This window comes from Chionomys nivalis, chromosome 1 (assembly GCF_950005125.1).
Source record: "Chionomys nivalis chromosome 1, mChiNiv1.1, whole genome shotgun sequence".
Classification (NCBI taxonomy): Eukaryota; Metazoa; Chordata; class Mammalia; order Rodentia; family Cricetidae; genus Chionomys; species Chionomys nivalis.
In genome coordinates this window covers 22,408,822-22,480,910 of record NC_080086.1, presented here as the reverse complement: position 1 = coordinate 22,480,910, position 72,089 = coordinate 22,408,822, and the positions used below count along the sequence as shown (strand labels likewise).

Here is a 72,089-nt window from a genome sequence, read left to right as displayed (position 1 = left end):
AACATTGTTTATCACAGTCAGAACCTGGAAACAACCTAAATGCCCCTTGACCAAAGAATGGATAAGGAAAATGTAGTACATTTACACAATGGAGTACTACACAGCAGAAAAATAATGACATTTTGAAATTTTCAGGCAAATGGATGGAGTTAGAACACATCGTATTGAGTGAGGTAATCCAGACCCAGAAAAATTATCATATGTACTCAGTCATAAGTGGCTTTTAAACATAAAGCAAAGAAAATCAGCCTACAAATCACAATCCCAGAGAACGTAGACAACAATGAGGACCCTAAGAGAAACATACATGGATCTAATCTAAATAGGAAGTAGAAAAAACAAGATCTCCTGAGTAAATTGGGAGCATAGGGACCATGGGAGAGAGTTGAAGGGGAGTGGACAGGAAGGGAGAAGAGGAGAGAGAAAAAAGTACAGCTCAATAAAATCAATTAAAAATGAATAAATAAAGCAGAATTCCATGAGCTGAATTCTGCATTATCAACAGTTGTTTGCTCTGATAAAATAGAACTGAAAATGAATGCTCATGCACGTACTCTGCACAAAGGCTCATTGGGTGACTCAGTCTTGGTAGAAGTAAAAATCTATTGAAAACCACTGGGCACTGTGAATCAAACAGCATGTTCTGTTGCGGGAATGAAGTCAGCGCATCTCTAAGGAGCACCTTCTTTACTGAAGAGACATTTTTGATGGTCACTTTTGTGGTAATTGTGACTTTTGATGCTATAGCATGTGATTCTATTCCTGAACATGGGGTCTGCTTCACTGAGGTCTACAACGTTCTTCTCCAACTTGGATTAAAGTTATGGCTTCCAAGGAGGGGCATCTCATGAGTCCACACCATATTTTCAGTATTTCAATTGAGGTAGTTCCTCCTATTGGCTGAGTTCTGAAGGCCCCTAATGGATAGATGATCTGAAAGTGTGGCTAATACCACACTACATACACAAGCATATGCACAAACATGCAAACTAAAACCATACAACACTTTGTGGATGTAGCCTTCACAGTGCACTTCCCTTAAATATAGTACATTGACAATTGCTTTTGCTGTGCTCTGTTCTGTTTCTGAGAGAGCGAGGTGTCCATTAGTCTAGGCTGACCTCTAACTATCTGTGTGGCTGAAGAAGACCTTGAGATCCTCATTCTGCTACCTCCACATCCCGAGTGATGGGAATCTGTTGGGTGGGCCTGCAGTCAGATGCTGCAGTCTACCATAGCCTGGCAGCTTTCTCTAAACTTAAGAACATGAAGGACTCTCTCCCCTCCAGTGGGATTTCCTGCTCTCTACCTTTTGCTATCTGGAGGATGTCTCTTGGCTGGGAGGACTGTCCTTCTAAGAAAGCTGTCTCCAAACCTGGAATCCTGATTTATCTTCAGCATGACCCCTGGCACAGTTTCCTGCTAGAAGCCTTTCTCCTGATGCTCTTGAGGTGGCTGAGACTCACACTAGGAACATTGCTATAGGACCCTGCTGCCTCATACGAAGCCTTATGATAGGAGCATACTGCTTAATACAAATTAGGGTTTGTCCCCAAGCTCCCCAATCCTATACATTTCCTATACTCTGGAATGAAGCTATGCCAATTCATCAAAGTCATCACCTGGAGGTCGATCTCTATTTTACTGACAGTCATCCAAACCTTGTTCCTCACTTCTACTCCTTCCACCCTTGTGGACCAAAGAAGAGTCAGCAGAACAGGATTCTATGTGTGCACCACCCACAAGTGGTCAACACATAAAGAATAAGAGACTACGAAGTCCTCTACCCTAAATGGGACATGTATATCCCATCTCATCCCCAACCAAGGCTCAGGCATTATCACAGAAGAGGGGCAGAAGGACTGTAGAACCAGAGGTGCTGGATAACTACAAGGAAACACCGTCTTCTCGACATCACAGCACAGTTGCCCAGATGATCTTACACCATTTGTGAAGCTGCTCACAGCTGATGGCTGCTAGGACTGAGAGAGTCAGTTTTCTTCCAGGATACAGTCCCTAAGAGGTCCCCTATGCTCCAGGACACGGCCTTCACCCATACACACACTGGTAGGTTGGTTGGATTCAGTGGGAAACCAAACCCCAGCCTTAAGCTGCTTAAGTCCCTTCCACTTTTACAGGTATAAACAGGTAAAACAAAGACTTTCTTGTGCCTACCAAAAATAACTGGCTTCGACAAATCTTTCATATAGTTATCAAAATCTCCCACTTTCCCCAGACCCTTTGTACAGATTATAATGAAGCTCATTTGGTGACTCAAAGATTTTTTCTGATTAAAAAAAAATCTGTTACTTTAATAGTTTCTGACAAGCCTGCTTAAAAAGTTGTGATTCACATTCATTGCACAATATAGAAAGATTAAATTTAATGCATTGTGGTATTCTATAAGGAAGCTCAGTTACATCACAGAATCTCATACTATACCATAGCCATTTTAGACTTAATTTCTGCCTCATTGTCTGTCTCTTTTCATTCACCCCCCAAGTCATCATACCCTTCATATTTGTCTCACATCAGTCTTCCACATTCGTTCCTATTTCTTTCCCTCAGATTTTAAATCTTCTGGGAGACAGGGTGCTGATTCCACCAGTGCTCAGGACTAGGATGCTGTGTAGCTGAGTCTTTGTGTTTGTGTTCTGTAGAAGTTTGGACCAGGCAAGATGCTTCACAGAGTTTCTCTGCTAGAAGCATCCCTTCTTCAGGGTCTTGTGACTGAAGCTGGAAAGAAGGGCTGCCATGTCTCACATTAACTCACTGACTAAAAGGGAGTGCATGAGCTTCTTATCTCTAAAGCTGTGAGCATCTACTCTCTTCAGCATGGACAGACAGCTGCTCACCTTCAAAGCAACAACAAAACTGTAAGAGGAAACCATAACTCTGGAAGATATTCAAATGCCAGAAGGAGAAATAAAGCTACTGACCTGGGGGACGAGATGAAGGCAATGCACACAGAGGCCCTGGAATGGGGTCTTCTACCTTGGAGCAGACCCTTGGTGTGTCCATTGCAAATGGGAGATGTGACACTGAACTGGTGAACAGCAATAAACCCCTACTTCTGTAAGTGAAATGATCAAAGGGACATGCCTCGTGAATGCTCTAATGTGTGTGTCCACACCCACTCACACTTGCCTCTGAGGGTTTCTCCATAGTTTTGACGTAAGTGTCTGTCCTGCCCACACAGCTTACACACTATTGTCTTATAAAATTTTTCTTTTTTTTTGTTAGTATTATTATTTTTTTATTAATTAATTTATTTAATTATTAAAGATTTCTGCCTCTTCCCCACCACCACCTCCCATTCCCTCCCCCTCCCCCAATCAAGTCTTCCTTCCTCCTCAGCCCAAAGAGCAAGCAGGTTTCTCTGCCCTGTGGGAGGTCCAAGGACCACCCACCTCCATCCAGGTCTATTAAGGTGAGCATCCAAACTACCTGGGCTCCCATAAAGCCATTACGTGCAATAGGATCAAGAACCCATTGCCATTGTTCTTCAGTTCTCAGTAGTCCTCATTGTCCATTATGTTCAGCGAGACCGGTTTTGTCCCATAAAATTTTTCTTTATTCTTCTCTCATACAATAGATCCTGACTGAAGTCTTTTCTTCATCCTCTCTTCTCAGACTCTGCCTGCCTCCCCTTTCCCTGGCTTCATTTCCCTTCAGAAAAGAGCAAGTTCTTAGGGATATCAGTGAATTCAGGATAACAACAAGTATTACGAGTAGACATAAATCCCCATATCAATCCTTGATGAGGCAACCAAGCAGGAGGAAAGGAATCCCACAAGCAGGCAAAAGAGTTGGGGTATCTAGAGACCCCCAATTCCCACTGTTCAGAGCCCAACGAAAACCCTAAGCTTGTATGCACGGGGCATAGTCCAGACCCATTCAGCCTCCCTGACTGCACTTCAGTCTTGGTGAGCCTTTGTGAGTCCCGTTAGTTGATTCTGTGGGCCGTGTCTTCCTGGTCTCCTCTACCCTCTGGCTCCTACAGTCCTTGCTCCCCATTTCCTGTGGAGTTCCTGAACTCTATCTAACTTTTGACTGAAGGTCTCTGTATCTGCTGTCATCACATGCTATTGTGTTAAGAAGGTCTAGCATGTGGTCTCTTTTTCTTAAGAAAACTCAAGGGAGACGTCTTTTTCTGATTCCTATAACCATCTGTTTTGAGCTGTTATCTAAAGGGAAGCTCAGGGTGAGTGAAATGTAACATTCTTCCTCAATTCAAATTTAAGTGGCCATTTTCCACAAATTATCAGCAATTAAGATAATATACAGTATATTATACTGTGTTGTAAAAATAAATATTAACATGTGAAAGTTCATTGTTATTGTAATAGTCTGTCCTGTCCCTTTAAGGGACAGGCTCTGCCCACTCCCTTCCCTTTCCAGGAAGATCTTCCTTCTGCTTCTGGTCTGAGCCCTTCCTTTTCTGCCTCTCTCTAAGAGGCAGCTTCTGTCTCTCTCTCTCTCTTCTCCCTACTTCTCCCTTTCTCCCTCTCTGTCTCTCTGTCTGTCTGTCTGTCTGTCTGTCTCTCTCTCTCTCTCTCACACACACACACACACACACACTCTCTATCTTTCTCTGCTCTTTCCCCTCTCCCCTTTCCTTCCATAATCCACTAAATAAATATCCAACTTCACTCTTCATGGCATGCCTATCTGTCTCGGTTTCTCACCAGTCACGTGGCTTCATACCTAGGACCTAGCTGCCTTTGTGGCCTGCTGTGGTCTCGCTACCCACTGCCTGCTTCTTGCTGCCAGTCGGGGACCTGTGGCGTGGTCTCATGGCCTGCTGCCCACTGCTGTCACTTGGGGACCTGCAGCATTTTTACTTAAACCCTTAGATTGTGCCATTGGACTCAGTAGGTTCTCCCGTCCCTCTCGCAGGGTTGGGATCTGGAACCGGGTATTTTTTCCACAACAACCACGTGTTCCATCTGCCTGAGCTTGGACCTCTAGGCACGCCAGCAGCTTCAGTGGTGAGTTTCCCCCTTCTAGCCCCCAAACACATCCTTCACCACTACAGTTGAGCCCTTTGCTGCTTTCCGTAGCTAAAAACATGACCTGTCAACCCAGGGTCATTCCTCCTGTGCTAGCACTGCACACACTGTGCAGTGAATTCCACTGGGGGCCCAGGGTCCCTCAGATTTTTCTTTCTCCTTTTTTCTTTTCTGTTTTTTTCTTTTGGACCACTCATCAGTGGTCCCTGCACTGAGAAAACACTGGGAGCGTCCTCTAGCCTCTGGCTTCCGAGTCACCAGGACTGGAGCCATTCAGGCATTAACACCCCACCTGTAGATAGAGAACACTCTTCTACAAGCCTTGCAATGTTCACTTTCACACCCCACCTATAGAAGGGAGACATCCCCCTATATAAGTCTTGTGGTATCACCATTTTTGTGGGTTTTTATGTTTTCAGCTATGGTATAAACCCTCACTCTGCCAGTGTCCTGTCAGTTCCACTGACTCTACTTTTCCTCAAACTGTCCCTGGCCACTGCTACTGCTGTCAACAAATTGGTTAGATCCACGAGGCAGCTGTTTTCAATTCCAGCTTTTTGCTCCTTACCATGGCTTGTGGCATGGAGGCTCCACAACAGGACGGATCATGCCTCTAGGTCTCTCTTCCATACAACATGTGATCTCAGCCATTTTGACTGTGGTCAGGTGACCTTCCACCATCTTAACTGAGGTCAGGTGACTTCCCTGTCATCTTAACTGAGAGCCAGGTCAGATGATCAAGTTCCACCATCTCTACTGAGGTATTCCCTGCCTGGTCCCAATTTACTTATATTTTTGTCTCTAAATTCCTCTTGCTGACTCTGTTGCATGTGTGTTTTGCACAGTGGCATGCCTTTGGTAGGGCCCACCAAGAGCATTCACTCCACCCAATTTCTGATCACTGTGTGTGTGTTCATACCTGTAACTTAAATGCACCTATGTTTACTGTTAAATGTTGTAATTGTTTGTTCATTGTATCTCATTTCAGACTACAAAAACAATAAATCTCATGTTTTAAACTGGTATGTACTTTTAAGTCTCTTGCAAAAATACTTTATATTTAATTTAACCCTCCTTTACCTGCTAATTTGAGAACCAGTACAGTCAAACTTGGACCCAGCTCTCCAGGCAGATTCTATACTAGAATCATACCTAATAAACAGCTCTCAACTGTGCAGAGATCTGGGGAATATGGCATTTGAATATTTAATTATTAAAAGACTTTTAATACCAAAAAGAGACAGGTTGGCTCCTAGCAGCAGCACTCTGTTTCCTCCAAAGAAGACAGAAGGCAAATGGGCACACAACAATGTCCATCCACACTTTGTTTTAACTGCCAAGTGTTGACCACTGGGGAAAACTGCCTTTCATCTAAACTGAAGGTCTCCAGAAGTGGACAGAATCACTGGAATTGACAGCCTATCTGCTCAGGTCAAGATACGCTTGTTTTCCTATAGATTTCTTAGCTCACAGGATCTTCTGGAGACTGGCAGGCCCTGCACTAAACAGCAAAAGTCAAATATGACCTTCAGTGACCATAGAGGACCCTGAGGAGTAACTCTAGTTGCCAACCAAGTAAGTTCTCTGTCGTTTTTAATCAATAACTCAAGTAAAATTTTATCCTTCTCAAGGATTTTTGATGCAGTCTGACAGCTGAGAGGTTTTGTCAGTTTAAAAGGACAACCTCACCAAACACATTTCAGTAAAACACAAATACAAGTTATTAAAGTGTATACCTGCAAGTTATAAAGGTATGAGGACAAACACAAGTTATCAAATTTCTCTCTCATACTGCTTTCCATAGTCTTAAAAATACATACATTGTGCAAAAAACATCGGTAAGAGTAATTCTGACATAAATATGCTACTGTTTATATAATGCGTACGTCTAAAACTTACGTTTTCACAAACCCAAAGAATACTTGTGAGTTCCAGGGAGCCAAATTGAAGAATCCACCTTAAATAGGTCAGACACACCCCTCTCAATTCCATGGCCCTAATTTTTTTCCCCTAAACTTAACTTTGTCCTTTGTTCTGTCAATACCTTGAACAGGTGTAAGAGACACTAGATATTTCCACACCACAAACACTGGACAGGAGCAAAGAGACCAGTTCTGCCAGGATGTGGCCAGCACTCAGCCTTCTCAGGTCCCCCCTCAAAATGACACCCACAAATAAGCAGGAACCAGTCTTGAGATTCTGCTGTCTCAATTCCTTTAACTTGTTTTGCCTAACCTCCCATGTTTTTCTTATAAAAAAGAAATGGGAATGTAATGGAATGCTTGTCCCTTTAAGAGACAAGCCCTGCCCACTCCCTCCAACCATCTACTGCTGAGGCAGGCAGATCTTCCTTCCTGCCTGCAGCCAGAGTCTTTTCCTTTCCTCTCTCTCCCAAAGAGGTAGCTGCTGTGGCTTCCCCCCTCTCCCTGCCTCTCTCTCTGCTCTATCCCCTTCTTCCCTTCCCTTCTATAGCCCACTAAATAAATATCCTACTTCACACTGCATGGTGTGCCTATCTGTCTAGGTCTCTCACCTGCCATGTGGCTTCTTGCCTGGAGCCTGGCTGCCTTCATGGCCCACTGTGGTTTCAGGACCTGCTGGCTGCTGCCCGCCACCACTCAGGGACCTATGGCGTGGTCTCATGGCCCACTGCCCACTGCTGCCACTCGCAGACTTGTGGGATTTTTATTTAAACCATTACAGTTACAGTTGACATAAATTGAAGCTCTAGAATCCTCTGGAAGCATCCATGCTGTGAAGGACGCTATGAAACACAGAAATGAGGACAAGACTGTGGGAAACATGTATGACTGACACAACAGGAAGAGTAGTGAAGAGGGAGCCCCACACGCTTCTCAGCCCTGTCCTGAAGGTCCATGTGTATGTGACATCATTCACCAGTGGAAGGACTTTGTCTGTCAGAGCTACAGAGAGTGGAGGACACAGGTCTGTGGGATGTGCTGACTCCTCCAAGGATTTCCAGGCCTAGAGCCTTAGAGCAGGACTACACATGCCAAGTCAGACATTGTCGTAGAAAAGCAAAGATTTCCTGAAGTCACTTGCTGTGGTCGGGATGGACTGAAACAAAGCCCTCACAATTACAAGATGGCAGCAGCAGTCTGCTGACTGTGAGTTCAGGAGACAGGAGGCGCACACATTGTATGGGGCTCACACTCATTCCCCAGAAACACTGATGATTACAAAGTGAGGGGAAGCCTTGTGAGGGTCTCACAGCACACTTAGGACACCATGAATCCTCCTCAGCTGTCACTGATGACAGTCATTTCATCCAATGCCAGGCACGGGCTTCTGCCTCATGCTCCATCTTTTTTTTTTTTTTTGTAGTGTTGAGAATTGAACTTATGACCTCATGAGTTTGAGGCAAGCACTCTGTCACTGAACTATGTTCCTGGCCCTCTATGCTTTGCCTAAACCTATTATTTTAGCCATTACAGAAGGTTTTCCATCTTGAGCCATTATTTTTTACAATCAAATATCAAGAATTTGTAAAAATATTCTCAGCTGTCAGTACATAAAAATTTCAGCATATATAAGGCCCTCAGGCCTAAGTAGAGAATTCACCTGATTGCTCATGAGTGATGCTTGTCCCTGCCTATAATCCTCTTCCCTTGCCGAGACACAGGTAATTTTAGGTGGGGAATGTGTGAATAAGCATTGCTACTATTTAGGTGTTTATAACCACCTAGTAACCTGGAAATCAATATCAATGGTGGGGATGTATTAGATAATTAAGGAGAAACCTGATGGTCTTAGCAGAAGATTCAAATTATGCTTTGTGGACAGTGAGGTTTAACTAAGTTCTGAAGCTGCCTGTGTCTACCAGGAATCCCCAACGACCCTGTGAAAAACAACAGGTCTGAGGTGAGATGTTTTCTTTAGCTGTTACTGGCAAAAGTGTGAAGTGACCAGAAGTGAGAAGAGCTCCATGCATCTGTGGGCAGCATGCAGTATGTAGTTAAGTGCTATCATTTTGCCTGATGCAGTATCTGGAACATCATCAAATACCTGCATAATCTTTACACAGCAAACATCCTTATAATCATCACTGTACATGTAGAAATAAAACCTGTGGAGGCCTGAAAATGTGAGCCTGTTTCCATGTTGACCAAAGGTCAGAGAGTTGGAACTTGGCTCTAGTTCCTTCAAGGTTATTGGGTTTCTACCTCAAACAAAGGTCCCACCTAGCTGTTGGTCAGAGAGTTCTGCTCTCTCAAGTTATTGTCAACAGTGTGGCTAATATCCAGACCTTGTGCTTTATGAATAGAGAAGTAGATTGTTCCTACTTCAAACAAGAGTCTAAGGACCCAACTAAGTTCCAGTTCCCTTTATAAAGATAACTTAGGATTCCACCCAGAGAGTGGTTTGAATACAGAATATTTTGGTCTAGGGTATAAACGTGACTTGCTTTGTTCTAGTAACAGAATGCTTAACCTTGAATGTAGCTCACGACTTTCAATTGGTATGTTCATTTCCTTGTATCATGTTAATGCAGTCTTTTATCTTACTCCTACCTTTTCGGATCAGGGTTATTTTAAGTAGTCGGAAATTAAACGTGGGTGAATTTTCAGTACTCACTGAAATTCTCTTCTGATATTCTTATAAACTATCTTATATGCTTCTCCATTTTATTATTTTCATTTGCATCCAAGGCCCTCCCTACTACATCTAGGTTGAGCAAGGTTTACATCCAAAGAGAATAGGATCCCAGGAAACCGGTACATGCAGTAGAGACACATCCCAGTATCACTATCGGTGGCCCCTCAGCCTGCCCCAGCTGTCAACCCCCTTCAGAGGAGCTTGGTTGTTCCCCTGCTCATTCACTCCCAGTCCTCAATGCTTGGATTAAAGGCCTGTGCCGCCACCACCATCCAGAATAAAGACAAGTTTTTAGCTAAAAGCTGTTTTGATATTTAACTCAAGCTAATGATGGGATTTTGGACATGTAGACAATGGAACAAAAAATAATATAAATAACATTACCCTTGAATGAAGAGAGGCATGAAAACAAGAGTAATAAAGTAATAATTTTGTGGAACAAGGTGAAAATATGAAACAGAAAGTGGCCATTACGAGAGGAAAACATTCACCTCGTATCAAGGTTTATGCTGAGGTTAAACCCCACTAACCCTCTCAGGATTCAGATGGATGACTATAGCAGGCGAAACCTGACTAAGAACGTCTGAGGGTAAGCAAAATAAATTGGCTCACATAAGTGATTTTATCATGTCCCATTTATTCTTTCTATGCTCTCTTGATGTTTCCCGTTCGATGTTCCTCCTCGATGTTCCTCACTGTTCTTTTCATCCACAAGGTTTCCAGTTTATACAACCACACAGATATGATACCAAGCACGCATTTCTTAGGACTAACAGGATGAACAAAAGACTAACAAGGTAGGTGTTTTATGACATGACTGTGATGCTCCTGAAAGACCTGGATAAATCCAGAGCCCCCCCCCCCCCCGAAGGAAAAAATAGAGCCAAAAATCTAAGCAGGCAGAGGTGAATCAGAAATCTAGGATTAGCCGGTTCAGTTTCAGGAACTAGCTGAAGATAAAGTTAGATTGTAATCTTGAGTACAGTCTTGAGAAACAGGGAATTGCCCCCTTGTGATCATCACTGGTATTCTCGGAATTTTCTGTGACGTTCCCCCTACCCCTTTCAGATTACTGGGCTGTGGTTTCTTCCTTTAAAACCCCCCTCTCCCAGTTACTCGGGGTCGAACTCTTCCCCTGTGTGGGTTATGAGTCTCGGCCCCAGTGCACTGGTTCCCATCTTGTGAGTAAACCTGTGTGATTGCAGCAAGGACAGTCTCTCGTGAGTTACTGGGGGGTCGTGTTATTCCGAGACTTGAGTGAGAGTCTCCCCACACCAGGGGTCTTTCACTCCCAGGCAGATACTGGGAGGATTAGGATTGGATTTTGCCCCCCCCCCCCCCGACACACTCTGAGCTAAACATCTGGGTGCTTTATCTGCTGGCACCCAGGTGAGAAGGAATTTCTTTCTCTGGGGTTGGTTTAACGACCTAAGCTTTTTTTCCTGTATATTTTAGGGGTAAAGGTACAAACAGTTAATTTCGTAGATTAAAACCTTGTGTCTAATGAAAAGTAAAGGTAAATCCAGAATATTAATAGCTTGTTAGGGTGGAGGAAAGGTCAGTAGGTTATACTCACCGGAGCCTGCTGTTGGAGAATTCAGGGCCACTGAGACCTGTTTATGGGTGAGAGCAGACGTACAGTCTCTCTGCTCAGTGCCTCCTGCTCAGAGCTCCTTTCTTGTCAATAAGTCCTGTCAATAAGGATAATCATGAAGGTCTAGCTCTATGTAGATTTGACTGATAATAAAGGTTTGGCTGAGTAAAGTGCTTTCACGCCAGGGCCCCATGGTGTGGGAGAAGGTTTACAGTTACCAGCACATGAAAAGTCTGGTTTAAAGAATGTTTTATACGCTGCTGGCATATTTGGGGATGAATGCCATTATGGAAGGGAGTCATAGCTTCACAAGATTTCCACAGAACTGACAGTGATTATCCAAAAGACAAGTGTTCCGGAGCTTTGCAAATTGGGTTCCCCATAAGTTGTACACTTGTGGGTTTGTCTAGTGATCTGTCAGCTGTACGTTTACTGTATAATGGTTGTGATTCACAGCAAGTTCAGCTAGAAAACACAGAAGAAATGGAAAACATCGATAAAATGGCTCACCAACTTTGTTCCACATGGGCCAGCGGTGTAAAAATCTGTACACCTTGTGTAAAGACTAACTGAAAAGCCAAGGCGACAGACCATTTTCTTTTTCTTTCTTCTCTTCTAATACTTTTAATATCTAAACAGAGCATTGATAGCTTATGCAACAAGATCAACAATTAATAAATGGGACCTCATTTATTAATTGGAAACTGAAAAGTTTCTGTAATAGGACAAAACAGTAGACTCTAGCATGGGAAAAGATTTTCAACAATTTTACTTTCAATTGAAGGCTAATCAAAAATACACAAAGAACTCAAAAAACTAGATATCAACAAACCAAACACTCTAATTAAAAATGGGGTACCTGCCAGATGGTCATGGCACATGTCTTTAATCTCAGTCCTTGGGAGGCAGAGACAGGCAAATCTCTATGAGTTTGAAGTCAACCTGGTCTACAGAGCAAGTTCTGGACAGCCTCAACTACACAAACCCTGTCTTACAACCCCCGCCCCTCCAAAAAAGGTGGGTGGTACAGATCTAAACAGAGAATTCTTGTTAGAGGAATCTCAAATATTTGAGAAACATGTAAAGATATGTTCAGCATCTTTAGCAATTCCATCATATACTTGTCAGAATGGCTAAGATCAGTCACACAAATGACAGTGCATGCTGGGGAGGATGTGAAGCAAGGGGTCCACTCCTCCATTGCGGGTGGCAGTGCAAACACATGCAGTCACTATGGAAATCAATATGCTGGTTCTTCAGTAATGTGGGAGAGTCTTCTGTTTTGTGTTGATTTCATTGGTTAATAAAGAAACTTCCTTGGCCTGATAGGTCAGAACATAAGTAGGTGGAGTAAACAGAACAGAATGCTGGGAATAAGGGAAGTTAGGCAATCACTATGCCTCTCCTCTCCAGGGCAGATGTAATGGAGCCAGCTGCCAGGTCAGACATGCTGTATCTTTCTCGGTAAGACACCACCTCGTGGCGCTACACAGATTATTAGAAATGGGTTAAACAAGATATGAGAGTTAGCCAAGAAGAGGCAAGATATAATGGGCCAGACAGTGTTAAAAATATACAATTTGTGTGTTGTTATTTCGGAGCATAAGCTAGCCAGGCGGCCGGGAGCTGGGTGGCAGGAAGTGGCCCGCCACTCCTCACTACATTTCAACAAATTGGAAATTAATCTACTTCAAGACCCAGCTATACCATTCTTGTACATACTGAAAACATGTTCCATCCTACCACAAGGACACGTAAGGGCTCAACTTTGTTCATAGTAGCTTTATTTATAATAGAAATTGGAAACAACCTAGATGTCTCTCAACTGAAGAATGGATAAAGAAAATGAGGTATATTTACACAATGGAGTTACTCAGCTGTTATGAAAAAATGACATCATGAAATTTGCAGGCAAATGGATGGAACTAGAAAAAAAATGTTCTGAGTCAACCCAGACCTAGAAATACAAAAGAGTAGGTGATTGGTGCAATTCTCCTATGCCCCATTCTCCAGAGAATCTAGGAGGAAAGACCCCATACAGAGATTCCTTCCTATCAGTGAAATCAAACAGCACACATCGAGTGTTCTGGCTTGTCTAGGATGTGTCCAGAGGTGGTTCTGTCTGTTACTTGGATTGTTGATGGGAAGGAGAGCTGCTGATTTTGCTAAAGAACTTTAGTATGTAGCCCAAGAAGCCAGATACAGCCACCCACCCTTGAGAAGCCAATTTAAACAGCCAAATTAATAGTGCATGGGGGATCCGAAATGGGAGATTTCTTCAACATGGCCACAATGGAAGAGGGACAAAGGGATTAGTGACTCTGCCCCTGCATAGTTACAGTTTTGGAGCTCACAGAACATGTTCCAAAGGCAGTTCCCAGGCAGATTCTAGGGGGAGCAAGAGATGAGGAAAAGATTTGAGGAGTGCCATTAATTCAAACTGCACTGCTTGATGAAGAGTTCCCTTGGGTGGAGAGCTTTTGTAAACCTGGAAGAGATAACTTGGTTTTCTTTTTTTTCATTTATCTATCTATCTATCTATCTATCTATCTATCTATCTATCTATCTATCTATCTATCTATCATTTATATTTTTCCATTCAAAAATTTACACTTCCTCCCCTCCTCCCATTTCCCTCCCGTTCCCCCACTCACCCTTCTCCCTCCCCCTCCCTCCTTAAGAGAGGGCAGGGAATCCTGCCCTGTGGGAAGTCCAAGCCCCCTCCCCCCACATCCAGGCCTAGGAAGCTTTGCATCCAAATAGACTAGGGTCCCAAAAAGCCAGTACATGCAGTAGAAACAAGTCCCAGTGCCTTTATCAGTGGCTTCTCAGTCAGCCCCTATTTTCAACCACATTCAGAGAGTTCAGTTTGATCACATGCTCATTCAGTCTTGGTCCAGCTGGATTTGATGAGCTCCCATTAGATCAGTCGCACTGTCTCAGTGGGTGGACAAAACCTCATGGTCCAGACTTCCTTGCTCATCTTCTCCCTCCTTCTGCTCTTCAACTGGACCTTGGGGGCTCAGTCTGTTGCTCTGATGAGGGTCTCTGTCTCTATCTCCATCTGTCGCCGGATGAAGATTCTATGGTGATATTCAAGATAATCATCAGTGTGATAGTGGGGCAAGGCCAGTTCAGGCACCCTCTACTCTGCTGCCCAAGGACCTAGCTGGGGACATCCCCGTGGACACCTGGTATCCGCTCTAGAGCCAAGTCTCTTGCCAACCCTAAAATGGCTCCCTTAATGTAGATATCTTCTTCCCTGCTCCTATATCTGCCCTTCAATAGCTTGGTTTTCAAATGCTGAAGCCACAGTGCGAACTGGACATAGTGGTGCATGCCTTTAATCCCAGGACAGAAGAGGCAAATTCAGAGGCAGAGGCAGGCAGAACTCTGTTAGTTTAAGGACGTTCTGATCTACATAGCAAGATCCAGAGCAGCCAGGGCTATGTAGACAGAAACTGCCTTAAGAAAACCAAACCAAAATAAAAAACAAAGGGAGAAAATATTCTACACATCAAATGAAGAAACAGGGAAAGATGGCCCCATCAAATGAAGAAAAGGATGCTCCACAGACTAAAGTGTCACAGATGTGTGAGCCGCTTGACAAGAATTTTAAAAAATTGTACTAAACATGCTCAGTCAGCTGATAGAACCACAGAGAAAGCATTAGCGGAAGACAGAGAAAAGATGAATGAACAAAACTATCTAGCAATATAAATAGAACCAAACAGGAAGACAAAAGGCATACGATCATCTCCATGAATGTAGAAGCCACTTGGACAATATTACACACCTCTTCGCGCTGAGGTGTTTATCAAGTAGTGGGGAAGTCCATTCCTGAAGTCAGTCACAGACTGGGGAGATTGCTCTTTGGGGAGAGGCTCCTACCACCAAGCACAATGAATGGTCTGAGTCCAGTTGTCCTGGACCCATATGATGGTGAGGGATGGCTTCCACAGCTGTCCTCTGTGCTCTGACCTCCACAAACACACTAAGGCACTCATGTGTGTCATGTTTGCACACACACACACACACACAAATCAGTGTTCTTAAACATGTTTACATCTAAAAGCCATTGACTAACATCATACTCAGTGGTGTCAGACTGAAAACATTTTCTCGTCACAGGAGTATCTGCCTCTCCACTCCTGTCCATGATGACATGGGTATATACAGAAATGAACATGTGACATATTTGCTGTGTTTGTACTATGCTTTCATTTGCACCGAGGAACAGATGTGAATTGCTTCCCGTATTGGATTGTCTAGGATTTGCATAAAGAGTACAACTGTTTGGGCAGCTTAAACACTAGGAATTTATATTCTCAAAGTTCTGGAAGCCAAAATCTACAACCAGCATGCTCTCAAAGTTGACTTCATCTGAGGCTTCCTCATAACTTCAAAGTGATCTTGTTTCTCTAGGTTCCCCCTCCCTTGTATCATCTATACCCTAATCTTTTTGTCATCAGTCATAGCAGATTAGGGTATAACTTAAAAGCTTCATCTTAACTGGTGAACCAAGACCCTGTCGCCAATACCGTCCCATACTGAGGCATCAAGAATTAGAACCCCAACATACGAATGGGAGGGACACAGTTAATAACATCCAGTATATTTAAACCAGTCCAGTGGTAGCATTTATCTACAAATAACTCTTTACATTGTTAATACTCTGAAAATTATTTATTATGTTTGTATGTGGGTATACACATACTATGAAGTGCTAACTCATGAGTTTATTTCTCTCCTTCTACCTGTGGGTTTTTGTGATCAAACCCAGGTCATTAGGTACGGCTGCAAGTGGAGTCACCCTCTGAGCCAGCTCTATCTGTCAGTGATTTTGTCTATATATATGACTGCGTGTTATAGCTGAACGGATGGTTATTGATACCCACAGGACAAATAGAGATCGTGACTTCTCAATGCCCAGTGAAACCGCTGATTAGCATCAGACTTTAAGTGCAAAGTCTTCTAAACAGCAAGTACTCTTTCTGACTTGTCCTGTAATAAATGAAACCACTACACAGAAACTTTCAAAGTCATGATGAAATAGGACATTGAGTAAAAGCCTTTGATATTCAAGGTTCAGAATTTTCCACTGCAAACAAAAGCAGGCCAGTTGTCTTTGTGCACAGGAAATAACAACCACAAAGGTCTTCAAAGAAGCAGTGGTTTTTTTTTATTCATTTTACATACAAACCACAGTTGCCCCTCCCTCTTCTCCTCCTTGCACCTCCCCCCACCCCCATTTACTCCTCAGAAAGGGTAAAGCCTCCCATGTGCCTGGCATATCAAGTTGAGTCAGAATCAAGTCACCCCCCGCCCCTCGCATCAAGAGCAAGGCAGCCCCCCGCCAATAGGAAATGGGCTCCAAAAAGCCAGCTCATGCACCAGAGATAGATCCTGGTCCCACTGCTAGGGGTCCCACAAACAGATTAAGCCATACAACTGTCACCCACATACAGAAGACCTAGTTCCCATACAGACTCCACAGCTGTCAGTCCAGAGGCCATGAACTCCCACGAGCTTGGGTCAGCTGTCTCTGTGGGTTTCCCTGTCATGATCTTGATCCTCTCCCTTGCTCATATAATCCCTCCTCTCTCTTGAAAAGTTGTTTGTGGACCAATAATCCTCTCTGCCAATGCAATAATCTGAATCAGACCAAATCAAACCGAATTTTAAAAAAAGCCCAGGTTTAATGGATTCTAACGCTCCTGGGTGGCCGGGGAAGGAAGATGGGGAAACCATGTGTTTGTTCTCTGGGGGGCAGTTTAAATACCCTGTGGCAGTGGTCTTGAGCATCTCTGGGGAAGGTCCATCATTTGGCGGGCTTTCTCAGAGGTAGAGTCTGGACTGAGGCAACTCCCAAAGGAGAGGGCTTGGGATGGAACGTTCCACCTAAACATTCCAGACTTTTTTGAATATGTGGAGGCCAGGGGCTGAGATGAAGCCTTAACCCAAACATTTCAGACTCTTTGGGTATAGGGGTGCCAGGGGCTGGGGTGACACTTCCAACCAAACACCTGTCTTCGACTGGGCTCCCAGAGCTTGGCCCAGTGGTTGGCTGTGGATCATGGCCTCTGAGAAGCAGGCTTTTGTAATTCTGTCAGTAGACACATCAACCATCTGTGCCCTAACAAGCCTATTAGCTTCCGTCTGGAGTCTGTGGACATCAATATTGTTTATTTCTGTAACAGATGGCTCTATAATTCTGTTATCAAAAACAAAGATTGTAGATGGAAGATAAAATGGGGGACAGCCCTGGGAGTCACTCCTCTCCAAATTCCCCTTTTATAAACAATACGGCCCCCTTAGTAGATGGTCACTGCAGTTCAACCATTCAATCAAGAGGCACTACACAATTACTTGAGCTGCAGGCCACATCTATTTGTTGGGAGGGTTCCATGGGAAAACTGAAGTGTGGAATACACACCATGTATGACAATGTATGACGTATAAAGCTGGATCACCAGGATTAGAAAACAAGGCCTGGGGGAAGGCTGCTCACGTGATGTTGTATAGATGAATGGTTTTGTTGTTAGGAATAGAGAAAACGTCAGACATTTTACCTGAAGCATGGGAAGTCTTAAACGGATAACTAGGGCTCTTTGGTTATGGAAATACCACAAGATAAAAAAAATGATATAAACAAATGTATGCTACTTATCACTGAATATTTATGATGAATTCACAGGAACGGCAAATCTCTGAAACCTCCTATCACCCGTTACCTCTGAGAGTTACCTCTGTTTATAAAAAAAGGGCATTTCATTGGGATGTGTTTCTTCCTTGACTGCTCAGAATATTTTTGGTAAAGCTTTTTGGTATGAATGTTCAGCTTCTGTGCTGTCTGTTCTCCAGATCCCTAGTTATTTAACAATTACCTTTTTATGGCTTTAACCTGGCTGACAGGTGGCTATCTCCTATTATCACATTGTATCCCCTTTAGTTCCCGTTGTCTTCCATGTCTCTGCTAACTGCTGCCGGCTCATTTAATCCCTGTTTTTATGCTCATTCTTTTAATTTAGTCTATTGCAGAAACTCTTTTATCAAAGTCAAATTTGTCCACAACTTAACCTACTATGATCAGGTTGTTATATATTTATGATATTTATTCTGAAATGAATTCTCTGTCAGCGTTCATACTTGTTTCCCCTTGATGATTCTGGTGAGGTTTGTGGTAAAGGAATGTCAGAGCGGCGTCTACATAAAATCTCCAGCAAGTCATTCTTGTAATTACATGGTATGTATGGAAATGGCTGAGGGTTCCTTCCCTCCACCTGGGTAGGCAAGAAATACTTGCATTTCTGTTGCAGGCTGCCTTGCTTCACTGCTGTCCTCAGTTGGAGAACTGAAGCACAGCAGCTGTCTGGGAATCAGAAGCAACTGGCGCCTCAAGTGTCCGGTCTTTGTATAGTCCCCAGTGATCATGACCTCAGCCCTCCAGGGTTCAGTCCCCAGGACTCTGGACCCTTAGCACTTAGCAGAAGCCTGTGTCCCAGCTCTCAGCCCCAGATCTGAGACCCTGTCTGTGAAGACTTCTAGCTTTCTGGGACTCTTCCCGCAACAAGGACCTGCTGCTGCTCTTCACTTGTTTCTCGCAGCCTCTTGCCCTTATTCAGCCTCAGCCTCTGCCTGCTTCGTCCTCTTTCTCCTCCTCCCTTTTCCCCTCCTGCCCTGGCTGCTTGAAAACTGATCAGCTACATCTTCAGCTGTCAAACAGCAGCTGATTTGCTGAGCTCACAGCATGGCCTGCTACCCTCAGCTTCCCTGCCTCTTCCATTCTGCCTCTGCCATTCTGTGGTCTGTGCTGTCGCCTGCTCTGTGCTGTCCCTGCTGATGCTTCCATAGCGCTATCAGCTCAGCCTGAACTGCTTAGTGTAGGCAAGAAAAGGCCACTCAAAAGAGGCCTTTGGGCAGGCCTGAGAGGCAGCACAGGACTTGGTGAGGCAGAGCAACCTTGGATGGTCAGAGTACTGAGTATAAGTAATTGCTGAGCCCTCGACCTCAAACAAGACATCTATGTCAGTAAGGCATCCCTTGGCTTCCAATGCCAAGAGAATCCTCTGGAATAGGGCTGGAAGACTGACTGCAGGTGCTGAAAGGTGGGGAGGCGTGAGGAGGCACGCTGTCTTCTTAGAGTCACACTAACTTCATGACTGTGTGCTCAGTATCCCCTCCTTAAAACACCTTTTTGGCCACCCTGTCTCCTTTTTTGCTATCGTGCCCATTCAAGTTCCTCACCCATTTTTATTTGGTTATTAAATTCTTAAAAACTGTTGAATCAGTCATGAAATCTCCTTGTATATTTGGACATATAGAGGTAGGGCATGGGCCACACCAACTGTCAAAGAAAAGTCTAAGCCATTAATAGGATGCCATCCAGGTGCCCTGGTGCCCTCCATAGCAGATGGCCAAGTCCAGGCCACACCCAGTCCATTAACAGGGTCCCTAAGGGTTAAGAAGTCTACTCAGAAGAGATTCTGGTCTATCCATATTTATTGATTTATCTCTTCTTCTTCTTCTTCTTCTTCTTCTTCTTCTTCTTCTTCTTCTTCTTCTTCTTCTTCTTCTTCTTCTTCTTCTTCTTCTTCTTCTTCTTTTTCTTCCTCTCTTTCTCCCCTGTAACAAATATTCCCAGTCATATACACCCTTATAGTCAGCAATTCCCTAATCCTAGCATGTCCCAGGGCTGGAATTATTTTTGCCCCAATAAAATCAGATAAGAATTTTCACACACACACACACACACACACACACACAGAGAGAGAGAGAGAGAGAGAGAGAGAGAGAGAGAGAGAGAGCTCAAAGGTGGGAGTGGCTAGTGCACATCCGGTGAACTCCTTAATGGAGAAAGTTAGTTAAGAAAGGAATTAAATCATCAGGGAATTCTAGAGGGGAAGGTTAGTGCACTATGCTACATTTTTTAGGTGGTTAGAAAGAGCTAAAACGGTTCATTTTCAGTAAAATTATGAATAGGGCATGGACTGTTTAAATCAACACACCACTTTTCTCCCAGCATCTATAGAGAATACCAGGTAACCAGGCAATCTACGTAAACAGTCAGGGAGAAATTAATGGCTCCTGATCTGATTGGCACACTCACCAGATGCTGCAGTTTCTATGACCTAGGTAAGTCGTAGAAACAAAGAGGAGACCCAGGCCTCTAAATTATCAGTTCCAGGTATGCTGTTATCAGCTGTTCTGGTTGTGGGGTAAAATCAGAGCAGCAACTTGGGCAAGCAGTAATTCTATGTCCTTGAATATCTGTGAGTATATTAAATGGGATGCTCTTCCCTTAAGCACTGACCAAATGCCTGCTGATAAAGATAGCTGCAGGAAGGCAGATCTCTGAGTTTACCTAGGAGAGAGGAGCGACGGCCTGACAGTGGGAAACTGTTTTCACATGTAGCCCAAAGGTGTGGGAAACAGTTCTGAACTGAGGGAATTAATTCCCAAATATAAAACAGGGAAAGTCAGCTATAGCAAAAGTCTACAGCAAAAAAACAGCCACTATTCACAAAGCAATAATGCCAAAAAACCTTGCCATTTGGTTTAACCTTTACTAGGGCCCCTGGCTCTGATAAGTCGCTCATGAAAAGATGGCTGAGCAATTACTGTATAATGTTGCAGCTTGTCGCAGTCCATGGCAGACAGATGAAAATCCTGAACCTAATCCTTTTAAAGAAATGTTAAGTTGGGATGAGATGCACACTGAGCCCCTGAGTTCCTTGAAGGAGGTGTCTACAGTTGAAGGAGGGCAAGTGCTCTGGAGACAGAGGACCACTAGGGAAGAGCCCACAGTGTCCGCACACTGTTTTATTTTCATATCGGGTTCTCTTCCCACCTTGACCTTGCTTCTCCTGGAGTCCCAAATGTGGAAATCAGTGTCAAGCCTCCTAGTTGCTAGTGGCCCCAGCAGGTTCCCAAGGATTGGGTTTTGAGACCTGTCAATTATCCCTGAGTGAGGTCACCACCCTGAGTAGACTCCCCGCCTCTCCCACACTGATCTCTCGCTGTGAATGTGGAGGGTCGGCAGGGCACAGGAATAGAGAGTACAGGTGAATCCACGTGTGGGCTGGGCAACAGAGCAACCAGGCCCGGGAGCTATGGGTAGCGGTTCCCAGAGTGAACTGCAGGGAAAGCTCCGTGGAGGATTTTGGGGTTTGTGAGGATGCAGATTCCTGCAGTGAGGGCAGAAGGTTTAATTTTGGTCATGGGCATAAATACCACTAGGCTTTGCTGAAGGGATAGAGGCACAGAGGATCAGGAGTGCGAGGGCTGCCTGGGATACATATCTTTTTTCTTTCTTTTTCTTTTCAGCATGAAAACACGAATCCATGACCACACCCCACTCCAAAGCATCACTCTAACAGCCACAAAGCCCTCCTTCCACCCCAATCCCTCTGGGCACCCAGCACTCAGCTGGCTCCAGCTACTTCAGGAACACAGGCACCAGCTCCACGCCGCTGCTCACTAGCCCTTGCCCACGTGCACTCCTGACACTCACGCCTGCCCACGCCCGCACTCTGCTCTCTCTCCTGACACACTCTGTTCACTCCTATGAGCATCTTCACCTTCCCGACCCCTAGGCTTCTTTACCCTAAGCCTGTAGGTGCTAAGCAGCAAGCAGCCATCGCCTAGATCAGAAATGATGGGTGCAAAGGTTTGGGATTCATCCATTGGTTTCTGTTTTGTTTTCAAACCTCCGACTCAGGCAAACAATTTCTCTGGGAACAGCAATGTGAATATGATCAACAGAAATGTTGGTTCGCAAGGGTTTCGAAGTAATTCAGAGAAAGACTGAAAATTTGCTGTAGTCTGGAGAAATGGTTCAATCTTCAAAAGCTAGGATCACGACCCCAGTTCTCTCTCAAGCTAGTTTTACTTTTCTTAACAGGTCCCGCCTATTTCAATAGAAAGAATATTACCTGTTGAAAATAAAAAAAAAAAGACTATTTTCACTTTTAATTTATTTGAAATTCAACTTTTAAGCCTAACCTGATTCTACTTAGTTTAGAAAATTAAATTCATCCCAATTAATTAATTCCAATTAAGTTCATCTCGAAATCAAGAACTTTCCTGGGGGTGACATATTTTGAAATGTCTGGTCTGCCTCATCCTAGTTCTGGGGTACAGGCCCTTGGTGCTCTTTGCATCAGTTTTGGGTTTCAGAGCAGTGTGGGGCTACAGGAAATGTCCAGCCAAAGAGATGTATGTTTCCCACAAGCTGCTTGTTCCACATCCTTACATAGGGCCCACACCACCTGCCCCACATCCTGCATAGAATCTAGATGTCTGACCCACATCCTACATAGGTTCTACACCACCTGCCCCACATCCTACATAGGGAACACAGCACCTGCCCCACAGCCTATCCGTATTTATCTTCTCTTGCTTGCTGCACTTCATTTAACATAAAGTCCTGGTTTCATCCTTATTGTACCTGGCGCAATTCCCCACCCCTTTTCCTTCCTCCTCCTCCCCGCACCCCATGAGCCTCTCTCACTCCACCAGGACACAGGCACTCCCAACATCTTTCATCTTTTCCAAGGCCCTTGTGCTGGTCCCCTCTAGTCAACAGGACCTTAGGGGTTCATCCCTCCCCAAGACCCTGTAGTAGTCCCAGGTCCACATGCAGGGTGTGAGTGTGGTGGGGGGAGCCTTTCTGTCAGGACAACCATTGAGTTTCTCTGCTCACTAGCCACGACCCCATGTGTCAGGGCAGAAACCCTTGTCTGGGAGAGGTCTAGCCTCCTGCGTACTTTCCTAAGGTCAAAGGTGATGCTGTAGTGATACATGCCACTGGCAGGACCCCAGCCTTTCTGTTCTGCTCCTGGTAGAGGGGATGGAGATGGCAGTGGTTCGGGCAGACTTATAGTTTGAAATCTTCCCCAGCGTGAATCGCATGTGGGCAACAAAACCTAACTGGTCATTCTTTTTTAAGGCTGAAGAATGTGATCTATGCACACAACACTCAGTGTGTAACTATGTCTGGGGAAGCAAGCTTGCCTGTTGCTGCCTTTTGACTGCTATGAATCCTACTGCATAATAATGGTCCCTGAATTCTCCCCTCAGATACACACCCCGTGCCAGACCGCTGGATCATTTGATGCTCTTTATCACTGATTCATTCATTTAGTCAGTCATTGATGGCATATTCAATGATCCTTTCATTTCTTAGCTTCTTTAGTAATGGACCTACTGTCTTCGACAACAGCTTGGCTGTTTTGTGGTCCCACTAGTTGTATACCAGCTTCAAATTCACCAAGAGGCTTGGCAAACATCTCTCTTTCTCCTCTTCCCATCCCTCTGACCACCTTTGCATTTAACAGAACAAGCGGAGTCAAAAGTTCCCTCAAAAGTCAAGTGGGGTGGCACATGCCCTAGGTGGGTTCATGAGTTCGAGGCCAACCTGGTCTATGACTGAATTGCAGAACAGCTAGGACTGCACAGAGAAAAACTGTCTTGAAGAAACAAACAACATTGATCCCCACATAGTTCCCTTATGAACACAGATGTAAACATACTCAATAAAATGCTTGCAAACTGAACCTAAGAACACATCAAAAAGATCATCCACTGTGACCAAGTAGGCTTCATACCAATGATGCAGGGATGGTCAGATATATGAAAATCAATAAATGTCATCCACCAGATAAACACACTTAAAGACAAAATCCACTTGATCACCTCATTAGATGCAGCAAATGCCTTGACAAAATCTCACTCCCTTCATGATAAAGGTTCTGGAGAAATCAGGGATACAAGGGACACATCTCAACATAATAAAGGCGATATTCAACAATCTCATAGCAAACATCAACATCAATGAAGAGGAACTCAAAGCAATTCCACTAAAATCAGGAACAAGACAAGGTTATCCACTTGTTCCATATCTTCAATATTGTACTTGTAGTCCTAGAGCAACTGAAGAAGATCAAGGAGATACAAATGGGAAAGGAAGAAGTCAAAGTATCACTATTTGCAGGTGATAAGATAATAGACATAAGGGACCCTAAAAATTCCATCAGCAACCATCTATAGCTGATAAACACTTTCAACAAAATAGCTGGATACAAAATTAACTCACAAAAGTCAATAATCTTTCTATAGACAAGTGGCAAACAGACTGAGAAAGAAATCAGGGAAATAACACCTTTCACTATAGTTATAAATAATATAAAATATCTTCATAAAACTCTTACCAAGCAAGTGAAAGACTTGTATGACAAAAATTTGAAGTCATTGCAAGAAGAAATTGAATAAGATATCAAAATATGGAAAGATCTCCCATGCTCATGGATTGGTAGGATTGACATAGCAAAAATGACCATCCTACCAAAAGTAACATGCAGATTTAATATAATTCTCATCAAAATTCCAACACAATACTTCATAGATCTTGAAAGGAAAATTCTCAGCTTCATATGGAAACAAACAAACAAACAACACACACACAAACACACACATGCGTGCGCACAACACAGGATAGCTAAAATAGTCCAGAACAATAAAAGAACTGCTGGAGGTCTCACCAGTCCCAATCTCAAGTTGTACTATAAAACTGCAATAATAAAAAGTGTGTCATTTTATAAAAACAGACAGACATAAATCCACACATCTATGGACACCTGACTTTTTTTTTAATCAGGAAGCTATTAAAAAAAAAGACAATGTCTTAAACAAATGGTGCTGGTCAAACTGGATGGTTGCATGTAGAAGAATGCAAATAGATCCAAATTTAGCACCCTGAGCAAAGCTCAACTCTAAATGAATAAAGGACCTCAACATGAGGCAAGCTGTGCTGAACCTGATAGAAGAGTAAGAGGGGGAATAACCTTGAACTCATTGACACAGGAAAAGACTCTCTGAACAGAGCACCACCAACGCAGGCACTAAGATCAACAATTAATCAGTGGAACCTCAAGAAATGGAAAAGCTTCTGTAAGGCAAAGGACAGCATCATGTGGACAAAGCAGCAGCTTGCAGAATGGGAAAAGATTTTTTTTTTTTTTTACCAACTGTACATCCTGTAGAGGACAAATATCCAAAATATACAAAGAATTCAAGAAACTAGATATCAAAAAAACAAATAATCCAAATTTTAAAATGGGGCACAAATCTCAACAGAGAATTCCCAATAGAGGAAACTCAAACGGTCCAAGGGAAAGAAGTGTGCTGCAGTCAACAAAGCTGAAGGGAGTTAGAGATCTGGCCTGTGCTTTGACATCAGGTATGGGGATGTAGGGTTTAGAGTTTGCCCCGCTGGTTTTCAGTCTTGCTTTGGTTCAGTGTTTCCTCACTATGCTCCCTTTTCTCCCTTTTAGAATGATAATGTAGAGTCTGTGCCATTGTAGACTGGTAGTAGGTAATCTGCTTTTTGGTTTTGATAATGAAGCTAAAAATTAAAAAATGTAAAAAAGAAAGCATATTTAACAAGTGGTGCTGGCATAACTGGATATCAACATGTAGAAAAATGTAAATAGACCAATATCTATCGCCATGCACAAAACTCAAGTCCAAATGGATCAAAGACCTCAGCATAAAGCCAGCCACGCTGAACCTCATAGAAGAGAAAGTGGGAAGTACACTTGAACACATTGGCCCAGGAGACCACTTCCTAAATATAACCCCAGCAGCACAGACACTGAGAGAAACAATTAGTAAATGGGACCTCCTGAAGCTGAGAAGCTTCTGTAAAGCAAAGGACACGGTCAACAAGACAAAATGGGAAGAAAGGGAAAAGATCTTCACCCACCCACATTGGACAAAGGGCGGATCTCTGAAAAGAACTCAAGAAATTTGACATCAAAGGAACAAATAAGTCAGAGAGAACTATGGTAAAATCAAATACTACTGGTCTCAAAAAAAAAAAAAAAAAAAGACTCCCTCTCCTGGGCTCTATATTCTCCTGGTCCATATGTTCAGATGCTGTACTGGAGGCCAGGTTATTCTAGGGACATTGTCCACAACCCACTAAAACTCTTTAAAGCCCACCAATACCTCCCAAGAGCACCCCAACCTCTGAACTCCATATCCCGGCCCCTACACATCTCCTGCTGCTTTACTGGAGGCTAGGCTGGTCCTAGGGACCCCAGGTGAGACATCCTCCATCACCTGTCAATACTTCTTAAAGCCTACTCAACAGCCCCAGACTGCACCTCCTTCCTGGGGTTCTGCATTTCAGCAAACTTTGGCGAAGATGTCTGCTTTACCTGAGGCCAGGCTAGAAGGACTTTGGAACTTGGTGCAAGAAAAGTCATTGAATATTCAGTGCTTGGTGAGCTGTTCTGTAGGGGCTTGGGAGATAAGAATGTTGAAGACAATGCAAAAGATGGAGGCCTGGCTTGTGAAGTCTCTGAGGAAAGTTTAAAGACTCTAACTGGGCCACTTGGTTTTTTTTTTTTTTAATTAACGCTCTGAGGTTGTGGTTAGCTGGGGCTGAAGAATCAGCTGTGATTAACAAGATCCCAGAGCTACTATTGGAATTTTTGCTTTCCTGGGATGCTCGATGCTGGTTGACTGTATAAATGATTATGCAGGCGATTGATGATGTTCCAGATTCTGTATTAGACAAAATGATCGTAGTTAGCTGCATACTGCAGGCTGCATGCTGCATACTGCTTACTGCATGCTGCCCACAGATGCATGGAGCTCTTCTCACTTCTGGTCACTTCACACTTTTGTCAGTATGTTAAAGAAAATATCTCAACTCAGATCTGTTATTTTTCACACGGCACTTGTGGATTCCTGGTAGCCACAGGCAGCTTCAGAACTTAGTTAAACCTCAGTGTCCACAAAGCATAATTTGAATCTTCTGCTAAGACCATCAGACTTCCCTTATAGATCTTTCTAATACATATGCCCAATTGTCATTGGTTATCAGGTTACTAGGTAGTGAAAAACACCTAAATAGTTGCAATGCTTATTCACACATTCCCCACCTAAAGTTACCTGTGTCTTGGCAAGGGAAGAAGATTATAGGCAGGGACAAGCATCACTCATGAGCAATCAGGTGAGTTCTCTACTTAGGCCTGAGGGCCTTTTATATGCTGAAATTTTTATGTACTGAAACTTGAGAATATTTTCATAAATTCTTGATATTTGATTCTAAAAAATAATGACTCAAGATGGAAAACTCTGGAAAATCTTCTGCAATGGCTAAAATATTAGGTTTAGGCAAAGCACAAAGGACCAGGAACATAATTCAGTGATAGAGTGCTTGCCTCAAATTCATGAGACCATAAGTTCAATTTCCAGTGCTCCAAAACTAAATAGATGGAGCATAAGGCAGAAGCCCGTGCCTAGCATTGGGTTAAATGATTGTCATCAAACAGTGACAGCTGGGGAGGTTTCACGGGGTCTTAAGTGTGCTATGAGACCCCCACAAGACTTCCCATACCTCGTAATCATCAGTGTTCTTGGGGAATGAATGTGAGCCCCATACAATGTGTGCACCTCCTGTCTCCTGAACTCAAAGCCAACAGACCGCTGCTGCTGTCTCGTAATTGTGAGGGCCTGGTACAATTCTTCTGTGATCACAGAAAGTGACTTTAAGGAAATCTTCTCTTTTCTTCTTCTTCTTCACTTGATATGAGGGTGTCTGACTTGGCATGTGTAGTCCCACTCTAAGGCTCTAAGCCTGGAAATCCTTGGAGGAGTCAGCACATCCCACAGACCTGTGTCCTCCACTCTGTAGCTCTGACAGACAAAGTCCTTCCACTGGTGAATGATGTCACATCCACATGGACCTTCAGGACAGGGCTGAGCAGTGCGTGGGGCTCCCTCCTCACTGCTCTTCCTGTTGTGTCAGTCCACAAGTGTTTCCCACAGTCTTGTCCTCACTTCCGTATCTCACAGTTTCCTTCACAGCATGGATGCTTCCAGAGGATTCTAGAGCTTCAATTCATGTCAACGGTAACTATAAAGTTCACATGTTAATATTTATTTTTATAACACAGCATAATATACTGTATATCATAATTGCTAGTAATTTGAGAAAAATGGCCACTTAAATTTGAATTGAGGAAGAATGTTACATTTCACTCACCCTAAGCTTTCCCTTAGAGAATAACTCAAAACAAATGGTTACAGGAACTAGAACAAGAAGTCTTTCTTGAGTTTTGATAAGGAACAGAAACCACACCTTCCTTCTTAAGGCAATTGTGTGCAATGGGGGCAGATGCAGAGACCCACAGTCAAATGTTAGTTGGAATTCTGGAAACCCAGAGATGGGAAGGGAGGATTGTAGGAGCCAGAGGAGTCGAGAAGACCAGGAGAGCACGGCCCACAGAATCCACTAAGCAGGGCTCACGGGGACTCACAGAGACTGAAGCAGCAACTATGCAGCTTGCATGGGTCTGCGCTAGGCGCTCTGCATACATGCTGTGGTGGTTCAACTTAGGGACTCCTAACAGTGGTAGTTGGAACTGTCTGTGACTCTTTTGCCTGCTTGTAGCACCCTTTTTCTCCTACTGGGATGCCTTGTCAAGCCTTGATATGGGGGCCTGTGCCTAGCCTTATTGCATCTTGATATCCCATGTTCATTGATATCCCTGGAATGTCTGCTCCTTTCCGGAGAGAAATGAAGAGCAGTGGATCTGGGGGAGGGAGGAGGTGGAAGACACTGGGAGGAGGGGAGGAAGGGCTGCAGTTGGGACGTATTGTATCAAAGAAAAAAAAAATAAAAAGAAAGAGAACCATGTGTATGCTGTGTGAGCAGGATAGACATCCAGGTCAAAACTATGGAGAAACCTGTGGCACAAGAAATAACACCCAGAGACAGATATTGGGGTTCAAGCTGAAGATAAGAAAAACAAAGAAGCAACCACTAGAGAGACCTTTAACCTCTACCAAATCCTCAGACTGAAAGGACGAGATCCTGTCTCCATGAATCCTCAGACTGAAGACTCCACCATGCTCCAGTGAGTTTCTGTCTCTTCTCCTTTATATTCCTCTCTCCATTCAGCCATATCACTCCTGTCTCCACTTCCCTAGTGCTGGAATTAAAGGTGTCTAACTTCCAAACACTGGGATTAAAGGTGTAAGCCACCACCACCTGGATCTGTTGTGGGATCGATTTATGTAGCCCAGGGTAGTTATGAACTCACAGAGGTCCGTCTGCCTCTGTCTCCAGAGTTCTGGAATTAAAGGTCTCTGCCATCATGTCCTGGCCTCCAGGGACTTAGTTTTGTGCTCTGATCTTCAGTTAAGCTTTATTTATTAAAGTGGAAATAAAAGATGAGTAGAGAAACCCTCAGAGACAAGTGTGGGTGGATGTGGACCCACAGCAGAGCATTCACAGGGGACTTCCTTTTATACTCGGTTCGCCTATTAGACCTTGGAGTTTGTCCCTGTTGACAGGTTAAGTGTCACATCTCCCATTTGCAATGAACACACCAAGGGTCTACTTCAGTTTAAAGACACCCACGACTCCAGGGCCTCCGTGTGCATCGCCTCCATCTCGTCTCCCAGGTCAGTAGCTTTATTTCTCCTTCTGGCATTTGAATATCTTCCAGAGTTATGCCTTCCTCTTACAGTTCTGTAGTTGCTTTGAAGGTGAGCAGCTGTCTGTCCATGCTGAAGAGAGTAGACGCTCACAGCTTTAGAGATAAGAAGCTCATGTACACCACTTCAGTCAGTGAGTTAATGTGAGACATGGCAGCCCTTCTTTCCAGCTTCAGTCACAAGACCCTGAAGAAGGGATGCTTCTAGCAGAGAAACTCTGTGAAGCATCTTGCCTGGTCCAAACTTCTCTACAGAACACAAACACAAAGACTCAGCTCCACAGCATCCTAGCCCTGAGCACTGGTGGAATCAGCACCCTGTCTCCCAGAAGATTTAAAATCTGAGGGAAAGAAATGGGAACTAATGTGGAAGACTGAAGTGAAACAAATATGAAAGATATGATGATTTAGGGGAATGGGTGATAAGAGACAGACACTGAGGCAGAATTAAGTCTAAAATGGCCATGGTATAGTATGAAATTCCGTGATGCAACTGAGCTTCCTTATAGAATATCGCAATGCGTTAAATTTAATCTTTCTATATTGTGCCAAGAATGTGAATCACAACTTTTTAAGGATGCTTTTCAAGAACTATTAAATTAGCAGATTTTTTAATCAGAAAAAAATCTTTGAGTCAGCAAATGAGCTTCATTATAATCTGTACAAAGGGTCTGGGAAAAGTGGGGGATTTAAATAACTAGAGGGAAGATTTGACAGAGCCAGTTACTTGTGGTCGGCACAAGAAAGTCTTTGTTTACCCTGTCTATATCTGTAAAAGTAGAAGGGACTTAAAGAGTTTAAGGGTTGGGGTTTGATTTCCCACTGAGTCCAGTCAGCCCTGCCAGTGTGTGCATGGGTGAAGGCCATGTGCTGGAGCATAGGGTGCTTCTTAGAGACTGTATCCTGGAAGAAAACTGACTCCTCCACTCCTAGCCACCATCAGCTGTCAATATGTTCCCAGGCTGGGGTGGAACCTCATGCCCAACTCCCCCACAATCATTTGTCAGACTTGAGCTTTTGAAGGTCTTGTGCAGGCCATCACACACGGTGCAAGTTCATCTCTGTAACTGCCCTGTGATGTCGAGAAGATGGTGTTTCCTTGTCGTTATCCAGCACTTCTGGTTCTGCAGTCATTCTGCCCCCTTCTGTGATAATGCTTGAGCCTTGGTTGGGAATGGGATGGGTTAGGATGCAGATGTCCCATGTAGAGTGGAGGACTTCGTAGTCTCTTATTCTCTACATGCTGCCCACAGGTGGCTGGCTGCAGTGGTCCATGGGGTGGAAAAAGCAGAAGTGGAGAACAGGGTTTGGATAGCTGTCAGTAAGACAGGGATAGACCTCCAGTTGATAACTTTGATGAATCAGCTCAGTTTTATTCCAGAGTATAGAAAATATATAGGATTGGGGAGTCTGGGGACAAACCCTAATTTGTACGCTCCTATTATAAGGCTTCATATGTGGCAGCAGGGTCCTATAGCAAAGCTCCTGTACAAGTCTCAGTTACCATAAGTGCAACAAGGAAAAGGTCACGCTGAAGATAAGTCAGGCCTCCAGGCTTGCAGACAGCTTTCAGATAAGGACAGACATCCTGGCCCAGAGACATCTCCAGATAAGAGCTGATAGAGAGCAGGAAGTCTCACTGTGGGGGAGGGAAGTCCTGTTTCCAAGCTTAGAGAAAATTTCCAGGCTACGATAGACTGGGTAGACTGCTACCTCTGACCACAAGGCCACTCAACTGTTTCCCAGCACTTAGGATGTGGAGGCAACAGAGTAGCTCAAGGTCATTTCAGCCACGTGGAGAGTTAGAGGTCAGCATGGACCAATGGACAACCCACACTCAGAAACAGAACAGAGCACAGCAAAAGCAACTATGAATGTACTATATTTAAGGAAAGAGCACTGTAAAAGCTATACCCACAATGTGTAGCATGTGTTTGGTTTGTGTGCATGCGTGTGTGTATATGTGTGTGTGTGTGTACGATATTAGGCTCATCTATCCATTAGGGGGCTTTAGAACTCAGCCAATTGGAGGAACTACCTCAACTGAAATACTAAAAATATGGTGTGGACTCATGAGATAACATAATTGTAATTCAAGTTGGAGAACAACATTGTAGACCTCATTGAAGCAGACCTCATGTTCAGGAACAGAATCGCATGCCATTAGCACCAAAAGGCACAATTACCGCAAAATTGAGCATCAAAAATGTCTCTTGAGTAAAGAAGGTCCTCCTTAGTGACACGTTGACTCCAGTCCCGCAGCAGAATGTGCCATTTGATTTCCAGCACTCAGCAGTTTTCAACACATCTTCACATCCACCAAGACGTGCATGAGCATTCGTTTTCAGTCCTGCTTTATCAGAGCAAACAGCTGAACACAATGCAGAATTCAGCTTCTGGAATCTGCTTTACGATGGCAGAGAAACCCTCACGTCCACAGCACACCCTCTACTTGAATCCAGTCGTCTGTGTTAATCCAAACCACCTTTAACCTTCATCCCAGATGTACTCAACTGACATAAGCAAGTAACCAGGTGTTTAACTTCACAGATGCCTGCCGGTGCCCACGTTCCCACAGGTTGGCTCTGAAACTCAGTTGTGCTGTGCTTATCCTTCTTCTCCTGACTGTGGTTGGACTGAGTGTTTTAGGTAAGTGAGGAGAGAGCTTTTGCTTAAGAATTGTTCCTCTAGATATCAGGTCATCTTCACGTTCTTTGTCCCCTTGAGCTGGGGGACCATCAGTGACATGAGTAGTCACAGGACAGTGTCCCATGTCCACTGCAGAAGCTTCCCATTTCTGTGCTTCTGAATTTCTCTCAGAGTCATTAGGGGCTATTACCAATGATAGACTCTCTAACAGACCCATGCACGGCAAACATGGCACCTGCCAGTTTTGTCCTTTCTTCTTCCCTCTCCCTTGCTAAACTGTTAGATTATATTCCTAAACTAGCCTCCAAGTTCACTCCCTTATTTGTCCATGGAACATTCCTGAGACAGAGCACCACGGTCCAATGATTAAAACACCAAGGTCCAAAAATAAAAATTCATATTTTGGCTACACTGGCTAATCAGGACTTACCCACTCATTCCAATACAGACTTCCCCTTTTCTCCTTAAAAAGCCAATCCTGAAAAACAAAAAACAAACAAACAAAAAAACTGCTGCTGTCTATGCCAGATAAAGAGGCAGCCCCTCCCCCTCTTGATTAATAAATCTCTTTTGTGTTTAGTATTTGGTGTCTATGTGTGTTCTTAGCTGACTCCAAACCCCGACAACTCACATGCACCCAGAAAGGCATAATTGTGACATAAACAACAACGTAGAAAACTAAAAGGCTCAAGTGTTTAGTTTATTAATTGGCTTCTGAACTCCAGTGGCAGTAAGCTGCCTTCCTTGGAGACAGTGTGATAATACTTGTGAAGATGGGAATTCAGACATGAGTGTGGGAAGTTAAGAGTTTCTGTAAGGCCATTAGATGATATGTGGCTCAAAAGTGGTATGAATCCACACGTTCTGTGTTTTTCTTCTTTGTTTACACATTCTGTCTCCAAACTGGCTCCTCGGTGGCTGATATTTTATCCTCAGTCCATATGTACAGGTTTGTTGAAACAACTCTACCTCCTGAAGTGGGAAGGAGAACACCTGTTCCACCATGCACTTCAGTATTTAATCCTCTCCGTGTGTTTTCTTACTTACTAGTGCGAGTCTTAATACAAAAGCCATCCATAGAGAAATGCAGAGAGTATATTCAAGAGAGCATAACTGAACTAACAGGTAATTTTTGCAGCTTGATTTTCCCAAGAATAACAGTTGACATTTGCTATTTACCAGGACTAACATCAGCCAGGGCTTCAAACACGCACCCATGAAGACAGCACCATGGTCTTACGTTAGAGGAAATTGCTGTATAAAAACTTGTTAAGGGTCTAATGACTGGTAGTTGATAATGCTGGGACCTTCTCTGAAACTTTGTGACTTTGAAGCCTGAGATCCTAACTTCTTGGTGTGGTGTGCTGTCTCAGCATGCTAGCATACTTGATCATTAACTGTAAAAAAAGAAAAGAAAGAAAAAGAAAAAGAAAAGAAAGAAAAAAAGAAAAGAAACGAAAAATGCCCAATTAAAATATTTGTTTTAACAGATATGTCAAAGAGTTAGCTTAAAAGTTAATTGATAGGAACAAAGATGAATTCCTTGTTATTTCTATTTCTTTGATATGTCATAACAGCAATTTTCTCCCTGCATATGTAAATAATTGTATTAGTAAAGCAACTAGTGTTGTGCTTTGTTGTCCCTTTAAGGGACAAGCCACACCCACTCTGACCTGCCCACGCCATCTGACCTCTGACCTGCCCGCGCCATTTTGGCTCTCCTTCTCTCCTTTTGTTTCTTCAGCGTGGCCGCGCTCTCTCTGGTTCTCTTTCCCTCTCTTTCCCTCTCTCTCTCTCCCTCTCTCTCTCTCTCTCTCTCTCTCTCTCTCTCTCTCTCTCTCTCTCTCTCCCTCTCTCTCTCTCCCTCCCTCTCCCCTTTCTCCCCTTTTAATAAATGCTTTTATGGCTACTTTCTGTGTCCATGGGTCTGCTCACAACCGCCGGGCATTGGGAACTCTGCGGGACCCACCGGAGCTTGCTGCTCCGTGAGCCCCCCGGGGGACTCCCCCACATTATTTTAGGAATAAGATTGGTGTCGTGACTCGGATGATTCGTGCACCCCGGATTTCCACCCGGGGCCAGAGTTCTGGCTTTAGGCGCCGTCCGGGACTCTGAGCTCCCTCCCGGGGCAGGATCAGGACCCGAGGACCTTCTCTACACAACCCACGTGTTCCATCTGCCTGGACACAGCTCCTCCAAACACCGGCTTCTAATCATGAGTGCCCCCATTTTGGCCAGCTTAACCATCTTTTTTAACCCAAGGGATTGACCGTTGAGCTCCCGGCAACCCTTTGCGGTTTCTAGAGATGGGGGAAACCTCCAACCGCGGGCCTTCAGGACCTCGGTTTTTCCCTTCGCTGGCATTCAATTCGGCTTGTCTCCTGTGCTAAGCCTGTGCCTGGGATGGCGTGGCCTTAGCCTGCCCCTCAGCTCACCCGCCCCTGGAGGCCCGGGGTCTCCAGTTCTCCCTCTTTTTTCTCTCGTTTCATTCCTTTTCTTCCTTCTTTTCGTCGTAACTGCCGCTACGGTGCCGCATGCGGCCGCTACGGTGCGGCCTGACCTTGGCTGAATTCGACTCAGCCAGGTAATAGCACCCCCCCTGTGAAATCGGACGCCTTTTCACAGGGCCTGGGTGTTCGTGCCATCTACATCTCGCCTTAACGGGGAGCCGTTCCCCTTGTAGGCTTGAGATGCCACGGCTTTTTGCGGGTGTTTTCACAGCCTTGAGCATGGGAGCCAAGCCATCCAGACCTATCACTCCGGCCTCATGCTTTAATGCCTTACATTTATCCGTCTCTGTCCAAATAAGTGGCCCCATTAAAACTATAGACAGCCGTTTTTGGGTTCCAGCCTTTTGCCCCTTCCCACTGCAGCTTTTGTTATGGCATGGCTGCTCTCCAAGAGCAGACTACATGCGGCAGTCGCCATCTTGGCTGAGGGCCAGATGGGTCAGGTGACTTTTTCCCTCTCTCTACCTTTTTACAAATGTAAATCTTACCTGTTGAGAGCCAGTGTGGTCAAGCTCAGACCCAGCTTTCCAAACAAATTCTATACTATAGTTATACCTGATAAACAGCTCTCAACTGCTCAAAGGTCTGGAAAATGTGATATTTAAGTATTTAATTATTAAAAACTTCTCACAACAACAAAAAGAGACAGGTTGGCTCCTAGCAGCAACTCTCTGCTCCCTCCAAAGAAGACAGAAGACAGACACGCGCAGAACAACGTCCTTCTGCATTTCGCTTCAACTGCAGAGCGCTGACCATTGGGCAAAGCTGCCTTTCGTCTAAAGTAAAAATCTCCAGACGTGGACAAAATCACTGGAATCGACAGCCTAGCTGCTCAGGTCAAGGTAGGCCTGTCTTCCTACAGATTTCTTAGCTCACAGGGTCTTCTGGAGCCTGCGCTAAACAGAAAATGTCAAATGCAACCTTCAGCGACTACGGAGGACCCAAAAAGAGTAGCTCTGGGTGCCAATCAAGTAAGCTCTCTATCATTTTTTAATCAGTAACTCAAGTAAAATCTTATCCTTCTCAAAGATCTCTGACAGTTTGACAGCTGAGAGGTTTCGCCAGGTTGAGGTTTTGCAGGATGACCTCTTTGCAAGGTGACCTCACCAAAAGGGAGCCGAATTAAGAAATCCATCTTAAACAGGTCAGATACCCCCTCAATTCCCTGGTCCTAAAATTTTTTTTTTCTTAATTTAACTTTGTTTTTGTTCTGCCAATACCTTAGGGACACCAGACAATTCTCATGCCACAGACACCGGTCAAAGCAAAGAGACCAGCCATGCCAGGATGCGACCAACACCCAGCCTTCTCTCGTGCCCCCCCAAAAGACGACGCCCACAATCAGCAGGAAGCAGTCTTGAGAGTTCGCCGCCCCAGTTCCTTTGGGCTGTGGTGTCTTGTCTCCTGCTTTTTATTATAAAGAAGACCTGGGAATGTTGTGCTTTGTTGTCCCTTTAAGGGACAAGCCACACCCACTCTGACCTGCCCACGCCATCTGACCTCTGACCTGCCCGCGCCATTTTGGCTCTCCTTCTCTCCTTTTGTTTCTTCAGCGTGGCCGCGCTCTCTCTGGTTCTCTTTCCCTCTCTTTCCCTCTCTCTCTCTCCCTCTCTCTCCCTCTCTCTCTCTCTCTCTCTCTCTCTCTCTCTCTCTCTCCCTCTCTCTCTCTCCCTCCCTTTCCCCTTTCTCCCCTTTTAATAAATGCTTTTATGGCTACTTTCTGTGTCCATGGGTCTGCTCACAACCGCCGGGCATTGGGAACTCTGCGGGACCCACCGGAGCTTGCTGCTCCGTGAGCCCCCCGGGGGACTCCCCCACATTATTTTAGGAATAAGAACTAGTGTGTGTAACTTGCTATACACAGTAGGAACGGGATAGAAATTTACCATGTCTTCTTGCTTCAGGGAATCCAGCTAAGCTACAGTGCCCAAAAGACTGGCTTCTACACTGTGAGAAATGCATATGTTTTTCTCGAGATTCTAATATTTGGAAGGAAGGTCTATCTGACTGCGCTAGAAAAGGAGCCACTTTGCTGCTCATTCAAGACCAAGAAGAACTGGTAAGTAGTGCTATAAAATAGAGGTGGAAGCAAGTTCTTGAAGCTATATCAATGTCTCTAGATTTAATGGATCTTCCATGCAGGGGAAGTAGAGGCTATACATTATGGAAGCTCATAGTCTGAGAGACTAAGGGGACATGTGAGCCAATATCTGCATATGCAAGGTGAGTGTCCTAGGATCGTAAATGCTGGGCACAGATTCCTCAAGGGAGGAAGAATGAACTGTGCTGAGGACTCAGGACGGACACAGGTGACGCTTGACCTAGGTGTTGGTAGGCTGTGGAATATGAGTCAAGGCACACAGGCTCAGGTTAAGTCCTCTCCTCTGCTTTGATTGTAGAGATTCATAAAGGACTTGATAAAGGAAAGAGGCAATTCATTTTGGATTGGACTAAATTACTCATTGCCAGGCAAGCACTGGAGATGGATAAACGGATCCACTTTAAGTTCTGATGTGTGAGTATAGAAGGAGCTCACTCGAATATTCATTTCATGTCATTTTACTGTAGGGCTCTAATAAAGATACCAGGTCAGAACAGTCTGAAAATACGATTCCAAAGGTATTCCAAAGGTGTTGACAGAGGTTTCTATCCTGCCCAGTCCCCGTCTTGTTAAGTCCCAAAGAAATCATACAAAGGTTTACATTAATTATAAACTGATTGGCCTAGTATCTCAGGCTTCCTATTAACTCTTTCTTAAATCTTATATTAGCCCATTATTCTTGTTTATGTTAGTCACATGGCTTGATGCCTGGCAAAGCAGTCACATTTAGCTTGCTCTGTGTCTAGCTGACAACTGCAGACTGACCTTTCTGCTTCTCAGAATTCTCCTGTTCTAATTGCCCGCCTCTATTTCCTGCCTGACTACTGACCAATCAACATTTATTTAAAAATAATACAAGTGATAGGATACAGACCATAGTCCCACAGTACAAAGGTGGCTGAAAATTTCCATGTATAAAAAGTTCACAGGTATGTATGTGTGTATGTATGTATGTGTGTGTGTGTATGTATGTGTGTATGTATGTGTGTATGCATGTATGTGTGTATGCATGTAGGTGTGTATGTGTGTATGTATGTATGTGTGTGTATGTATGTATGTGTGTATGTGTGTGTGTATGTATACAATGGACTTCTAAGACTGGAGACTAAACTAACTCCTTAGGAAAGAGAATGCATTTTTACATGCCTACTTGGAGCCTGAAGGCACAAGGAACTTTGCTTTTTTCACTCTTACATTTTTTTTTTCAAAGAATTTCTTAAGTGGTCCTTTCCATGCTGTGGTGAAATGAGCCTTAGTGTGCAGTGAGGCCAGTAGCTCAGGTCACAGCCAGCAGAGGAACAATGAGTGGGGAAGGGAAGGCAGTGTCAGCAGGGAGCTTTGTCAGCTGAGAGAAATGTCCTCATTGTCACAGGCTGCAGTGTAGCTTAGCTGAGTTGTAGAAGCTACAATTATTTGAGGAGCTGTGATGAAAACAGCATTAATCAGCTTTTGTTGTTGTAACAACATATCACAGACAAACAAGAATGGAAAGTCATTTTAGTTCACAGTTCAGGGGCCTCAAGTCCATCTTCGTCTTGCTGCATTGCTGCTGGCCCTGTGGCAGTGCAGAAATGTTGTAAGTGCACAGCAAAGTTGCTCACCTCGAGGTGAGCAGGATGGAGGGGAGATGGCAAGCGCCAGGGTGGGTGAGAAGCAGAGATTTGCCCTCAGAGGCTGCTTCCCACCACGACCTACATCTTTCTGGGAGGCCTCATTTTGTTTGGTGGGAACTCAGCAATGGGCTAATTCCTTGATGGAGTTGGTGCTGCCACGATCCAGTCACCTAACAGCGTCACAGTTATCCTTCACTACCGGGTGTCAAAAGTATAGCTGTGTGTGTGGTAGCTCACAAAGAAGCATTTTGCTCTCGGTATCTTGCCACTTTCTTATTATATGAGATTGTCATGGTAACTGTGCAATGAGAGACCTGACATTTCAGAATTAAACTACATATTTTAACAGAATTCATTATTTTTTGTATAACAAGAACAAAATATTCATGCAAAAGGATGTAAGATTCAGTCAAATTTCTCTACAGTGCTTTTTATGAGGTTTTCAGAAGAAATATTGAGAATCATTTTATTAATCTTGTTTGAATAAACTTAATCAAATCTTACAAGAAAATGTACTTCTTATTCAGAACAGAAAAGACTGAAATGTAAAATGCTGATTTAGATTTACTTAAAATATAATGACCCTTTATAAAAATTGTTGAACATAAAAAGTTGGCATTGAGTAGAAAAATATATTTGAAGTGTATAGATTAATCTCGGCTGCTCTGTCCTTTACTCTAAGGACAAAATGTCTCTAAGATAGACTAAAGGGATTGAGAAGCCTGGAGGTTGCTGGGCTCAGTAGGAAGTGTCAATCAAGGAAGCCCCGCCTTTGCTTTAACTCTGTGTCCCTGGCTTCAGGTAAGGGAAAGAGAGAGAGTAACAGTTTCCCCACAGGGTTATTTGGGGATTAATAAGGAATGTCAGAGATCTCTCCAGGAGTCCAGCAGGAGAAGGCCTGGGAGGCCTTAAAGGGATTGTGAAAGGAAGTCCTTGACTACACAGATCAGCCACAGGGAATTGATGCTGAGAACTGAAGACAGATCCTGAGGATGGAGAATCCAGGGAAATCGTGGCTGGATTGCAGGCTGACCACTAGGATGGCATCAGGTTCACATCTCAAGCTCAAGGTCTCCACTAAGAGCTGAACAAAGGAAGGACACCCGTGAGGAGCCCAGCCACTGTCAGATGCCACCTCCTTTATAAGACCCATCAGTGTACTTAGAACTCATCTCTGCCTTACAATAAACCCTGATACTGTGTGTTAGCACTTGGATTCACGGGGCCATGGGAGCTGTGCATGTTTGAAACCCATGTATTAATCAATAGTTGCCATCCTAATGGAGGAGAATGAAAGGAATCCTGACTGCGAATCACATGAGCTGAGCCTCTTTCCGTCCCTGCATCCAGTTCCATGATCTAGACCCTGTGAGCTCACTCTGTATACTGGATGCATTCATTAAGCACCTACTGTGTGTAACAGTTGTCACCCATTCAGGTATACCATAATACTTCTCCAAATGTTAGACAGTTAAACCACATACATGTATGTATATACTTTTATATGTGTATGTATGTGTGTGTTTCTGCTATTAATCTATTTTTGGATAGTTATTCATTTTTGGTTTATGTATATGAGTGTTTGCCTGCATGTGTGCACATGTACCACATGAATGCCTGGTGTCCATGGAATCCAGAAGAGTGTATCAGATTCCCTGGTACTGGAGTTACAAATACTTTGAACTACTATACGATTGCTGGTAACTGAACTCAGGTCCTTTGCAAGAACAGCCAGGATTCTTAACCTCTGGGTTATCCCTCCAGCCCCTAACCTTGTAAGGTATAGGAGGTCCTTCTGTCTTTGTGTTGCTTTCATTGGTTAATAAAAAACTGCTTTGGGCCCTTGATAGGGCACAACTTAGGAGGGCAAAATGAAATGGAATGCTGCAAGGAAGAAAGCAGTGTCAGAGAGAGACACCATGGAGCCGCCAGAGACAGACATGCCGAATCTTTCCTGATAAGCCACTGCCACGTGGCGATATGTAGATTCATAGAAATGGGCTAAATCAAGGTGTAAGAGTTAGCCAATAATATGTTAGAGCTAATAGGCCAGCAGTGATTTAATGAACATAGTTTCTGTGTGGTTATTTCAGGGCTAAGCTAGCTGGCGGCTGGGATGAACAAGCGATTCTCCCCTTGCAAAACTTGTATATTAAATAAAACTGAAACTAAAAAAAAAAAAAAACAGCTCTTCACGGGATTGATGTGGTAATTTGAATGTAATTGGCACCCATAATCACATAAGGAATGGCATTATTACATGATGTGGCTTTGTTGGAGAGGGATGGCCTTATTGAAGGATGTATGTCACTGTGGGGGTTGGCTTTAAGGTTTCCTATGTTCAGAATACCACCCAGTGTCTCAGTTGACTTCCTGTAGGCTGCCTGTCAAGATGTCGCCATCACCATATCTCCCACCATGCTCCCCACCATGATGGTAATGGACTGAACCTCTGAAACTGTAAGCAAGCCAGGCCAAGTAAATGTTTTCCTTGTAATAATTGTTGTGGTCCTGGTGTCTCTTTACAGCAATAAAAACCCTAAGGCAATGTGTTAGTGGTAGAATGAGGAGATCACGTGACATGTTAACAGTGGAATGAGGAGGTCTCCATCCCTTCAAACCATCTGTGTTTCATGCATCATCATGAACATCGTTGCTGGAAGGATTCTTTGCCAGCAAAGAAACAGCAGGTTTTAGAATCAGCCCTGCCTTCAATGTTTATAACATTATGTTTGTGTTTACTACACTGAACAACTGTGCGTTCTACTGTTTCCTTTAAATTCCACAGGAAAGCAATGACAAGACATTTATGAGAAAATCCAAAACACTAACAGTGGCTGTTCTTTTCCTCCTTAGATTACAAATTACTGGTGAAGCTAAAATAAACAGCTGTGTCTCCATCTCAAAGGACAAAGTGGTTTCTGAGGACTGTACTTCAGACTACTATTGGATCTGCCAGAAGGAACCAAAACATGTCTCTGAAACCAGGTGTAATGACTCCTGATAGTGAATGTCACTTGGATTACTTTATCATACAGATCTCTGCACTAACTCTGTCTAGACTGTCGGCCCAAACAGTGCACAGTTGGTGACACAAAACACGGATTCTAAAACCACTGTGACTCCTACAGATGCCCGTGTTCTGTTTCTTTATTCTGTGAAAGGAATAGAGAAGCTGGTGTGTTATTTCAGAGAATTGTTTTGTGGAAAGAAGCCCAGACAGCTGAGGAGCCCTGGATTCTGTTTTGAAGTCTGTGACCCTCATTCTCTGTGTCTGAGGTCATCTGTAAACAGCACAGAAGACCACTTGAAAAATCACTATTAAAATGCTCTTAATACAAGGAGTGATGGTACATGCCTGTGTTAAGAGTGCTGGGAAGGCTGAGCCAGGAGGATCGCGAGTTCAAGGCCAGCCTGGGTGTGGTAGATTAAATGATAAATGTCCTCCATAGCCTTTGTCATTTTATCACTTGGTCCCAGCTGGTGGCACTGTTTGGGAAGGCTTAGAAGAGTAGCCTTGCTGGAGGAAGTGTCCTTGGAGGTGGTCTTCGAGATTAAAAGCCTAATTTGTAGTCTTCTCTGCTTCATGCTTTCTTTTGAAGATGTGAGCTCTCAGCTTTCTGCTCTAGCCACCCTACTTCTTGCCTTCTTCCTGCCATTATGAACTCTAATCCTCAGGGACCAACAGCCAAAATAAACTCTTACTTCTGTAGGTCACCTTGGTCATAGTGATTTTCAAAACAGCAGAAATATCACTTGTACCCTGGAGAAGACAGTGAGTTTGTCAGAAACAACAAGACAACCCGTGCTCTTGGAATTAGAGTGAACGTATTTGCCTGTGAGACCGGCAAACACAGGGAACAATTTAGTCACCCGGGAACCTACTTCATTTGAGTTATGCACATACATCTCTTCTGGTAATGAACTTGGGTCCCTTGCTTCCCCTCCTGTACAGGCTATGTCCATACACACACCGCTCTCCAAACAACGCACCTAGCAATCTGCTAGCACCCAAGACCACCACACCCATAGAACAGCACTGCAAGCCCACTTTAACCAATGGAAGAAGCTATTCATCTTATAAAGGCAATCAAACATTGACAGTTTCTAATCAAACATACTATTAATGTATCTGGGAACTATGGTAAATGGGTCAGTCTGGTCTAGACTGCCTTGGGCTGCACACTCAATAAGGCAAACTGTGTCCAGAAGTGAAGCAGTAGAGAGAATCTCCTAATTACTGTCATGTGCCTAGCACAGCTGAACAGCATATTATTAACAACAGATTGCTATGGGGAGGATTTAAGTAATCCAAGCTTGTCAATCAAAATAGAGAACCACCCAGATTAAGCTCTTAGTAACAAAACTCCTCTGTAGTACAGCTAATAAAAACCCAGAGACAGATATTGGGGTTCAACCTGAAGGTCAGAAAAACGAAACAGCCATTTGCTAGCCTTTACCTCTACCTCAGTCCAAAATGGTCATCCTGCCTCCAGGAATTCTCCGAATGAGACTGTGTGTGAGAGCTGTCTTCTACCTTCTTATATTCCTCTCGGGTGCTGGGATAAAAGGTATGCACCACTACTACCTGGTTTCTAGTGTGGCTACTGGGAGTAAAGGTGTGTGTCACCATTCCCTGGTCTGTAAGGCTGACCAGGGTGGTGATCTTCAAGCAAGCTTTATTTATTAAAATACAAATAAAATATCACTCTACTCCTTTTGAACCCCCTAAAAGGAAGCTCAAAGCAATAATCAGGGCCTAGAGTACTCACTCCTACGGCTGGAAGTTACTGTGTATTCCAATCTGCACTGTAGCCTTGCTTTAGATAAGAAACACTTCACTCTGGCCTGGCAACTGGTCACATATTTCATTTATTGATAATGGACATTGCCCGTACCTAAGCTGGGTAGCAACAGTGACTTTCCCAAAAGAATTATTTTTCAAATAATAAGGCAGAGTGTGGAATGATTTGTCAACATTTGGGGGTAATCCACTGATAGAGCTGAACCCCAACTTTGACTGCACTGCTGTGTACTACCCCAACACCACCTTGAGGTCCTTTCTCACACGCCTGCGAAAATGAAATCAGAGCATGCCGTGCATGTGTGCTTTGCCTTCATCCTAAATTCCCAGCAATGACACTGAAAGCAAGTAACCTGTAACCGCTGTCTTCATTGGGATTTCTATTGTTGCAGTGGAACACCGTGATCAACAAGCTAGTTGAGGAAAGGGTTTATTTGACTCCCACTCCTATATCACTAGTCATCACCAAAGGAAGTCAGGACAGGAACTCAAACAGGACAGGAACATTGAGGTAGAAGCTGATGCAGAGGCCTTGGAGGGGTGCTGCTTACTGGATTGCTTCCCATGGCTTGCTCAGCCTGCTTTCTTATAGAACCCAGGACCACCAGCCCAGGGATAGCACCACTCACAAGGGCTGTGCCCTCCTGCTAAATCACTAATTAAGAAAATGTCCTACAGGCTTGCCTACAGCCTCATCTTATGGAAGCAGTTTCTTAATTGAGGTTCTCTCTCCTCAAGTGACTTTAGCTTGTGTCACTTGGACATAAAATTATTTAACACAACTAAACATTTTTGGGCAAAGACATTCAACCAGCAACCAATCAAATTCCAAGGCTGACTGCCATTCCTCTGCATTTGACTGGCTTTGTTCAGATGCTTAGAGTCAGACATCTCCATTCATCAGCAGTGGTTTTCATGAGTAACACAGGAGAGGAAATCCCCACTGGGATTTGCTACTGACTTGCTTCAATTTGTCATTGAAGGTTACAGGAAACACTACAGGGTGATTTAGACTGATAGTTAATTTATAGAATCCATTTGTCATAAGAGGGTGAAGTGGGTTCATACATAGAATGCATAGAACACAAACAGTAACAATATGTTATCTTTTCCCTGTATCCTGAAATTTCTTCTTTATCTACTGGAAATTCTGAATAATTTTAGAAACTGGAGACCAAGTGTTTAAACACTTGAGCCTCTGGAGAATAGTCTCATCTCGTTCAAACCGCCTCAGTTGATAGAGAGCGGCATTATATACAGTATAACAAAATAGAAATAGGATGTAATTCAGGTGTTTGAATATTTGGCCTCCAGCTTGTGGCAAGGTTTGTATAGGTTTAATTTTGTTTCTGTTTTGTTTTTCGAGACAGGGTTTCTCTGTGGCTTTGGAGCCTGTCCTGGAACTAGCTCTGTAGCCCAGGCTGGTCTCGAACTCACAGAGATCCGCCTGCCTCTGCCTCCCGAGTGCTGGGATTAAAGGCGTGCACCACCACCGCCCGGCTTTGTATAGGTTTAGGAGGTGCAGCTTTGGAGGAAGCATGTCACTGGGGGTGGCCTTTATCCAGGCATCATTCCCAGTTTGCTCTCTCTGCTTGCTGTTTGTGGTTCATGATGTGAGGTCTCAGCTTCTGCTCCAACCACCATGCCTGCCTACTGCCATTCTTTCCCCTCCATGACGGTGAAGAACTCCTAACCCACTGGAACTGTAAACCCAAACAACCCTCTTTCTATAAGTTTCCTTGGTCACTGTGCTGGATAGTTTTATGTCAACTTGACACAGACTAAATGATGAACTCTGATGTGGAAACTTAAGCCAAAGAAACCTGTAGTGGGAGCTGTGGGCCGGCCTGGGAGCTTCAGGATGCATTCCTGCCACCCCAGCTCCTGGTCGCCTGGCTAGCTTATGTCCCAAAATAACGACACACAAACTGTATTCTTTTAAACACTGCTTGGCCCATTAGCTCTAGCCCTTACTGGCTAATTCTCATATCCCAATCAACCCATCTCTAATAATCTGTATAGCACCAGTCTTACCGGGAAAGATTCAGCATGTCTGACCTGGTAGCTTGCTTCATCGCGTCTGCCCCAGAGAGGAGAGCTATCGAGTCTGCCTGGGAGAGGGGAGTATGGCGTCTGAGCTCACTTCCTCTTCCTCCCAGCATTCTGTTCTGTTTACTCCACCCAGTTTCTTTATTTTTTAACCAATGACCTTCCTCCATCATTTCCCCTTTTTCTGTTTAAACAAAAAAAAGGAAGGCTTTAACTTTAACATAGCAAAATTACATATAACAAAACAGTTATCAAGTAAAAATTACAATATTTACATCTATTTTATCTTTATCATAACTAAGGAAAACTATAACTATAACTAACTATCTTTTCTTCAACTCCATCAAAGACTCGAGAAGGATACAATATTATCCAAGCAAACAAAAAATAAGCAACTTTCAAACTCTAGAAATGACAGAGACATCTCGCTGCCTTGACAGTCACCCAAAGTTTCTCTGTACCGTTGGGGCATCCATCTTCGGCCTACAGGCCCATAGTTTCCAGCAGACATTTCCATGAAGCAGGAAATTTCAAAGGCAGTTCAGTCACTATCTGCTGTGTCCTGCAGAATGTCTTGCAGACTCTTTCATGAATCAGGAACCCCGAAAGATCATCTCACCTTTAGGCAAGTTCAGTAGTCCTCTCTCTGTGGGTTCTCTGTGTCCAGTTTATACAGTAGTCCAGGCAAGAGCAGTTTCTTGCCCAACTGGCTATCAAACTCCTTAAGGTGCCTCTTCGATGCCCATCTTCTTCTTGAAGTAGATTGGTGCTGCCAGGAGCAGACGTGTCTCATTGTTATGAAAAACCCTAAGTTATTAAAACACTTAAAATGCCATATTTTATAATCTTTGAAAGATATGAAGAATGCCTATCTAACTGAAATATATCTATGCACATCTAGAAAATCTAACTAACATTACTAAAAGCTTGACATTATCGATGATTATCCATTAACAACCTATATACATTACATTTTTACATGAACTACACAATCACAATACCTTAGTCAAGGTCAGAAATACATATACATATAATAAAATTGACCTTAAATTAATATCAGTAAATCAAGATTCATATCAATGCAAATTATTCACATCTAGTCCATCTCTCCCTTTAAATGTAAAAGAACATTTAAACAGTATTTGGGAATATGGGCGCAGTTATTTCTCTCCAAACTGCTTCCTGCTGAATGGGGGCGCTGTTAATCAGGCATAACCTGTGTGCTAGATTCATGTCAGTCGGCAGTTGAGTGATTTTTTTGAAGGTGTTCACAGCAACCCTTCAGGAGGGCATGGTCCATCATACCATATTGGAATAAAAGCAATCCACAGTGTCTCATCCTCTGTGAAAACAAAAGAAGAAACTCTTTTCCAAAGTATCATATCCTTAGATCCAAATTCTGAAGTCAAGGTATTTTGAAAATATCTATCTTGGATTAGTTCAGCAGCATTTATTAACAAATATCTTTTAGCATCTGTTGCTCCTTCCTCAGCATTCAAACAATTCAAAGAGACCATAATAGTATAAAGTATCAAGATTCTCATTGTATTTTCCATCTTTGTGCAGCTTTATTTTAACTCTATTTTGTTTATTTTTACTTTACTTTTAATTTTAGAGACAGGTTCTCTGTATATATTTGTCCTAAAATAACTCTGTAGACCAGACTGTCCTTGAACTCTCAGAGATCCTTCTGTCTCTGCCTTCCAGGCATTGGGATTAAAGGCGTGTGCTACCACACCTTGAAGTCACAGAGGTAAATCTCCCTCTGCCTCCCAAGTGTTGGGATTAAAGGTGTGTACTACCACACCCAACTACTTTCTTTCTTCCTATTTTACTTTTAAGAACTTTAATTTTTAGCCTGCATATATTTTTAACACACCGTAAATCATTTAAACATTTTCTTTGACTTTGAATCTTTCTTTTACTGTATATCTCTCTTTTTCTGACCACACGAGCCTTGAAATTACTGAGCAATATGGGTAGGTTTAAAGCTGTGGCTTTGAGGGCTGGATCCAGCCCATTCCTTAGCTTTCCAGCCTCATGGCTGCGGTACCAGCTGTAGCCATGTTTATCACCACAACTCTGTGGCGTTTCAAGGTCCTTGCCAGCAAACAAGCTACAACACTCAAATGCTCTCTCTGTAGCTGACCTCCTGCCTCAGAGTCAGAGTTTGCCCTGGCAGGACGGACCAGAATGCCAACATTTTAAAACAGCACAACTTTTTTCCTGCTACGGCTGAAAACAAACAAGCATGCAGTCAGCTTTTATCAATACCATTTAAGTGTTTCGTGGCAGGACCTCTTAATGAGCTGCAAGATTTTGCGGCTAAAGCTGAGTCAGGAAGCCTCTCTTAGATGAGAGCACTTGCTTGCCTCTAGCAAGCAGAGCAGACCCGAGAAATTGCTGCTACCAAGAAAACATGCTTTACTCTATTCTTTCCCAAGCTTTCTCAGGCTTTCTGTGGATATAGTCATCCACACACTGGGGGCCATTCTGTAGTGGGAGCTGTGGGCCGGCCTGGGAGCTGCGGGATGCCTTCCTGCCACCCCAGCTCCTGGTCGCCTGGCTAGCTTATGTCCCAAAATAACGACACACAAACTGTATTCTTTTAAACACTGCTTGGCCCATTAGCTCTAGCCCTTACTGGCTAATTCTCATATCCCAATCAACCCATCTCTAATAATCTGTATAGCACCAGTCTTACCGGGAAAGATTCAGCATGTCTGACCTGGCAGCTTGCTTCATCGCGTCTGCCCCAGAGAGGAGAGCTATCGAGTCTGCCTGGGAGAGGGGAGTATGGCGTCTGAGCTCACTTCCTCTTCCTCCCAGCATTCTGTTCTGTTTACTCCACCCACCCGTGTTCTAACTTATGAGGGCCAAGCAGTTTCTTTATTTTTAACCAATGACCTTCCTCCATAAAAAACCCTTTCCTCCCTAGCTTGCTTTGGTCATGGCATTTCATCACAGCAAGAGTAACTCAAGCTAAGACAAACTGGTACCAGGATTGAAGGGTATTTCTGTAACAGATCTGACCATGTTGTTTTGGAGAGGCTTGTGGAAGGATTTTGGAATGTTCCATGCTGGGTGAGCTGTTCTGTAGGATCTTGGAAAAATAGAATATTAAGAACAATGCAAAAGATGGAGCCCTATCTTGTGACGTCTCAAAGGGATGTTTAAAGTCTCTAACTGGGCCATTTGTTCTTTTGAATTAAGATTCTGTGGTTCTGGTTAACTAGGGCTGATGAATCGGCTGTGATTAACAAGATCCCAGAGCTACTATGTAGAATCTTTGCTTTGCTGGGATGCTTGATGCTGGTCAGCTGGAGATGAGAAATTAGGGTTGATTAAGAAGAGACTAAATATGGACCTTCCTGATGCCAGGCATCTCAAGTGGGTGCCAGGCAGTTTAGGTGGTTGAAAGACACCCAAGGGCAGCCTTAATCCTCAGGACCCAGGCTGCCTGAAGGCACCCATAGGCCTGCTTAGAACCTTGCCAGGCAGCTGGACACCATTTTGATGAGCAAGTATATGGTGGAGAAACGGGAGAAAAAGAAAGCAAGAATGGTTCCGTGCTGTGGTCAAGGCAGTTCTGAAGAAGTAAGGGTTATGTGGAACGATGTAGGTGGGTCTAATAAAGAAACTGCTTGGCCTGATAGGGCAGAATTTAGATAGGTGGAGTAGACAGAACAGAATGCTGGGAGGAAGAGGAAGTGAGGCAATCGCCATGCCTCTCCTCTCTGGGGCAGTAACGATGAAGCTCCGACCCAGGATGGACATAGGCTAGAATCTTCCTGGTAAGTGCACCTCGTGGTGCTACACGATTGTTAGAAATGGGTTAAAGCAAGATATGAGAGTTAGCCAGTAAGAGGCTAGAGCTAATGGGCCAAGCAGTGTTTAAATGAATATGATTTGTGTGTTGTTATTTCGGGGCATAAGCTAGCCAGGTGGCCGGGAGCTAGGTGGCAGGAAGCCGCCCACAGCTCCCTCTACAGTGGAATGAACTAACTTTGGCCGCCTTCTTGCCACCAGGATCAGCCTGCTATGCTATCTAGGCCTGTGCTCTTATGGCAACCAAGATCTGTATTAACATCCATGACTCATGTTGCCACCAAGGCCTTGAGACCACTTGTAGCCATTTTGGTTCCTGAGGGCTGTGCTGCCACTGGGGTCACGTTGATCTGAGTGGCCTGTGCTGCTACCAGGGCACATGATGACATCCAGGTCTAGGTTGCTTCCAGGGGTCATGTATGGGTCTGTGACCCTGCAGCAAATAGGGTCTGTGTTGATGTCTGTGGCTCTCAATACAATTGAAGGCCATGCAAGTGTCAAGGGTCTGGGCTACCATCTGGGGCTATGCTGGTATCCAAGGGTCATGCTGCCACTGGAGCCAGGCCAATTTGAGTGTTATGAAGTGCTACCTGGGGCCAAGGTGACATTCAGTCCTAGACTGTTGATGAGGACCACCATTGATGAGGTCCATGGTCTTACCACAGTCACCCTCTGTGTTTATGTCCATGGTCATGGTTCTGCCAAAGGCCACACAAATGCTCAGGGTCTAGGCCACAACCTGTGGCACCCAAGGGCCATCTTGCTGCTGGAACCATGTCAATGTGAGTGGCCTGTACCATCACCTGTGGCCATGGTGTCATCTGGGCCAGGGATACCATCAAGGGTCTGTGGCCCAGCAACAGCTATGGTTTGGGTTGATTCCATGGCTCCTTTTGCCACCAGGGGTTGTGCAGATGCACAACCTGGATAGCACCTGAGACCATGTTGGTATCTGAGGGCTTTGCTGCCACTGGGTCCATACTGATCTGGGTGGCCCAGCATGAGAACTAGCCCCCTGCACTCGGGAGTGACAGCCCCACCCCTCAGTATGGGCATAGAGGAGTTGGCACTGTTCCTTGCCTGAGGGGGCAGTCCCAGTGACTGAGACTGACCATTTCAGCGACCACCCAGACCACCCTTGGGTTGGCCCACTCTAACATTTACTTCACTGAGTGCGTGAAGAGACTGGCCCTGCAGAACAGTAGCTGTAGGAACTGCATAACTTGGGGCAACAGCAGGATATCCAAGGAGTTTCAGTGAGGGTCCAGTGATGATGCTGTGCCAGAGGCCTTGAACCAGACCAATGACTCATTGCAATGAATATTCTGTGGGTGGGGCTGATTGGACAAAGGGTATACTGTGTGACACACTGCATCTCCTGATGTCACTAGGATGAATGCAGAGGTGTTGGAAAGACGGAGGAACGAGGTGGTTTTTTTGTTTGGTTGTTTTGTTTTTAATTAATTTTGGGGGGTGGGAGCATGCCATAGGGGTAAGGGGCAGATATGGAGGGACCGAGAGGTGAGTGGGATTGGGGTGCATGATGTGAAATTCCCAAAGAACCAATAAAGGATTATGTTAAAAATAAACAAGAGGTTTCTAGTCCTGATGGGCTTTGGAGGATAAGTACAACTCTGCCCCAGATCTGTAGACCTGGAGCAGGAATAATTCACCCATGAACCCACCTGGCACCTCTGTCACTGGGCCGTCGGGCGCCATTATGCTCTCTCAGCAGAAATCACCCTGGCCAGCCAAGATATCTGGGTAAATGACTTTTGTTTGAAGCTGAATACTGTGGCCCAGGAGAGAAAACAGGAACCTGCACAGCACAGGAAGACTGAACTGGAGACAAAGACCCACATAAAGTCTGGGGCCTCTGCTCTGGGCCCAGAAGAGAAAACATGGGACCACCCAGTGTCTGACAGGTTCTTTTATGGTGAGCAAATATAGGGCAGGGTATGGAAGAGAGAAAGAGAGAGACTGGCTCATGTCCTGTGGAGAGAGGCAGATCTGAGGAGGTGAAGGCAATGGGGAGTGGACCAAGGTGGGTGGCCTCCTTGCCTCATGGAGCCCTGAGCTGCAGTCAAGGGCCATGTCTGCACCTGTTGCTTTGCTGCATCCTTGGTCTGCACTGATGTCCTTGGCTCCTGTAACCTCTGAAGGCCAAGAGGATAGGGCTGCACAGAATTGGATCTGCCCTCACTCTCTGCGGCACCAGGGAGAACTGGTTCGTCCTACCCCTCCTTGCCTGCAGCACTGGAGAGAGCTAGCAGGTTCTACACCACACCTGGGCAGCATAACAAGTGACACCATCAAAAGGACAAAACCACAGCCTACAGAATGGGAAAAGATCTTCACCAGTCCCACCTCCGACACAGGGCTGATTTCTAAAATATATAAAGAACTCAAGAAACTGGCCATCAACAAACTGAATAATCCAATTTAAAATTGTAGTACAAATCTAAACAGAGAATTCTCAACAGAGGAATCTCAGATGGCTGAGAAACATTGAAAGAAATGTTCATCATCCTTAGCCACCAGGGAAATGCAGGTCAAAATGACCCTGAGATTCCATCTTACTTATGTCAGAATGACTAAGATCAAAAACACAAATGACAGCTCATTCTGGAGAGAATAGGGAGCAAGGGAAACATTTCTTTTTCCAAAGTGGCTGTACAAGTTTTCACTCCCACCATCCTCTTCAGAAATCAATATGATGGTTTCTCAGAAAAATGGGACTTGACTTACCTCAAGACCCAGCAATACCACTTCTGGGAATATACCCCAAAAATACTCTACCATACCACAAGGACACCTGCTCAATTATGTTCATATCTGCTTTATTTGTAATAGCCAGAACCAGGAAGCAACCCAGATGTCCATTACCCAAAAAATGGATAAAGAAAATATGTTATATTTACACAATAAAATATTATTCATCTGTTAAAAACATCAACTTCATGAAATTTGCTGGCAAATGGATGGAACTCAATAAGATCATCTTGAGTGAGGTAATCCAGACCCAGAAAGATAAACATGGTGGGTACTCATTTGTAAGTGAATATTAGTCATAGAGTAAAGGATAACTATGCTGCAATCCACAGACCCAGAGAAGCTAAGTTACAAGGAAGGCTCAAGAGAGGACACATGAATCTTACTGTGAAGGGCAAATAAAATAGACTCCACAGATGGATGGGAAGGGGAGGACAGCATGGAAGGGTGAGCATGAGAACAGGAAGGATCAGGTGTAGGGGGAGGACAGAGGAGTCCAGGGAAAGGACTGGAGTCAGGGGCACCTCTAAGATGAGCCGGAGGCCTAGTGTAAGTGGAAACTCCCAGGAATCTCTGAGGGTGAGCAGCCCAGAGACCTAGGGTAGAACCAAACATGACTGGTGAAAAAGAAAAAAAAGTCAATGAAATGATTCCTGACGATATTCTGTTATACTCATAGATCATTACCTAGTCCAATTGTTATCAGAGAGACGTCACCCAGCAACTGATGGAAACAGATGCAGAGACCCACAGCCGAACATTTGGTGGACCTTGGAGAATTCTGTGGAAGATGGGAAGGAAGGACTGCAGGAGTCAGAGGGGTCAAGGATACCACAGAAACAACTAACCTGGTCTCATAGGGGCTCACAGAGACTGAATCTCCAACCAAAGAGCTTGCATGATGTTGTAAGGAAGCAGCAAGTTAGTTCCTGGCTGCACAGACTCCCAAAATAATCACACAGAAACTATACTATTGAAATCACTTCTTGGAAAATCACTTAAGTGTATTGCTAGCTAGCTCTTACATCTAGAATTAACCCATTTCCAGTATTTTATATTTTACCTACTGGCAAGGTTCCAACATCTGTCTCTACATGGCTTTTCCCTGACTCCACTTCCTTTCTCCCAGCATTCAGCTTAGTTTTCCCCACATAAGTTCTACCTTGCTATAGGCCAAGCCAGTTTCTTTATACATTAACCAATAAAAGCAACACATAGACAAAAGGACCTCCCACACCAGCATGGGACTGGCTTAGGCCCTTTGCACATGTGTTACAGTTGTGTAGCTTGGTCTTCTTGTGGGACTCCTAATAGAGGGAACAGGGGCTACCTCTGACTCTTTTATCTGCTTTTGGGACCCTTTCCTCCCACTGGGTTGCTTCATCCAGCCTTGTGTGTGTGTGGGTGTGTGGGGGGGTGCCTTTTCTTGCTATCCCTGGTGTGCCATGACTGGTGGATGTACTTTTCTGGGGAGAGAAAGTGGGTGTGGGGATGTTGGGGGAAGGACTGTGGGGGAGGAGGGAGGGAGAAGACTGTGGTCGGACTAGAAAGTAATTAATTAATTGGTTAGTGAAAAGTGTGATAAGATGACAGCTAATTATATCTGGCTGTACCTACAGATCACTGCCTTACTCAGCCATCATCAGAAATGCTTCTTCCTGCAACAGATGGGAACAAAAAAGGAGACCCACAGCCAGGCATTTATGGGGGGAGGGAGAACAACAGTTCCAAATGGAATGTCTCCGTCACATTCCTCTCCTCCAAGTACAGGAAATTCCATGGAAGAGAAAGTTGAAAGTGTGTAAGAGTTAGAGGGGCTGGGGGACACCAGGAGAGCGAGGTTCTGTAAATCAGCTGAGCACAGTTCCTGTGAACGCACAGAGGCTGAGGCAGCAGGCGCAGGGTCTGCATGGGTCTGCACCCCGTTCTCTTCCAGTTTCGTGTTTTCATGAAAACCCCGTGTGAACGAGTGGGTGTCTGCCCTTGTGCCTTCTCTTGGGCCCTATTCCTTCTGTTGGTTTCCCTTATCCAAATTTGATGTGATGATTTTTGTTTTATTTTATATTTTATTCTGTTATGTTTTGTTATCTTTTAAAAGAGGTCTGTTCTTTTTCATGAAAGACAGAAAAGGAGTGTATCTGGATGGAAGGGGAGGTAGGGAAAATAGGGAAGGAATGGAGGGCGGGGAAACTGTAACCAGGATGCATCGTCTGATAGAATCTATTTTCAATAAAAGAGGGGAGCAGGGAAAAAAGAGGGAAAAGACACTCTAGGGAACCATTTCTAAAGCTGCTTACCAGACGTGCATAGTGTCAGTTACAGCCTCATGCACAGCATCCAGGGGAGCTCACACACCAGACAAGAAACCAGAGCTCCTTCTTTCATGTCTGAGCTTTGGCTAGGACAGTGCCAAAGGCACTTCCTGTTTCTACCCAGGGAGAATCAGAACTGTTCACCACTGGGAACTGCTTCTAAATCTGCTTGGCTCATTTATGTCTCCTGTTCTTCTCTGCTTAAGGATCCAGTTATCTGTCAGCTTTTATCTTAGTTTAAGCAAAACTCCCTGTTACCTTGGAGCTTCCTGAAAATGAACCAAATGTGGAAGTTAAAGTCAGCTGGAACCTTGTATTAAATGTCATTTATATTTAGCAAATTTGCTCATTTGTTGTTCATTTCCATGAATTTTGAGAATATATATTCTCCACCATAATCAAAACATAGACCTAGCCCCCACCCGAGTACCCCTGTGCCCTTCTGTAGACTCCTTTCCTCTGTACCCAGCCTCCGGCATCCTTGCTTTTTCTGTTCTTACACACTTGCTTTTCAAGAATATCATGCAACTGATCCATGCAGAGGTAATGTATTGGAGATTCATCCACAGTGCTTTCACCAGCTGTGTGTCAAATGAGAACACAGTTGGCTACAGCAGAGATTCCAGAACATGGCAGATGTGAGGCCTGAGCTGTGATTTCAGAGACTGCATCTCAAGCCTGAATAGAGAAACAGTTTTACACACAGGACAGGGAAATCTAACAGGAAACTGGTGGGTAAGAGAGTGGGCAGAAAGAGAGCAGGTGGGTAGCAGTCAGAATTTCCCAGCAGAAAACCACTGCTCTGTGGTCAGATACTCAAACTAAACTGCAAAGGGTTTGGGTTTTGGGTTTGTTTTGGTTTTGGTGCTGATGATGGTGGTCTGTGGTGGTCACAAACGTGCCTTGGTCCACATTTAGAGGCCAGATGATAACTATGTGTAGTTGGTTCTCTCCTTTCACTTTTGTGTAGGTTTCGACATTCTTTTTTTTTAAATTTTTTTTAATTTTCGAGACAGGGTTTCTCCGTAGCTTTTTGGTTCCTGTCCTGGAACTGCTCTTGTAGACCAGGCTGGCCTCGAACTCACAGAGATCTGCCTGCCTCTGCCTCCTTAATCCCAGCAATCGGGAGGTTTTGACATTCTTTAAGTGTTACTTAAGCGCAAGATTTCCTGAGTAAATTGGGAGCATGGGAACTATGGGTAAGGGTAGAAGGGAAGGGGAGAGGAAGGGAGGGGAGCAGAGAAAAATATATAGCAAATATATAACTCAATAAAAATAATTGAGAGAGAGAAAGAGGAGGAGGAGGAAGACGAGGAGAATGGTGAGGGCATGCTCTTCCCTTGAAGGCTGTAATCGGGTAAGAAGACCCTGACCCTTTTCTGTCTCACTGAATCTCATGTGTGGTGTAAGGTGATGGGTATCAGACCTGGGCCCTTGGGCAAGTGCTTTACCAATGAATATATTATCAGACCCTAGACTGCATATATTATGCATATGTTGCAAGTTATTGGTTTGTGTGGTTGTGGAGGCTGAGGACGTCAAATTCTACATGGGGAACATGACATTCTGAAGGAGCTGAAGTTCACAAATATGAAATACGTTATTGTTCTCACTGCCACCTTTCTCTGGCCAAAAAAAAAAAAATACTCAATAAGAGTGACAAGTCACAGGAGATGGTTACAGTAAAACAAACAAACAAACAAACAAACAAACAAAAAGAGTTACTTAAGCTGTCCAGCTGGTCCTGGACCTCTGGGTACAGAAGACTGAGGAACATTAGTCGGCAGGTGCAAGCATGAAGTCCAGTTTTTCTTTTTCAATCATTTTCCCCAGCGTTGAATAATGTTGGTTTTCTTTGTCACCAGCTCAGGGATATTTGAGCTGTGGCAAAATACAATAGCTAATTTATAAACGTGCTGTAAACATAGACAGGCGTTTTATATGAACACAGGTATTTCCCTTAGATCCAAGGGCATGAGGTAACTGAGGTCTCATTTTTAAAAATGCTTAACTATTTTTCAATTATTTCCCCCTAAAGTTTGGTGATATTAAGCATATTTAATGTATGTACTTACTATGTATGCATCATTCTATCTCATTTTGTCCTTTTTAAATAAAGAATGTGTGTTTATAATGTGTGTGCATTTTATCCGGTGGGCATGCATGTGCACCGTAGACTGGCCAAGGTGGACAGCTCTCAGATAGAGAAAGGATGATATCTTTTCTGCATATGATGCTGATGCAGCTGTTCTCATGGGGATGACTCGTACCTCATCCATCCACTGTACAATAAACGAATCAAAATGGATCACAGACACAAACATTAAGCCTGGAACTTTAAATATATTTGAAGAAAAAAAAAAGAAAAATTCTTGGTAAACTTGTCTCAGGCAAAGAATTTCTTGGTTACAATACCAAAAGCTTTTTCTATTCACCAGAAAAATAAATTGGATTTAGTGCAATGAGCACACTGCTCTGGTTCCTGAAAAAGCAATAAAAAGATAAACAATAGACTGGCAGGTGTTTTTTTTCTCTCTCTCAAAAGAAATCGTACATACAATGTTTTGAGATCTTTTAGAGCCTACTGGTAGGGACTGGAGAAATGGCTCAGAGGTTAAGAGCGCTTGTTGCTCTTCCAGCAACTGGCTGTGAGCATGTTCCATTGATTGTGCAATTGTGTGTTTGGCGGTGCTGTGAGAGCTGCAATCCTTACACATTTGTTTGCACTTGACAATTGCTAGTGTATGAAAACGCAAATTATTTTATGCACTGACATTGTGTCCTGCAGCATTGTAAACTCATTCATGACTTTAGAATCTTTTTTAAATAGATTCCTTAGGAATTTGTATGCATATATATTCATGTTGTCTGAATATCAACACTTTTATCTCCATGAGGCTTGACTGTTACTTCTTTTTCTTGCTCTATTGCCCTGGCGAGGACTCCCAGAGTCACCCTAGAATGGTGAGCAGACATCCTCACCTTGCTCTGGGTCCCTAGGGGAGAGATTCATGTTGACTGTCCTTTTGTGTGGATTTACCATAGTTACCTCTTGTTAGCTTGAGGAAGTTCCTCAATTCCTCATGTGCTGAGAGTTCTTGCTATGGATTTACAGTGAATTTTGTGCGTGCTTTGCTGATTTTACTGAAATGCTCCTTTTTTATTTTTTTGTTCTGTTACTCTGTTGTTACATTCAGTTGATTCATTGTAGTTTAGTTAGTTAGATAAATAGGTAGATCGATAGACAGACAGATAGCCTAGAGTCTAATGTAGTCCATCTCTGCTTCAAACCCGCTACTGAGCCAAGACAGGCCTTGAACCCCTGCTCTCCTGCCTCCACACAGGTGCTAGGACCACAGTCCTGTGCTGCCACACCTGGGACATTGATTTTTTTTTCCTTTTTATCATTATGGTCCCCTCAGTCCTAACCAGGACTATTCTTATGGAACTAAGTCTGTAGATACTTTGTTGTTGTTCTATCTTGATCTTCACTCTTTTTGTTTCTTCCTCTTAAAGCAATAACTGGAAGGTTCTGTAGCAAAAACTCCATTTCCCTTTCCTCTACCTTTCTGTGAGCTGAGGACATCATTTATGGACCAGGAAGAAGGGGGTTTCCAGCAGGGGAGTACAAGCCAAATCTACAGTTGATTATGGGTGAATTTATCTTTTCCCTAAAAGATTTTTGAGATGATGTTCTCATATTTATAGTTTCAAGTTAAAAATATCCAAGAAAAATGTCTTGGAATCATCTCCCCCGTGTCTCCTGCTGGGCTTTACTGCTGCTATGCAGTGATCATCGTCCTCACTGCAGCTGTGATTGTACTTTCTGTGGCTCTGTCATTGTCAGGTGAGTGACATCTCCAGATCCTGCAGCATTCTGTCCACATCCACACTGTCAGTTACCCTTACTGGGCACTGTGAGCCAGGACTGTGGGAAGGGCAGAGAGAAAACACACTGGAAATTCCTGTTCTCTGGGAACTTAGGGTCCAGCAGGAAGCTGCAGTGAAGGAACAGCATAGGCTGTGGTGTGCACAGGAGGCCAGGCTCAGCATCCCTGGGAAGAAGAATCCCTCTAGAGAGATGCAGGAGACAGGCACACCTGGGGGAATAATTCAAGGCAGAGGACAAATCATGAAATCTCAAAGGAGGAGCCTCACAGAAGCTGCTGCAGCAGCTAAAAGGGCAGGGAGGGCAGTGAAGGGTAATAAGGTTGGGGAAGGGGTGCAGAATGCCCATGGCCCACGGCTTATGTTAACATCTTCAACCATGGTCTGAAGATATTAAATAGAAAGTTCCAGATTACGTGATTCCTAAGCTTTTAGTTGTAGACCATTCTGAATTTTGTGATTAAAATATCATACAGCTTTCCTGCCATAGCTGGTGTAAACGTACCACAGTATTGTTTTATGAAACCGATTTTAAGATTGTCAATCTAAACAGGACAAACATTGGCCTGCAAGTCTTGGTCAGTGTAACCTAAACTATCCCTTAGCTCTGCAGAGTCAGGTGAAGAGACATGGCAGCAGCTCTCACTGCCTGCTGCATTGTTTCCTTTCACTGAAGCCTCGTGGTGCTGGGTGTGAGAACTGGGAGCAGCTACAGCAAATTCTCCTCCTCTAAAAATAAGTGGGGGTCATTTCTAGTATTTGATATTTCTAATCAAATCACTGGGACTTCAAAAGAGCAGATGATATTTGTCCTGGCCTGCTGAAGGAAGAAAAAGGTGAAGGTATGAAAGTTTCGAAGCTGTCCTCTGAAACCTTGTTGTACTCAGAGCTTCTTCACGGACGTGCACACACACACACACACACACACACACACAATCACTCTACTGTGACTCACAAATGAACACATCACACCGCTCCATTAGCATAGCCACTCCAACACCTGTCAAGTCCCAAACCCTGTGCATCTCACTGAACTTCCACAGTTAGAAGCCATGGAGCTTTGGTTATGGTTTTCGATTGCACTCACTGTCAGTCACATTTTTATGCACTCATCTACCACACACAGAAAGAAAGACTATAGAAGAGTTGAAACTAGAAAATCAGTTCTTTTTATAATTTTTGTTCATGACTTTGGGCCTTTGCTGCATCCTGTCCTTCCTTGTCATCTTACGTCACCCTTCTTTGTTCTCCTGTCTAGATGTTACACTGTGCCCTCACTCACAGCTGTCCACACTGGGATTGCATGTGACAGACAACATGGATCTCTCTCTTTCTGAGTTTGGATGACCTCACTTAACATTACACTTTCCCAGGCCACCCGCTTTCCTGTAGATTTCGTTTTTCTTTATGGCTGCACAGCATTCTGTTTTGTACATGTAACACATTTCATTATCTGTTAGTTGATGGGTATCTAGGTTAGGTCCATTTTGTTGCTGCTGTCAATAGGGGAGCAATAAACACGGATGTGCAAGTGTCTGTGGTAAAAGTGTGGAGTGCTTTCCATAGTATGGAAAGAGTGGCATAGCTGAGTCACGAGCCATGTTTACTACACATTCTGAGGGACCTCCACACTGGCTGTATCAGTCTGTATGCCCACCAGCAGGGAATAAGTGTCCCTCTTTCAGGAAACCTCTGACTACAGCTGTTGAACAGGGTGCTATGATGTGGTTTCCACCTTCAAAAACCCTGTGCTCTGGATACTTTGTGCTGTACTTGGGACCCAAATACCTGAATGTAGTTTTAACTGGCTGAAATAAAGACTTTCAATTTCCTATAAGCTATTTCTGAATGATCATCTCTGGAGGACTCCCTATAACATTTTGGATGGCCCACTGAGATCTTCAGAGACTGGACTAAGATACTTTTGGACCTCAGGAGTCCCTGGAGTGGTTAAGGGTATGCCAACTGAAAAGGATTCCTAGAGGGTTCACACCCTGAGGATGTTCCAGGACCACAAGAATATCCTCTCTGACTAATTGGTGCCTAGAGTTCAGAGGCACCCTGATGACTGGTCTGGATATGTCTGGGGGTAAGTTTGACCTGTAAGAGACACTGTCTGGTTAGGACACAACAGGGGAGGGAAGGATCCAATGTGATCACAGACCCTGTGTCTGGGATCCATGCAAGATATCACTGGACTCCCCTGTGTGTTCAGATGTTTGAATGCTTGACTTTACTATATCTCTCTGTATGACTATTAATCTTTCTTTGTGAGTTTCTGTGTGTTTTTGTCAGCTGTGTTGGTTGGAGAGATAGGTCTAAAATGGAAGGAAAAGTGAGTTTTCATGAGCCCACAGTCACAGTGAAGGATTTCTCATGGACTCACAGGCCTTGCCAGGTCACTCACTGGGCTGTGGTGACTACCTTCTAGTGGCAACTGTGGTTGTGATGCAGTGATTGGCTACTGCCGTTGTTGCTATGGCAATCCTGGTGGCTCCTGAGGAATAGCTGTAGCCACCAGTGTTAAGGTTTTCTTTGGCCCTGTAGGCCTCTATACTGATGCAATAATCCAAATCAAACCAGATCAGACCTAATTAGAAAAGGAGCCCAGCTTTAACAGATGCCAGTGCTCCCAGGTCGCCCCCAGGAAAACACAGAGAGAGGGAAAATGACCACCCGAGAGGAAAAAGGGGAGACCACATGTTTGTTCTCTGGGGGGCAGTTTAAATAGCCTATGGGAGTGGTCTTTACCTTCCCTGGGGAGGGGTCACCTTTTGGCAGGCTTTCTTAGAGGTGGAGTTTAGATTGAGGCAACTCCCAGGGAACATGGCTTGAAATGTAGTTTTCTGACCAACACTCCAAAATGGATGCCGGGGGCTAGGGTGAAGCCCCCAACTAAACAACCAGTTTTCCTGTAATAACCAATGGCTTTCTCTGGTGTGAGATACCATCCCCTGAGCTTAAGGCCTGTGCCATCTTGTAGGGGACCCAAATCCTTTTTTTTTCTCCAACCAGGTCACCCAGAGAAACCAAAACTTCTGCCTGTCCTTTTGGCTTCAGATCACAGATAATGACATCGTTCCCAGAGCCAGTTGTACCAGGGAAGGGGGAATAATCGCTCGGTCCCACCAGGGGAAAAGTGGAAGTTCAGCTCCTTCCCCATTCATGGTTTATGTCCCATTATCTCTCCCAACAACTTGTATAATCCCCAAACCCTCCATTGTGGGAGAAGCCGCTGTCCCTTTTCAGACTGTTAGAAATTGCTTTTAAGGTAAGAGGGCATTGGATCCTTTTTTTTTTTTTTTTCAACCGAACATTACTGAAAGGATTAAAAGTGGCTTCAGGAAACCTATCCGCTAACTCAAGGTAACTCAGGCTACTCAAGAAAAGTTCTATGAGACATATCATGTATTTAACCTGTAGTTTCCAGGAGCCCCCTTCCCAACCCAACAAGCCTCTAATATTGCCTTTGTCATGCAGCCAGTCCTAGGCATAAGGAGAAAACTCCAGAAATTAGAGGGATTTGAAGGAATGAATAGGTCTGAGTAGAGATTCAGCCAAAGAAAGACAGAGAAGGAAACTCTCTTCCATGTGGTGATCCATGCCCTTGGGGAGCAGACAATTGATATACAGATTAAACTTTCTCATGCACATTATTGACACATAGAATAAGCCTCATGCATGCTATTGATATATGTATTAAACCTTTTCACGCATGCTATTGATATACAGATTAAACCTTCTCATGCATGATATATATATAACTTTCTCATGCATACTATTGTTATATAGATTAAACCTTCTCAGTCATGCTATTGATGTATACATTAAGCCTTCTCCCGCATGCTACTAACTTATAGAGTAAACCTTTTCACAAATTCTAGGCAAGCATTGTAGCACTGACGTGTACAACCATCCCTTTTTGTAAATTTTGTTCTGTAGCAAAGTCTCTATGTAATTCACAGGACTATGGCTGAGCACCGCCACATAGGACACATGATTTGTCTTTATTAAAGTGTATATTCAGGACCAGTAACATGGCTCAGAAGGTAAAGGCACCAGGCACTAAGGCTGACAACCTGAGTTCCACACCTGGATCCACACGGCAGAAGGAGAAAACCAACCCCAGCAAGTTGTCCTGTGATGTCCACACTTGTGCTGCATATATGCATACACACGAGTAAATCATTAAATGCAATCAAAATGTGAAGATCTAATAGACTGTGTCTATTTTGAGTCTGTGTTTTTATTATTAGATAAATGCAAGTGCATCTCATTCAGGAAAATACTTTTCTCAGTGTTCTGCTCCTATGTCATTTAACACGTTTCTTTGTGGTCCATTTTATTTCCAATAAACTGATGGAAAGATACTGTGTGTAATTCATTTCTGTATTCTCAGAGACCAGCACAGTGAGCCAAACATATGAATGTTCAAATTATATGAGTAAAGAAGGTATGGTCTCATAACAGTGACTATGATATGTCCAAATGGATTGTATTCAACTAAATTCTTTACAAAGAAAATTACTTTTCTTAAAAGAAACATTCAGAGAAACAAATCATTTTGCATTGTTAAACTGTGTGCAGTTGTTGCATCACAGACTTTCCGGGGGAGAAGCAACACACAGATCTACTTGCCCCAGAGAGAGGGACCATGGCAGACCAAAGGACAAATATCACCAAAGTTTAACTTGAACCAGAGTCTTATTGGGGTTACTTACAGGAATATGGGTGGGAGGTTGCTTACAAGATCAGAACTGACTCAAAGAACAGATGCATCAAAGCCCATTCTAGCATGGGTGACAGCTCCCAAAAGCTGGCCACTGGGACACACTGCAGAGAGCTCATCAGGTTGAAGAGTGTCTGCTTTAGTTACATTCCTATTGCTATGACACAATGATCAAGGCAACTTATAAAAGAAAGAGGTTATTGAGAGTTTGCTAAAAATTTTAGATGGTGAGCAGAAGACCATCATGGTGGGGAGCATAGCAGCAGGCAGGCAATTATGGTGTTTAAGCAGGGGCTGAGAGCTCTAATGTTGAGACAACCACGAGGCAGAAAGAGATTGATGTGGGATTCCCCTCTGTATGCTGTGAATATATTTTACTACCGTTGGTTAATAAAGAAGCTGTTTTGGCCTTTGGCAGGGCAGAATAGTTTTCTTTTAGGTAAAGAAAACTAAACTGAATGCTGGGAGAAAAAAGACAGAGCCAGACAGTTGACAAGTAGTTGCCTGAGGAGAAAGATGCTGGAGACTTACCAGTAGGCCACAGCCTCATGGTGATACATAGATTAATAGAAATGGGTTAGTTTAAGATGTAGGAGCTAGCTAGAAATATGCCTGAGCTATCAGCCAAACAGTGTTGTAATTAGTATAGTTTTTGTGTGATTGTTCTGATCTGGGTGACTGGGAAGTGAAAACATAATCTCTGTTTACAAGAGATAGCTAATTGGGCATGGTGTGGACTTTTGATACCCCAACCCCAGTGAAGTGACCCTTCAATAAGGCTACACCCACTCCAACAAGCTGATATTTCTTAATCCTCCCCAAACAGTTTCACCAATTGCTGATCACGCATTCAAATACATGAGCCTATAGGAGCCATTCTTACCCAAATCACCAGTGTCCTTTCCAGGGGCTCCGTTGGTCTGTGATCCTGCTGGTCTCTGCTTTTTCCAGGCAGCTGGGCATGTCTGACAGTGACTCTCAGCCATCACTTACTGCACATAAACTCTTGGTGAGTAAGGGACCTAGTAAATTTGGTCAGTTTGAGGGATGTCCTGAAGCTATTTTGAATTGTTTAACTTCCTCTCTTTCAAGACTCCCTACAGGATGGAATGTTTCTCTGAGGAAACTGCAACCCCACAATATTAATTCACAAAAGAAGTTTGATTGACGTTGTGACTCCAGCTGGTGTAAGAGTCATCAGTACAAACTGGCTTCTAAGCCACACACCAAGAAAGTGTAGATTCCCCTATTCATAATCCAGTAACTTGAAAAGTTTTGTAGCCCCTGTTACAGGATTTCTCCCTATGCAAAATGGGTTAAAAGATGGCAGTATTACTGGCAAGCTTATGCATGAATGTGTCTCTTCGATCTCAGGAAGCGTGTCATGTCTTGTTCTTCCGCTGATGTATTTATTATGGAGATGAAAATGAAAGGCGCAGCAATAGTCTTCACTGGACTGCAACCTCCGAGTGACGCTGCTGCCCCCTACAGGGCATAGCTGTTCAAACCATCTTCTCACAGTCACTGTAATTCACCACTAGTTGAAGGAAATGAATAAACGTGAGTTTACTGTTCTGGCTAGTGATTAACAGTATGTCTCTCTGTCCTATGGGGCAGCAGCAGTGAGCCACAGTGCCCAGTGAGCCACATGGTCACAGCGTTTCCTGTGACCAGCACTGTTTAGATGCAGTTATTGGATAATTGGAGACATATAATGCCCTAATGTAAAAGTTTATAGGCTGGGTACAATGGTGTGCACCTTTAATCTCAGCTCCTGAAAGGCAAAATTCTATGTGAATTTGAGGCTAACCTGGTCTACACATCAGGTAGGCCAACCAGGGCTACATAGAGAAACTCTGATTCTAAAAGAAAACCATAGCAGCAAAAAAAAAACCCCAGTTTTATATTAGTGCTCTAACTTAAAAACATAATCCCTCTGAGGGGCAGGAGAGATGGCTCAGCAATTAAGAGCACTGGTTGCTCTTGCAGAGAACTTAGGCTTGGTTTCCAGCACCCCATGGAAGCCCGTAACCATCCCTAACTCAAGTTCCAGAGGCTCCAGTGCCCTCTTCTGACCTCTGCAGGCACCAGGTAAACACATGGTGCACACTCATGAGCATGAATATAAAATAAATTATTCTAAATAAATAAGCTTAGAACAACAACAACAACAATATAAATCTCTATTACATTTCTGAAGGCCAGAGGTTCAGGAGAGATCTTATTAGACTAAAATTTACAGTGGGGCATATTCCTTCTGGAGAGTTAAGGGGAAAGTCTTCCTTGGTCTAATGGTCTTTAGAGGCTTCCTGCTTTCCATGGCAAGGGCCCCCCATCTTCTCAATTGAGGAACCTCATGGTCAGGTTAGACCACCTACTTGATGCAGGAAAATCTCTCGATCTCAAGTTCTTCTTCAGTCACATCTGAAAAGCCCATCTCACGGTCTAAGTTACCCTGGGTACAGGATGGGGGTGAGGACAAGGATGTCTGTGGGGCCATTGCTCTTGTAGCTAACTAAATATGTATGAATTTAAACAACCGCCAGGCTTCCAGGGTCATATTGAATGTGGCCTTTCGCCTTGTGCTTTATTTTCCTCATTGACCCAATTACCACATCAGGCTGTCAAAAGCAGAGAGGTCAAGGGCAGTGAGAAAGAGGTAACCTGGGATGATAATTTTTGTGATGTTTTGCTTTTTTTGTCTTGTTTACAGTTTTTGTGAGTCATCACCCTCATTTGTGTCCAGGACTTCTCTGTCCTCCATGAACCCAAGAATCAACAATGTCCCTTGAAAGCCGGGCAGTGGTGGCGCACGCCTTTAATCCCAGCACCTGGGAGGCAGAGGCAGGCGGATCTCTGTGAGTTCGAAGCGAGCATGGTCAACAGAGCTAGTTCCAGGACAGGCCTCAAAGCTACAGAGAAACCCTGTCTCAAAAAACCAAATAAATAAAAATGCAAAACCAAAACAAAACAAAAAACCAGTGTCCCTTGAGAGCCGCAGTAAACTCCCTGCTTCTCTAAGCTGAACTGGGATGCACCTGTTCCTTAGTTCACAGCTACCCCCGCTACCTGGGAAGAGTAGACTCCTGGGGAAGGTGCTGCCCCGCTACCTGGGAAGAATAGACTCCTGGGGAAGGTGCTGCCCCGCTACCTGGGAAGAATAGACTCCTGGGGAAGGTGCTGCCTCGCAGTTGAAGGTGAAATTGATGGAAATGTGTTTCTTTTCCCCCTACCTGGATCCCTTTTATCTTTAGTTTGTTTTGTTTTCTACAGAGTTATGGTCATTGTAAACCTTTTGTCTTAGTTCTCCCCTTCTCACTCCTGCCCCGGATGCTCACAAACATCTGTCAAGCATCAGCTGCCTTGCTCTGTCCGCAGCGTGGCCTGCGTACACTCAGCTGTCCCCCTGCCTCTGCTGTTCTGTGGCCTGTGCAGTTGCCTCTGCTCTCAGCTGCCCCTGCTGCTACTTCCCCGGTGTTACCAGTTCACCTTGAACTGCTTAGAGAAGACAAGAAAAGACCACCCCCAGGGACGCCTTTTTCTGAGAACTGATATAGCAGCTAGAGAGGGGAGGCAGCACAGGAGGGGGTCTCCCTGCAACTGGGTCACTGAGCCCAAGCATCCATCCTTTTCCTGCACAGCTCAAGAAGGGGTGTTTGAACCAAATGCCACCGGCTGGTCAGTCACAGCCTTGACTTTGAGCACCTATCACAACTACTGAGGCTTGTGTTTCGGACGCCAACCACAGCCTTGACTTTGGGCAGTGGTTGTAGAAGTCCCTCTGCCAGACCACCAGGAAAGGTGTTACTCCTCCTGCCTAGCTGATGTGGCTGCAGAGTCATGCAGAGTCCAGTGAGTCTGTGTCAGCAGGTGTGGCGGTTTGAATGAGAATACCCACACAGGCTCATATATGGGCGTGGTAGGAGACATTTTCTCTTTGAGGTTCCCTTTTGCCAGTTGACTGTAGCTTGTGTCGCGTTGCCATGGAAGCAGGCATCACAGAGACTTTACTGTTCAGTTCCTGTGGTGCTTTGAACGAGAATGGCCCCCACAGGCTCATATGTTAGAATACTTGATCCGTACTTGGTAGAACTGCTTGGGAAATATTGGGAGTTGTGGCCTTGTTGGGGGAAGTCTGTCTCTGGAGGGTAACTTTGAGTTCTTGGCATTTCTTAGTTAGCTCTGCCTCTCTCGACCTCATGGTTGTGGTTGTCTCAACATGTAGGCTCTCAGCTACTGCTCTGACTCCATGCCTGTCTGTCTGCTGCCATCCTCCCCACCCTGATGGTCATGGACTCAGCCGCTGAAACTGTAAGAACCAAATAAACTCTTTCTTCTATCTTCTGCCTTGATCATAGAGTCTTTACACAGCAATAGAAAAGATACAAGACAGAGAGTAAAGCCAGGTTGGTGTGGTCAATAGGAGATCTAGCTGATGACTTCTAATGCCCTGCTAGGCAGGGTTACAGTTTGGTCTCAGAGAAAATAAGAACGTCCCCGGGCTGGGGCAAGCAGAGTTAGAATTTTGGACAGTCTGAAAATGGGAGTTAAAAAGGAAGGCAATGTTGTGCTTTCTGGCTTGTATCAGAAACAAGCAGGCTATCGGCGGGGTTCTGTAAGCAACTGCACGGAGGGAGGGAATCTTGTACTGCGTATCTCATCAACACCACTGATTCAGGCTGTCACACAACTGGTTTGTCACGGTTAGGGTTTCCATTGCTGTGATAAAACACCATGACCAAAACTGAGTCGGGAAGGAAAGGATCTATTTGGCTTACAATTCTACAGCACTGTTTATTCTTGAAAGTAGCCAGGGCAGGAACTCAATCAGGGCAGGAACCTGGACCAGAAGTTGATGCAGCGGCCATGGGGGGAGGGGAACTACTGCTTCCTGGCTTGCTCACCATGACTTGCTCAGCCTGCTTTCTTATAGAACCCAGGACCACCAGCCCAGGGATGGCACCACCCACCATAGGCTGGGCCCTCCACATAAATTATAAATTAAGAAAATGTCCTACAGACTTGCCTACAGCCTGATCTTAGGAAGGCATTTTCTTAATTGAGGTTCCCTTTTCTCAGAATACTTTAGTCTGTGTCAGATTGACATAAAACTAACCAGCACATGATCCAACGGAGAAATTTCAGGAAGGTTCTATAGTTGGTTATACAGCAAAATAAAGTTGTAAACAAAGGCATTTTAAAAACCTTCGGAGGAAACATCAGATAGGCAGGTTGCAAAAACCCGGGGAAATCTCTTCCCTAATTTCTTTAATGCTGTCTGATGACATTCTTAGCTGCTGAATCGCTGAGACTTACTAATCCATTAATACACTCGAAGATTTTCCCTGATGTCACAAGGCCGGCCTGGCCTCCTGAGGGCTCCATAATCTCCCTAAACAGCACCATCCTCTGGGCGCCAAGCATTCGAACATGCCAGCAGGTGGGGGTGCATTTCTCATCCAAATCACCACTCCCAAATGGCTGCTTGCCCACCGTGCGGCTGATCTCCAAGTTGGCTTAACCCACAGGGCGTGGCTTTTCCTCCTCTCTCTCTCCCTCCTCCCCGTTGCAGTTGAGAGCTCACCTGCTCTGAGATTTCTCATTCAGGCTCTAATAAAACTGGCCTGGAGCTTCGGTTTGAGTCCGTCCTAATTCTTTTATTAGTGAGATGAAGGACCCCAGCAGGGGACCCCAAATTCCCTGATGACACGAACATTTATTTTTAATTTGGAATAGCTCATAAACCTCTTGGGAAACTATCAGTCTCGCCGTTTCTTTTCTTAGATGCCTTTAAATGGCACTGGAGACGTGGTGTATTTGTGGCCTTTGGTTCCATTGCCTAGGACTCATAGTTTGGAGCGAGGATACAAAATGATTTGGACATAGCAGACACTTCTCATTTTTATAAGTACTCAAAAGCTGAGTTGTTTCCAGAATTAGCAAATCTGAAAACTGCTATAGAGCACCAACTGCTGGCTTATCACCAAACGTGGCTACCCTTCCTGGAGTCTCTTTCTCCCGCTCTCTTGAAACCCTTTCTCTATGCTGGGTAGTGAGATTTGGGTTTGGGGTCAGGTTTGTGTGCCTATGGGAAAACTGTCCAGCACTCACCCCAGGGGCATTTCTTCTCGGGTGTGCCTGCCCATTTACGGGAGAAACCCAGGCTCATTTTATAACCGTGGACCCTAAAATGCCCGAGAACAAGAAAAGAGGCTCACAGCTCTCGTCACAGTGTGTCACTTACGGGGAATTTACGGCAGAAGCTGGTTCTGCAGGGCGAGGGGAAAGGGAAGTCCTCCCTCAAGCCTGAAGTAACCTGTTACTCGAAAGCTAAAGGAAACACACAATTCTTGGCAGCGGGTTTCAGTCATGAAATTCCACCGACTTCCATTACGATGTGTTCTTCATAGCAATCTGGCAGTCTGGGGGTGGGTGCGAGCCATCCGGGTTACTCGGCGAGAACTTCTATCACAAGTCAAGCTGAACCCATTCATAACGCTGTCTGAAGTAGCCATGGAAGATTTTATTTTTTTAAAAAAGTTGTAAACCGAGAAAAGCTGCACTGTCTGTAAAGAAATTCCTGGATCAAATGAACAGTGGAGAAGACTTGGCGAAGAAAAAAATATCAATGACCTTGAACAATTAATAGTAGGTGTCAATCATAAAAGTATCAAAACTCTAAATGCACACTATTCACTTTGGTATTTTTACTGTTATTAGTTGGGGGTATTTTAATTTTGAGGAATATTTAATGGTCTAGTCTCCAGATTTAGCAATTCTGGTATAACTCTGACATTTGATAGAGGGTGAGGGGTTTGTGGAGATAGGGGACCAGGCACAGCTGTAGACGGAGCCCCAACCTGTCTCAGGACCAGACACAGGACCATATGAGAGTTCTCATTGCATTATAGTTCATGATAAGCAAATAGGAATGGCATTCCTATCAGCAGTGTGATAGGGTATAATAAAGAAATAAGAACAACAGATGGGAGAGGAGCAGCATACAATGCATGTTGAGAAATAAAATGTATGCAGCATTCCAGAGAGGCGTATTGTGCTATACTCCTGAAACAGAATGGACAGTACCCGCAGAGAGCAAAGCCCCCTCTCCCACAACAGCATGGATGATGGTCTTGCGACTGTGCAGCATTTCAGGTAAATATTTACAGGGGTCTGTAAGATGGCTCCGCAGATAAAGGGGCTGCCTGTGCGAGCCTGGCAGTCTGAGTTCAGTCCCCAGGACACACAAAGGTAGAGTGAAGAATTCCACAAAGTTAACTCTGACACCATTTGTGTGTCTAGACAGGCACATGCCATGCCATGCGTTTCCCTCCCATCATACACACAACAACAGCAAATTAAAAGATATTTTAAAAAATTGGGAACAAGGAAAATTCCCTCCGGAGACAGCCAAATGTCTTCTGTATTGGCCAGAATGAAAACCAGAATACCTTTCTTAATTGGCATGGTGATATGTTACAACTGATGAACAAATAAATATTTGTAATGTTTCTTTTTAAAACTCCTATTTACCAATAATTACCAACGTTAAACATAATAAAAATATGCCACAATAATTTTATTTATAATGATATTTATCCACAAACATAAATATATGCTCAAAAAGTATGAACAAAATAGTCACAAGCACAAATTTTAACAGTCTGGAAAATTAGGTGTTAGTTAATAGTACAATAGAAACATTAGGGTGAGCCGGGCAGTGGTGGCGCACGCCTTTAATCCCAGCACTTGGGAGGCAGAGGCAGGCGGATCTCTGGGAGTTCGAGGCCAGCTTGGTCTACAAGAGCTAGTTCCAGGACAGGAACCAAAAGCTACGGAGAAACCCTGTCTCGAAAAATCCAAAAAAAAAAAAAAAAAGGAAACATTAGGGTGTATTAATGCAATGGGATACTGCTTAACACAAAGAAGAACCCATTCATGCATTAGATAACAACATAAACAATCTCAAAAATAATGTTCAATACAAGAAGTGAGATGCAACAGAATACATCTTATTTATTATGTATATGAACTGTGTTCTGCCTACATGCTTGCCTGCAGGCTGAAAGACAGCACCAAATCTCATTTCTGATGGGAGCCACTCTGTGGTTGCTGGAAACTGAATTCAGAACCTCTGAAAGGGCAGCCAGTGATCCTAACTGCTGAGCCATCTCTCCAATCCCTGTGGAATACATTTTAAACAGTTTAATTCTTGTAACATTCAAAACCAGACATTTAAGCACATCTTGAGAACACAATGCATGAAAACTAAAAACAATCCCTGCTATGAAAACAGTAGCTTGCTTAGTTAAGTGTATCCCCAAGAACCCTGGAGCACTTGTTCAAGGAAAATGAGACTCAGGACAGTTCCAAACGGAGTCCTCTCTTCCAACCAAAGCCACCAGTGTTTGTTTCTTCAGGTCGTGGCTTGACAAGCTTTCATCTTACCCTATACGATGAAAAGGAAGTCTGAATCAACCCTTGTCTTCCATGTCACTAATTTTGGAGCTCCCACAGCCTGGACACTGTGCCGCCGGCCTCTTGTGAGTTGTGCTGCATGTCCCTCTTGTATGCCAGGCTAGACAATGCTGTCCTTGAACTCCAGATCTTGCTGCCTCTGCCTCCCAGTGGTGGGATCATAGGCATGAACCTTGCTTGGTGCCCAGACTCAGGCCGGCTTTGGTGGTGACTGGTGCGTGAGTTACTCTCGGTGCTTGAAGCTTGTTCTGTCTCCACACTGGCTCTTCAGAGAACTGGACCTGCATCTGGCCCGTGGGGGACTGAAAACAGGGAAAAGGGCTTCCATCTGTTCAGCCCTAACCCTTGGATCCCATTCAGCTCTGGAGGTAGACATTTTAGCAATTTAACAGTTGGGCATGGTGGCACATGTCTTTAATCCCAGCATTCAGGAGGTAGAGGTAGGTAGATCTCTGAATCTGAGGCCAGCCTGGTCTACGGAGTTCCAGGAGAGCTGGGATTACACAGAGAAACCCTGTCTCAAAGAAATCAAAACAATTATAACAGTAGTAGTAATTTAGAAAACATTTTGTCAAGAACAATAACATATATTATGGGGCTTTAGATGAGAATGCCATAGGG

General features: G+C 44.1%; 1 protein-coding gene and 1 pseudogene across 2 annotated transcripts; one reads left to right on the top strand and one right to left on the bottom strand.

Moving 5' to 3' along the window:
* Window positions 1–7,585, bottom strand: part of LOC130886811 (killer cell lectin-like receptor subfamily B member 1A) — an 18,618-nt pseudogene extending 11,033 nt beyond the window's left edge.
* Window positions 7,586–29,618: 22,033 nt separating this feature from the next.
* On the top strand, window positions 29,619–41,612 carry LOC130876435 (killer cell lectin-like receptor subfamily B member 1A). 2 transcript variants are annotated; one of them, XM_057772964.1, is made up of 6 exons: window positions 29,619–29,703; window positions 32,286–32,384; window positions 33,435–33,509; window positions 36,799–36,953; window positions 37,294–37,409; window positions 41,465–41,612. In XM_057772964.1, exons 1-6 carry the CDS (start codon window positions 29,619–29,621, stop codon window positions 41,610–41,612), a joined length of 678 nt encoding a protein of 225 aa, XP_057628947.1. The 2 variants fall into 2 exon arrangements, with proteins under 2 accessions (XP_057628947.1, XP_057628958.1); XM_057772975.1 differs by lacking the exon at window positions 32,286–32,384.
* The last annotated feature ends 30,477 nt before the right edge of the window (window positions 41,613–72,089 follow it).

Bases quoted from the DNA above. Each gene is read 5' to 3' on its own strand.
- LOC130876435 (XM_057772964.1), top strand. From the start codon at position 29,619: ATGAACACACCAAGGGTCTACTTCAGTTTAAAGACACCCACGACTCCA. The intron at 33,510-36,798 runs GTAATTTTTGCA...TTCTTGCTTCAG, and splicing joins GAGCATAACTGAACTAACAG to GGAATCCAGCTAAGCTACAG. The intron at 37,410-41,464 runs GTGAGTATAGAA...TTTCCTCCTTAG, and splicing joins TCCACTTTAAGTTCTGATGT to ATTACAAATTACTGGTGAAG.